Raw genomic sequence first — 72,089 nt, 5'->3', positions numbered from 1 at the left:
GAATAGCTTCGAAATTATTCAAATGGAAACTAAATTTCGATGGTGCAACCAAAGGCAACCCTGGAATGGGGGGGAGGCGGGCTGCATCATCTGTAATTTTGATGGAAGTTTCGTTTGGGGTGCAGCTAAGAGACTATTATGCTGCACCAATAATGAGGTAGAAATGGAAGCCCTTGCTCTTGGCCTAAAATTGTGTCTCAAGATTGGTATCTGCTCAATTGACATCGAGGGTGACTCTCTCCTTTGCATTCGAGCAATAACAAATAATAACGCCCTCTCCTGGTCCTTGAAGAACTGGACAATGTTAATAAAGGATCTTCTGCAACAATTTGATAATTTTTCTATCACATGTATATCGAGAGGCTAATGGCATTGCCGACAGTTTGGCTAACTTTGCGATGTCCCAGGAAATGGATATCATCTCCAGTGCTGACTTGGATTCCTAGCCTTGCCTTCACTAAATAATTGAGGCTGAAAAAGCTCTCTGGGGCTCGTATGCCATTGCGGAAGGGGGTACATGAGTCATGTCTAAAGGGGTCAAAGGAATTTGGTTTGGATACCTTGGCTCCTCATTCAGAAGGATCAACATCTTTCTATTTTTTTACGGCGCGATCCCTCTCTATTTGAACTTGTAAGGCTGGTGTGGGTTCTCCCCATCCTCTTTGATTCTGTAATACTCTCTTTTGCTGATTAATATAAAGGGCGCTACCCCCTCTTGGTAGCACTTACCTATTAAAAACAAATAAAAATTAATATATATTATTATCCATACCTCTAATGACTCCCATGATTTTGGCATTCTATTTGCCAAAATTTAGTCTGATTTCCCGTTCAAAATAATGTAGGAGACAACCAATTGTGACCTCAGCATGGATAAGGCCTAATTAACTTCACAAGCTGCAAATATTTTTTAATTTTAATTGAATATAATCTTAATATTCATTAATTTAATATAATACACAATAAATATTACAAAGTTCTTAGTAGATCATATATTTGTTATTTTTTATTTAGACAAGTAAATTATTTCTTAATGATGCTAGTTTTATGTATAAATAGATAGTTAAGTTAATATTATTATTTTTGGGTGGATTATTTAATATGATCTGAAATAATTATTTTTATTTTTATTTCTATTTATATAATAAATTATAATTTTTATATTGATTATAAAAATTTATCTTTATATTTCTCTCATTAAACATATTTAAACATATATAATAATAATAATAATAATTCATATATAAATACATGCACACCCAAAAAAAATTCTTAATATTAATTGAATATTTTAAAATAATAATAAAATAAAAGTACATAATTTTTCTTGATTATAGAAAAATATTATATATGAAGTTTATCATTTTCAAAGAAGCATTAGTTATACATGTTGATTACAATAGTAGCATTTATTTTACATACTGGATGGTAAACATAATTCAAGAGGAGAAACTTAGAAAACCTAGCAATGTGTGGTATCAATGGTGCCTTTGGTTCATATTTAAAGGTAATACCATCATTATTGAGTTACTGCATCTATAGCCTAATAAAGCTTCAATAACAACATCTATGACACCGTCACTATGAATTATCGAGGAGTAATAAGGATGATCATGAAGTTAAAATCCAAGGGGTGGGAAATCTCCCTTTGACTGATAATTAACATGAGAATTTCTAATGAACTTACATATGCTAGTGAAAGCATATAAACCCTATAAACCCCATAAGATTCTTGGATTTGTGTAATTGTTTGAATTTATTTATGTATGTATGAATTATTTCTTTGATACATGGGTCAAGTGTGACATTATTATAGGAATTAGGACTTAGATGGAACAAGGAAAACAAGCAAAAGGTCATAATGCCAATTGTTTTATGTGCTTCCTATCATGAGCAGTAATTGTACAAAAATTGTTTAATATGAGAAGTATAGAAAGGGTTGTGTAGCCACTATACAATTTGCATCAAACCTAAATAGAAATCAAAACTACATAGGCCTTGATCCTATTTGGAAGCAAATGTATGTAGATAGTCTAGGGATGAAGTTTGTCTTTAGTTACAACCAAATTAAGAATGGTGTTTCAGGAAGGTGTTGTGTTAAAAGATTAATGAATCAAAATAATTTGTCAATTGAGGGGATTGAGTTAAAAAATCTAATCTAATGTTAAGATAAAATATTTTCTTTGTATACTTAGAAGGATCCTGAAAGGATCACTTGTTTCCTGACAGGCCATAAGACAAAACTCCAAGGTGGGATTCAAATTGGTTACACTCTCTTCTCCTAAAGACGAACCTCGGTGCACTTCCATTAGAAAAGTGTAGTCTTGAGAGAGAATTATTTAGGGTGACTTTCAAATGTCCCTAAGTTTAAGTCGTTGGCTAGAGAATTATGTTTCCTTTGTTACACATATGTGTCTTTGTTGCCATTGATGTCAAACCTGTTAGTTTGATATGATTGTTGGTATTATTGGTCGAGGTGTATTGTGATGTATTGTTATCATTCGATAGCATTGTGTTTTTGGTATCGTTGGTTTGTCTGGTACAAAAGTGATGTATAGAGTGATGTATAGCAGAAGTGTATAGTGCAATGTTTTCTTTGGCAGTTTTTCTCTGAATTGTGTTTCTAATATCTGATTGTATCTTGCTACTGGTTTGGATGTCTATCTGATTGGTTATATACTACAGATTTATTTGCAAATTGATGATGTGCTTTTTGGATGGATTAGGTTGATGACATGAGTTGTTTTTATAGGAGTAACATTCTTTGTTTGGTCTGAAAGTGATGTTATAACTGTTGACTGATGTGGTGAATAATATTATGGTATAGAATATGTGTTTGCACTGGATATGTTTCAAATGGCCATGTTGATTATTGTAGAGATGTTTTTGGCAGCTTGATTTCAAATTCCTAGTTGATTGGATTTAGGTTGTTCTTGGGTGACATTGTTGCCTATAATTAGTTATGGTATTGTTTCAAGAGTATGTAGAGGAATGCACTACTTTCTTCATCTTGATATCATTTCAAGGATATTATGGATTAGTTATTATTTCTAAGAAGTTGTGTTTCTTTTGTGGTGGACTACTTATTATGTTTTTGGGTTCGGATTAAGATATTTTGTGTAAGACAGACTGGTTGGTACTATTTTGAGTCCATGCGGTTGTGTATGGTGTGTATAGAATTCATTTTAGGAGGTGAGCCGACATGGTGTAGGTTCTTACACATTTTTGTGTATTCTACATTTGTTGTATCAATTATTTTGGGCCGATGGTAATATAAATGTTACATCTACTTATGGCCAACCTTATGAAAAATATTGTTAATTTGAATGGTATATAATGAAAAACTCAATTGGGCAATGGATTTATAGAATGGTGCATGAAGAAGGGTATGTGACAATTAGTTGATTTGTGGTGTGACGTTGTGAAAAATAGAGGTTTGAAAGTATTATAGTGCCAGATGATCTTTAACCTATGAACTATTATCAACATATTGATAGATGTTAGTTTCCCATATAGTTTAATTTTTTTATTATATTATATCTAGATAGTTGTTATGTATCTTTCCCTAAAGAAGTGATCTTTATTCATGCAAGTCCTTTATGTGTGTCTTGCTCTGAGGCAGTGTGCCTTGGTTTGCAAGTCCGAAGTAGTGAGCTCCTTGTCGTATGGCCTAAACTTTGTAAAATAGTTAATATATATTGTGAGGTAGAATCTCACCATGATTTTGTTTTCAGTTTGGGTTTTCCACATAAAAATCTTGGTGTTCTTGTATAGGTGCATTTGTTATTTCTGTTATTTATTTCTATGTACATTGGTTTGGATAGATGTTATGACTTAAGTAGTTTGATCTGATCATATTTTAGTATATGCTTATTCACCCCCTCTCAGCATTTGGTAGTGTTCAATAATTAGTATCGAAGCTTTGGTTCCTGAAGAGACAACTTAACCACTAAGGTAGATCTAGGATTTGAACACTGTGTTTGAAGAAAAAATGAATGACATGGATGCTATTGATTAGAATGATTGGGATGATGTTGATGCTATGGTTGACATGGAAGGTGAATTGAGATTTGATTTGGTAGACCTGGATGGAAACAAAGAAAATCATAAGAAGGCAGTTGAAAAGATTTATTTCTTAAGAAGCCTACTTGATAAGGGAAAGAAGGTCATTGATGAATTTGAGACAAAGCTTGATGAAAAGAATAAAGAATGTTCAAGACTTGAAGAAGAGGTAACCAAACTTAAAAATAATTGAAAGACACAAAGGATTAGATTAACAATGGGTTGAAACTCAGAGGTGGTAGTGAAGTGCTAGATGTTGTGATCAATTCTTAGAAACAAAGTAAAGATAAATGTGGACTTGGTTTGAAGAAGGTGAATGTTCAAAGAAAGAGAAAGGAAAAGACAAGATTAAGGATGGTTTGAATAAATCTAAAGGAGATCAAATGAATTTTGATTTAGATTGAAACTCAAATAGTGTCAAGAGACCTCCTCACATTCTCTTCAGGTATTCATCTTTCAATGGTAATTGTTTTTCATGCAATGGACTCGGACATATAGCTAGTCAATGTAGACATCAAATCATAAATAAATCATTTAATGGAAATTGTCACTATTGCAATAAGTTTGGAGCGAAAGTAAATGAGTGCAAAAGTAGGTTAAATTGGAATAGAAATTCAAGCTTTGGCAAAAATGCTCAATACTTCAATGGATATTTTTATTCTTGTAATGCATATGGACATAAAGCTATTGAGTGTAGGAAAAATAAGAATATTGGAAGAAGTAGACCTCAGAGAGTTTGATATGCTACAAATGTAATGAGATGGGACATATTACGAAACACTACGGAAACAAAATTGAGAAATCTAATGGTCCGAAAAAGAGAATTAATAGCAATGAAGAAAAGGAGAAGATGAAGATGAAGATGACATGGGTGAAGAAATCAAATAATAAGGTTGAGGAAAAGATTGAATATGGATCCACACTTATCGTGGGTGATGACCCCTCTTTCGACAACTGACTCAGACAACTTTGTCTGAGGGGGAGAGCTCAATGCAAATCTTGTGTCCCCTCTTAGTTTGGTGTTGGTTTTTTCTCAGCATGGTAGATGTTTGAAAGGATTTTTCAGTGGCACTTGAGTAGTTTTGGTGATCCGAAACATTTTTGCGATTTTGGGTATTATGGTGTATCACCTTTTTTGAAAACCTTTCAAAAACCCTAAGTGGCAATTATACACCATTTTTCAGAATCCATTTGTGCAATTGCGATTGAAGAGTTGTTGAGTGTGAGGAGGTGCAAATGCATTCATTCAAAAGGTATTTTTCAAATTCATGGTCTTTCAATGAAATATTCTAGAATTATATTACATATGCTTCTGGATTATATTGTGTAGAATTTTTTGATTCTAGAATTGTCAGTATTCATAGTAAGGCTCGACCTATTTTTGAGAATCATCCATTTATTCTGGTAGTAGGAGACCCTATTGGTGGGTTTTCTAGATTGTTCCTGATAAAATTCTACATATACAGGATGTCAGTTATTATATTCATGTTTCCTTGGAAGAGTATAATCATAGCAAGATCAATGATTTTAAAATAATTCATCTAGTGAATGGCGCATAGAGATTTAAAGCAGAATATGCTAGTTTAGGGCATATGGGCTTGGATACATGGAGAAATTCCCTTTGTTTTATGATGAAGAGATAATTAAGATTGTATTGAGTATAATTCATGGCGATTATTTATGGTTGGATCGACCATCTCTAAGGATGCCCTAAGGGATATGACCGGCTCATGTTCTACTGGAAAGGAACCCGCTCTAAAGTCAGTGAAGAATGAAGAGGTGAACATATTAATTGGTGTTGTATTGGATAAGAGAGATCTTAGAATTGATAACATTATTGATTTGGGAGTTAGATATGTGACATTGAGAATTTTGTACAAGGTGTATAATAGGAATCGAGAAGGTTCGCCTTCTTCCACTATAGTGTATGTGACTTATCAGATGGTAAAGGAGAATTTTGACTATGATTTATGCAAGCTTTTGAGATATACCCCTTTCGGTATGGTTCTATTATTGTTTGCTTGGTTTTCTACTTTCTTAATGCATTACTCAAACCGAAGAATGTTGCATGGAGAAGAGATGTTACTATTGGTATTTAGATTAAGAAATATTTGGATAATTTCAATGATAGTGATGTTTCTTAACATAAGTTCTTTGTGTATCTTCAAAAAGAGATGGTTATGAGAAATCATTCCTTCAAAGGTTGTGGAATTGTATAAGGATGATATTACTTTCTTAGTTGATAAGGATAGTTGTTTTATGGAAGTTGGTATTTCGAGGTCTTCATGGGTGTCAAAGCTTCCCTGTGAAGTGTTAGAAGATGCATATTTGATAATTATAGGGATACTTCTTAAAATGCCTAAACACTTGAGTGAAGAAATATTTAGGACATATGATGAGATTGTGGGGATGTCTAGTAGAAAGAAAGTCAATAAATTTGAAAGTGTATCAAAAGGAAAAATATCTAGGAAATCATCCATAGAGGCTTCTTCCTCAGTATCGAAGGTGTTGAAATATGAGCATGTGAGTCCACAAAGAAATGAATGTGCATAAGTTGTAATTGTGGAAAGTGATAATGAAGAACTAGGAGAGGTTAGTGTGTAGTAGGATGTTGTGATTGAAGAAAAGATTGTTGCTTCCCTTGCTTGTTCTGAGGAAAATTCTCTTGATGTTAATAAGGTGGTTGGCTTGATTGGTCGATCTAATGGTATAAAGGATGTTGGTGAGTTGTATTTTACTATTTTGACATATGATCAAGACATTATTGAACATGCATACATGACATATTTGCTTTGGAACAATCTTGTTCCTAATAATATTTCCGAAGTTCTTCTGGAAGTGCCTGTAGAATTGTTGATTGAGCATATGGATTCAGCTAGAAGTGTTAGTAGTGAATCGAGCAAACCCTACACAAAGACAAATTTGGTAGAGAAAATGACTAAGAAGTGCTTGAGGGTACATCTTAATCTTAAACATGACTTGCTTCAGTTCAGCAAAGTGATGGATAATGCTACACAGTTGTATCGATATTGTTTGAGGTGACCTGCTACCACAACAGAATTTATAGATGAGATAGACTCTATTGAGTCTCAACTTTTTGAGTTAACTCATTCATTTGATATCTACAAGGATGAAAATGGTGGTACGATATCTAAGGTTTGAGATCTTCACTCTCAGTTTCATCAAAGGAAGAGACAGAGAGATGAGTATATGAAACTATTTAGTGGTCTTAACAATGCAATGAAATTATGGTTGTCTACATTTATTAGATTATTAGCATAAGTTGAAAAGGTAGAATGAAGTGTGATGAATGTAGCTATTTTTGATGTTGTAGTCAATATGAGCCTTGAATATGAATGCTAGAGTAGGATTATTTAAACCACTATTCACTCATAGAATTCTTCTCTTGTGGGTTTGAAGAATCATTTCAAAGAGATCTGGGCTGGCAATGCATGACCATTTTTATGAGTTGTTGTATGAAGGTACCTGTACTCATTTTGTCTCTTTTTGTTATTTTTGTTGGGGATTTGTGATCAGTCTATTTTTGGCAAGAAGAGTTAGCCTTTGTCTTTGATGTCAAAGGGGGAGAGATCTTATTGATAGGGGGAGAAGTTTCTGAGGAGAGAATATTTTTGTTTTGCCATCAATGACAAAGGGGGAGATTGTTACACACATACGTCTTTGTTGTCATTGTTAGGGTTTCAAGCAGATCCAAAGCAAATATGAACTAACAATTATATGCAGATTTAGATACAAAAGATAAAGAAATAAAACAGGACACAGATAACACAGAGATTTAACGCGGTTCACCCAGAATGGGTTACGTCCACCATACACAGCCGTCCAATCTTTCTTATTATCCAGCAAAAATAGTACATCAACCTTACAATGCCTTAAGCATCCCAGCCGCTTATAACATGTGTTTTTAGGGCAACAAACAAAGTCGGCCATTTTTAGGGTTTTATTACAATGTCGGTTTTCATCAACAAAAAAACGGCAAAAAAAATTTTTCTCTGGGGCTGCCGCCCGCGAACCCCTGCCCGGGGCCCGGCCCGGCCCTGGACCCCGGCGAGGATACGTGCTGAGTGTATAGTACTTTGCTGATCAGTCACCACATTTCAACAATCTCCCACTTGGAGACTGATCAGGCTCCACACCAAACAATCTCCCACTTGGAGACTGATACTACACGACACCACTGTATATGCAACATCCGCTGGATAAAACACTAGGACTTGACTGGTATAAATTCCACAATTATCAATCAAGAAGACCAACAGAAACTGATGAAGAAATCAGCTTCTCCTATGGAATTGCCTTTGTGAACATATCGGCAGGATTCTCACTTGTGTGAATCTTCTCAAGCCGTAACTGACCCTCCTCCAAAATAGTCCAGATGAAGTGGTACCTGAGCTGAATGTGCTTTGTCCTTGAATGAAAAGCAGAGTTCTTCACAAGATGAATGGAACTCTGGCTATCAGTATACAATGGGCTATCCTCTTGTGTCTGACCCAATTCCTTCAAAAAACATTGCAACCAAATCATCTCTTTGTTGGCTTCTGTAGCAGCAACATACTCAACTTCAGTGGTTGAAAGTGCAACAACCTTTTGCAGCCTAGAAATCCAACTGACTGCAGTTCCCCCTTTAGTAAAAACATACCCTGTAGTACTCCTCCGTGAATCAATATCACCCGCCAGATCAGAGTCAACAAATCCACTTAGAGCAGCATTAGATCCTTTGAAACATAATGCCTTCGTAGTAGTTCCTTTAAAATACCGAAGAATCCATTTCACAGCATTCCAATGTTCCATACCCGGATTACTCATAAACCTGCTCACAACTCCCACTACATGTGCAATATCTGGCCTTGTGCATACCATTGCATACATCAGACTGCCAACAGCTGATGAATACGGGATGTTAGACATTTTATTAACCTCTTCCTGTGCCTTTGGGCACATCTCCTTAGTCAATTTGAAATGACTAGCCAAAGGTGTACTAACTGCTTTTGCATCCTGCATGTTAAATCTTTTCAACACCTTCTTTATATACTCACTTTGGGACAAATTCAAGGTTTTATTTTTCCTGTCCCGTGTAATCCTCATACCGAGAATTTGCTTAGCTGCACCCAAATCCTTCATAGCAAATGACCTAGCTAATTTCTGTTTAAGATCATTTATATGTTGCATGTTAGACCCAGCAACAAGCATGTCATCAACATAAAGCAACAGGATAATATAACTGCCATTATCAAATCTCTTAAAATATACACAATGATCAGAATGACATCTATGATAACCGTGTTCAGCCATGAAACTATCAAATTTTAAATACCATTGTCGAGGTGCTTGCTTTAGGCCATACAGACTTTTCTTCAACCTGCACACCAAGTTCTCCTTACCTTTGACCTCATATCCCTGTGGTTGCAACATGTAAATTTCCTCCTCCAAATCTCCATGGAGAAAAGCCATTTTGACATCTAATTGTTCAAGATGTAAATCATCTGCAGCCACAAGACTAAGTACAGTTCTAATTGAAGTCATTTTTACAACTGGAGAAAATATTCCATCATAATCTATACCCTTTTTCTGTGCAAAACCTTTTACCACAAGTCTGGCCTTATATCTTTTCTGACCTCCTTACTCCTCCTTCAGCCGATAAACCCATTTGTTAGGCAAGGCTCTTTTTTCTGCAGGTAAAGGGACTAAGTCCCAAGTCTTATTTTTCATCAAGGAGTCCATCTCCTCTTTCATGCCTAGCTGCCACTGTTGTTTGGCATCCACCTGCATTGCTTCTTTATATTCTTCTGGTTCACCAGAATCCGTTAATAAAATATAATACAAAGAAGGAGAAAATCTTTCAGGGGGTCTACTTGTCCTCGTAGAACGTCTAACACTTGCAGGAGTTTGTGGGACAATCTGTTGTTGCTGAGCATCAGGTATCTGTGGCATTTCATTTTCAGGAATCTCATCCAACACCACATATTCTTGTTTGTCCTGTTCATGCTTCTTTTCCTGCATCTGTTCTTTATATATAACCTTCTCATTGAATATAACATCTCTACTTCTAATTATTTTCTTATTTTCAAAATCCCATAACCGATAGCCATATTCATCTATCCCATATCCAATGAAGGTACATTTCTGAGATTTAGCATCAAGCTTGGTTCTGTTTTCTTTATCAACATGGACAAAAGCTTCCCAACCAAAAGTTTTTAGAAAAGAATAATTTACCTTTTTACCAGTCCATGCCTCCTCTGGAATACCACCATCCAAAGGGGTTGAAGGTCCTCTATTTATCAAATAGACAACAGTATGTACAGCATCTGCCCAAAAATGTAAGGGCAATCCAGCATGCAATCTCATGCTCCTCGCACGTTCCATGATGGTCCTATTCATTCTCTCTGACACACCATTTTCCTGTGGAGTTCCTGGAACTGTCTTCTGCTTTCGTATCCCATTTAAGGAACAGTAATCTTCAAATGCTTTGCTGCAATACTCACCTCCATTATCCGATCTGAGACACTTCAACTTTTTTCCTATCTCATTCTCAACCAAAGCTTTCCATTTCTTAAAAGTTTCAAAAACATCTGATTTTTGTTTTAGGAAATATACCCATGTTTTTCTGGTTGAGTCATCAATAAAAATAACATAATAACAAGAGCCACCAAGAGATGATACCTGAGCCGGTCCCCATACATCTGAATGTACAAGCTCTAACTTCTCACTCTTCTTCTCTTTCCCAACCTTGAGAAATCTGACTCTTTTCTATTTACCATAAACACAATTTTCACAGAACTCTAAATCAATCTTCTTTAGTCCTGGCAATAGATTTTTGGAGTGAAGGATTTTCATCCCTTTCTCACTCATGTGCCCAAGCCTATGGTGCCACATTATCGAATCTGTTCTTGCAACATTTATTGTTGTTGTCCTTGCAGTAACTTTATCTGTAGCAGCTAAGGTAGAGTAAGTGTTACCAGTACACAGATATAATGTGCCTACCTTCGCACCTTTAGCTACTACTAATGATCCTTTAGTGACCTTCCACATACTGTCTGAGAAGGTAACTATGCAACCTTCACTACCTAGTTGCCCTGCAGAAATTAAATTTCTTCTTAAATTAGGAACATGTCTTACCTCCTGCAGAAACCAGTCATTACCATTTTGCAACTTGATCTTTATCTTTCCTTTTCCAACAATTTGACAGGGCTCATCATCACCCAAATATACCTGTCCAAAATCACCTTGAACATAATCTAGAAAATATTTTCTATGGGGTGTAGCATGAAATGAAGCCCCAGAATCTATTACCCAGGAATCATTAACATTATCCAAACATAAGATTAAAGCATCTTGTAAAGTATTACTTGCAATATTAGCTTCCTTACTGTCATTTTCATTTTTGTCTCCTTCTTTGTTTTTCTGAGACCAACAATCTTTCTTTAGATGACCAGGCTTTCCGCAGTACCAGCAATCTTTCTTTCCTCTAGATTAAGAGCGTCATTTCTTTGACTTCCCTCGTGACTTCTTATTCCTAGGGCCTTTTCCTCTTTCCTTTGATCTTCCTCTGTTCTCCACATTCAAAACACTACCTGATGATGTTGGAGTCTCACTTGTGCTTTTCCTTCGCATTTCCTCGCTTAGGATAACACCAACAATATCATCAAATACCAAAGTATTTTTACCAAAGACAGAGTTACTTACAGCCATAACCAAGCTATTCCAACTTTCTGGCAAAGAACATAAAATCAAGAGAGCCCTAACCTCTTTTGCAAAGGTAATTTTTACCGAAGATAATTGACTGGTAATTGTATTAAATTCATTTAAGTGCTCCGCTACAGATCCTCCCTCCCTCATTTTCAAATTAAACAAACGCTTCATAAGAAATACCTTATTCGAAGCCGAGGGTTTTTCATACAGCTTAGCCAATGTTGCCATCAAATCTACAGTCGTTTTTGCTTCTGTTATATTGAATGCTACAGACGATGCAAGGCACAATCGAATGGATCCCAGTGCCTTTCTATCTAAAATGTCCCACTCTTCATCTGATATTGTGGTCGGTTTCTTTGCCTTTCCTTCCAATGGCCGCCACAAATCCTTTTGATACAGGTAATCCTCCATCTGCATTTTCCATAACTGATAATTCTGGCCGTTAAACTTTTCGACCTTGAATTTGGAATCCTCCATTGCTCCCACTCAAATCTGAAAGTCCTGCCAATTTACAGAAAACCTCGCTCTGATACCAATTGTTAGGGTTTCAAGCAGATCCGAAGCAAATATGAACTAACAATTATATGCAGATTTAGATACAAAAGATAAAGAAATAAAACAGGACACAGATAACACAGAGATTTAACGTGGTTCACCCAGAATGGGTTACGTCCACCATACACAGCCGTCCAATCTTTCTTATTATCCAGCAAAAATAGTACATCAACCTTACAATGCCTTAAGCATCCCAGCCGCTTATAACATGCATTTTTAGGGCAACAAACAAAGTCGGCCATTTTTAGGGTTTTATTACAATGTCGGTTTTCATCAACAAAAAAACGGCAAAAATTTTTTTTCCCGGGGGCTGCCGCCCCCGAACCCCTGCCCAGGGCCCAGAACCCCGGCAAGGATACGTGCTGAGTGTACAGTACTTTGCTGATCAGTCGCCACATTTCAACAGTCATTTCAATATCAAACCTATCAATATGATTTAGATGTTGATACTATTGGTCCAGATGTATTGTGGTGTATTGATATGTATTGTTATAGTTTGGTAGCATTATGTTTTGGGTATTGTTGGTTTGTAGTACAAAAGTGATGTATAGAAGAAGTATATAGTCCAATATTTTATCTAGCAATTTTTATCTAGATTGTGTTCCTAATGTCTAATTGTATATGGATGCTGGTCTAGATGTCTATCTAATTGGTTATATACTACATAGTTATTTTCAGATTGATGATATGCTTTTTGGATGGACTAGGTTGATGACATGAGGTATTTTTGGAGGAGTAATGTTTTTTGTTTGGGTCTGAAAGTGATGTTGTTATAGCTACTAACTGATCTGGTGAATAATATTATGGTCTGGAATATGTGTTTGCATTGGATATGTTTCAGTTGGCTATGCTAATTATTGTAGAGATGTTTCTAGTGGCTTGATTTTAGATTCCCAGTTGATTGGATAAGTTGTTCTTGGGTGACATTGTTGCCTATAATCAATTCTGGTATTGTAGTGTGTGGAGGAATGTGTCACTTTCTTTGTCTTGATATTATTTCAAGGATGTTATGATACATTTTTATTATTTCTAATAAGTTGTGTTTTTTCTATGGTGGACCACTTGTTTTGTTTTTGGGTTCATATTAAGATATTTTATGTAAGACATATTGGTTTGTATTGTTTTGAGTTTGTGTAGTTGTGTATGGTGTGTATAGATTTCCTTTTGGGAGGTGAGCCAATATGGTGTAGGTTCTTACAAGTTTTTATACATTCTGCATTTGTTGTATCAATTATTTTGGGTTAATGGTGATATACACATTACATATACTTGTGGCCAACCTTTTGAAAAATAGTGTTGATTTGAATGGTATATAATCAATAGTTTAGTTAGGTGATGTATATATAGAATGGTGCGAAAAGAAGGGTATGCAACAATGAGTTGATTTGTGGTGTGAGGTTGTGCGAAACAAAGGTCCGAAAGTATTATTGTGTCAGATGAGCTTTAAATTATGAACTGTTATCAGCATATTGACAAATGCCAATTTCCTATACAATTCAATTTTTTAATTTTATTATATCTAGACAATTGTAATGTATCTTACCCTGAAGAAGTGATCTCTAGTTGTGCAAGTTCTTTATTTGTATCTTTCTCTGAGGCAATGCGCCTTAGTCTACAAGTCCAGAGCAGTGAGTTCCTTGGCATGTGGCCTATACTTTGTAAAACGGTTAATATAGTAGAATCTCATCATGGTTTTTCCCAGCTAGGGTTCTCCATGTAAAAATCTTGGTGTTTGTGTGTGGGAGCATTTGCTACTTCTATTATTTATTTTTATGCACATTGGTTTGGATATATGTTATGACTTAAGCAGTTTGATTTGATCAAGTTTTAGTTAATTTGTGAAGAAGAAATTGGATATCTATGCTTGTACGTCTCTCCTAAGTTACTGTTTAACATTGAGAGCTTGGATGCACCTATTTCTATGTGGAACAAATATTTAGATTTGTTTGGGTAAACAAATGAAATCTAAAGATATTTTTTAGATAATAAATTAATGTTTCAATCCATGCAATTATGACGACATGCACGAATTCACCATAAAACTCAAGTCAATAAAGACACAATTAAATAAAGTTAAAATTGAAAAACAGATACACAATTGGTATTAAGTGTTCTTTTTAAAGATAGGACCTAAATATTCAATTTTTGTGTTTACTTTCTATGCTACAAATAATGCCTTTTCCCGAGTAAGTTTGATATGTCTTCTTTGGAGGATTTTTCTATGCAACTCATTAGGGAGAGAGATAAGCTTATTAAAATGGGTGTCTTGAAGTTCTCTACATACCAAACCTTAATTGTAAATGATGAGAATATTTATAGTTACAAAGAGAAGAAAAATAACAAGCCTAAGAAGAACACATAATCCACATCTCATTCCACAAAAGAACATAAAAGTTCTTCTCCTGAGGGGGACTTATCTAAGATGGAGAATCCTACTTGTATGTATTATAATATGATAGGAAATGAAGAACAGTATTGTTATAAGAAGGATATTTATGAATTAAAACATATTCTTGAAAAAAATAGAATCAATTTGCCTTCTAGAATATCTAATTTAACTTCTTTTTCCAATTCCAAACAAATAGAATTTGATAAGGAAAGAGCCAAAGTTTTGGGATAGGTAAGAACAAAGGACAAGATCTTTGTGCTTCTACAGGTCATGGATTAGGGATATGACTTCTAATTTTGGGAGCTTCTCATTATATGGCATCTCATAATCTATGTTATCTTCTTCTAAGCCTTGTAAATATGCAACCTATTTCGATGCACATTAATACTAAAATTGGTGGAAAAGTGACTTCTTCCTACATATTCCTTTCAATGTTGGGGAGACTCTAGACATACACCTATGGTTTTATTTATTTCTAAGGGGAGGAACGTTGTTTGACGATCATGGACCTTCTCCTACATCTAATTTCAAGAATCTACCTTTAATAAATATTCTAAATTAAGGGGAGCTACATGGTCTCTCTTCTTCTCTCTTATGGGTGATATTTTTACTCACATGGGATTTTGCCCTTCACACAATTTTTTGAGAGCATTTTTCTTGTATTTTCTCTCTTTTGGGGAGGAGTTTTATCCCATTGGGGTTTCTCCTTTTTGTTTGTTTGTGAGAGATTGTTTTCATTTTTACATGAGTATCTAACATGAACAAGTATCCAAGATGCATCATTGTATCCTTACGTATTTGCATTTTCCCCCTAAGTTGCACTCGAGGGGAGTGTTGGTGTAAAAAAAATGATGCAAGACAGGGAGGGATAATTGGTCTAATTGCTGTTAAAACCCTAGTTACCCTAACTAACGAGGTCACCATGTGAAAAGATGCTATAACTTCTTCCTCACAACGAATTAGAAACTCAATTCACCTACAAATGGAAGGTAGTTCAATACTCTATCCATACATATGACTATCCAATCAATTAAAATCTACACAACACCATAGAAGTGTAGAAAACAAAGTAATTGCAGAAAAATGAGCTTCCAATTAGTTGCCAATGATTTCAAATCAGACTTCAAAAATTCAAATTTACAAAGTTCACATAGCATCCCCCTGTTTCCAACCATTTCTTATACAATTTATACCAAATTTTGCACTTTCCTGGGGTCACACCATACCTTTGGGCTGCATGACTATTCGACTCCCAAATTTTGAAAAATCAAAACTAGACATTGATATTGGAATAATAATCCTGAACTGACAAATCAACGCTAGACACCGACGTCAGAATAGCAATCCTGAACCAAAGTCTTGATCACCAATCATAATAACTAATACAAGTAGAGTAACCATTTTATGCATTTCCAATAGAGCAAACTTACCTCGATGTCCCTATTTCGGCATGGCTATACTGAACAAGGCATTTGGATGTCTATCGACATAGCCATCAACAATCGGCTAAGAAGTATTTCCTAATCCCGATAGAGCAACCTATCCCGATGATACTTTATCGATTTAGCTATCCCGATGACAACAAAATGACAACTTTTGAGCAATTTTACAAACTTGCAAATTATGGCTCCAAATTTGACATACAAAACTAAAAACATGAACTAACATTATAAATGGTCTCAATAGACCTTATTGAATCAAAATGACATGACCCCTAACTCCTAAGACTCAAACATCTAATTGACATGTTAACTACACTCTAGGTGTTCCTACACCAAAAAAAGGGTATTATCTAACTACTTTCACTATTAGGTCCTCTTCACACCTTGTAATTTAAGTTTACTTCACTTTATGTCTCATATCATAAGATTAATACACTTGTCACAATCTTATGAATTCTATATCTCACATTGACCTATATAATTGAGGGGTTTTGTTTATAATATCATCCAATTTTCATTACATGTTTGCATTCGTTGATACAAAAACAATTTATTCTTGTCATATTGACCTTCTCATTTCATTGTGCTTTCCATTAGGCCTCTAGATCTTGGATGACTATCTCAATAGCTAAATCTTACAAGAGAGGATGGGAAATACCATTGTATAGTTTTCACACCGCATTAAAATAAATACGATTAATTTAATTTAATAATTTTTTTTTAATTATATTATCAATTATGTTTTTTAAATTTTTGTTAATGCCTATCAATAAATTTATAAATTATATAGTAAGATCCAAAATAAAATTCAAATTCATAGCTAGAAATTAATGGTTTACTATTGATGGTTTTGAAAAATAACCCTCCAACAGAAAAATAAATCTCAATCTTCTAAATGCATTCAAATATAAATCTCAATGGGTTATGTCCTTCGTTCAAAAAATTATGAAAATGATTTTCTCCTTCACATCGAAAATCTAGAATGTCTTAATGAAGCATGCAACCTATTGAAATCTATGCACTAAATATCTAGACTATTTAATATCATTAAATATTATATTTCCTTACATAATTTGTACGCTTTACTAATAATTTAAATTAAAAATATCATATATTAAGGTAGATATTAGATTATATATTACATAATATATTAACATCTAAATAGTATAATATCTATATTATATGCTTTTTTTTTTTAATAAGACATTCAATGCTTTTTAATATATATTATAATATATATTACATAGATCAATTAAATATATTTTTAAGGAGTGAATTTTCAGTGAGGTTTGAATCTTATAATAATAATAACACCACCACAACTTAAATTCCACAATTATTATATAGAAACACAATAAATTAAAATTATAACCACTTGATTGATTGATTGAACGAATGAACGCTTTTAATAATGTCCATGAGGCCAACCAACCTATGAGACCCACAAATAGCCAACAAAGTAGATAAGCACACAAATGTCACAAAGAAAAGCCTAATGACACCTTGCCTACTCAATTTCTTTTTCCTTCAAAAAGCTTTGTTACTTTTTCTTCATCAAAGAGGTCACTCAAGGTGCTCACATTTAAGATCTCAATGTAATTGATCCAAATATCCTTGTAAGTGGAACACTCCATGATGAAATGTTATTCTATCTCCACCACTTCTTGAGCGCAATAGTAACATCTTCTATCTACCCACTCTTCATGATGTAATGTCATTCCGTCTCCACTACTTCTTGAGTGCAATAGCAACATCTTCTATCTGCCCACTCTTCTTGAAATATCATCCATCTTCCGATTTCATGTCTAAGTTGATGCGAACTAATTCTAAGCTGAACTAATAACACTTTTGCTTTCCATTTTATTTCAACTCCTATGTATTTAGGATTGTAATATTTGACATAATATGTGCACATGGTTTCTTTTAATTTTCCTTACATATAATTTTTTATTCTCTTTGTTATTTGCACACACTTTTATACTAATATCAATAATTAAAAAAATACTGATAACAAATTAAAAAAAATGTAAAATACAATAATTTATGGAATAGATAAAAGTTGCGCCAATTTCCTGGTCAAAAAAATATTGTACGGCAGAGTGTACACGCACTCCCGAGCTCTATGGATTGCAGTCAAAGCTAATTAGATTCAATCTGCACCGTCTCCGTTTGGAAATTTGCCAATTTTAAGGAGTTTTGTAATAACTGCTGTACTAAATGCTTATAATGACATTAATGGAAAGAAGTAAATTATTTCTATGACGCGGTGCCACCGGCAGCAGCCATTTGTTCTACACCCAGTTGATACTATTCTCTTTTTGCCACAATTCACACGCCACGCCTTCCCTTAAACGCGCTCTCAACGCGACAAGTTTTCTTCCCTCTCGCACGCCTGTGCAGCTGCCCTTATAAATTGATTGCTGTGCATTATGATATGACTTAGTATCTGCTGAATTACTTATAATTTTTCTTTCGATAAGCTTAATTGTCAAACAGGGAGAGATATTTTCTCGAATCGGTATGGATGGGGTTCATGTATTTTCCAATCCCTCAGGTCGCAAGTCCCTCTACCCAGACATAGATATTCCTTTTGAATCTCAAGATAAGCCCTCTTCTTCTGTTTCTCTCTATCCCCAGGTGCACATGGATGACATCATAGAAATTCCAACGCAGAGCAATGCTTCAGAAGACAAGATTGGGAGTAATGGAAGGGAGGAAATTGTGATGAGAATTCCGGGAGCTGTTGTCCATTTGATAGATAAGCAGGAGACCGTGGAATTGGCTAGTGGGGAGTTCATACTGGTGAGATTAATTCAGGGGGGCAACGCCATTGCAATGTTTGCGAGGGTGGAGGATCAGATCCAGTGGCCCTTAGCCAAAGATGAAGCAGCCGTTAGGGTTGATCACTGCCATTATTTCTTTTCCCTTCGCCTGCCCAAAGAGGCATATGACAGTGATGATGACGCTCAAACGACGGAGAATGTTCTCAACTATGGCTTAACATTTGCAGGCGAAGGGCAGGAGCGTGCTCTGCAAGAGCTGGACAAGCACCTGGAGCACTGTAGCCTTTTTTCAGTGCAGAATGTTTCTGAAAGTTTGAGAGTTTTCGGTGAGAAGGGAAGTGGAAATGGAAGGGAAAGTGGGCCTTCTGAGGCGAGAGCGACAAGGGAAAAATGTGCGGCTTATTGGATAACGCTGGCACCTAATGTGGAGGATTATAGTGGACTTGTGCCTAGGGGGATTGCTGCAGCTTCAGGTCACATTGTCAAGGGTATTTTGTGGTGCGGAGATGTCACTATTGATCAACTGACATGGGGACATCAATATCTGCAGAACAGGCTTCAACCCAATCAAAACCCTACTGATATTTCTCCCGAAGCAATGAAACGGACAAGAAGGTATTTCAACACATTATTTTTTTAATACTTGTATGTACTTTTTAACTAATCTAGTTCAGGAGGCCTTATATCTTGATTTGAATTTTCGCTGCATTTTCTGGTCGCTCACCTTCATGGTAACATTAATCACATCAAACTTAAGTTGGGATTGTGCAGCGATTTGATTTTAATCATATCAAACTTGTGTCTTCCCGTGATCTGTTTTTTAATACCCATCTAGTGTTTCGCAGAACTGTGCTTCTGCTATTTTGCCTTTCCTTTACAAGTAACTTCCTGCTTTATAGAAGGCTGCTTGATTATGGGATATGGTTAACCCAGCTACTTTTTAAAATATTACATAAACAGTTCCAGGCTTACGCATTTTTTCAGTAGCCAAGTTTGATTGCAATAGCAATTAAAGGACATTCGATGTCTTGAGTGCAGTGTCATGTCTCAGTTTTGTTTTTTTCTGTACTCTGAATACTTTTGAGCAGTGTTTCTCATCTGGGTTTGGCTTCTGGGCAAATTAGCTTCCTTGGCATACAAATTGAGGAGAGATAACTTATGGGTTTTTTTTTCTCTCCATTTGGTTATGTCGTAGAAATTGTATGGGTATGCTTTATTCGCCGAGGTTATAAATCTCTCTTTCATACTGCCTCTCAGTGAGATTATTTAGGTACCAGATTGCTTTGAATTTGTTTTCTGTAATTTGTAAAGTTGCATAAAAAAAATGGTAATATGTGCTTACTGGGTGTAGAGCGAAACGGGTTTCAAAAATGTCAGAGAAGGTGGCAGTGGGTGTTCTGTCTGGAGTCGTGAAAGTGGCAGGATTTGTAACACAATCTGTTGTAAATTCATCGGCAGGCAAAAAGTTCTTTAGCCTTCTGCCCGGGGAGATAGTTCTTGCTTCACTTGATGCCTTTGGTAAGTTTTCTAAAGGAAACTTGGCTTTTTATCTAAATGGCCTGTGCATTTGGAAGTTTACGGAAGACATTTCTAGTACAACGTAGCATAAAAGTATTCAATAATGATGGTTTCACTTATTTCTTTAAGTGATCAACTGAGACATTTATACTATTGTACTTCCAATTACTGATATGAGTGTAATTTTGCACTTTTTAAAATGTCAATTTACATGTACCTTAAAAATGTCATTTCATAAATTTGAAGTGCAATTAGAGTTTTCAATTGTTATTTTGGTAGCTCATACATGTAAGGAATCTGAACCCGAAGGATTAGTGTGTAGCCATTAAAAAAAGAAACAAACTATCAATACAAGGAGTTGGACCCTAAACGGTAGCTTTTAGGATGAGTTAGGAATTTGCTAATTTTGTCCTTTTGCAGATGCCATGGAAGTATGAAATAGATGGTTGAGGAGCTCTGGAGAAACCCTCCAAATGTTACTCTTTGCAGCTAAATGGGCTGTGTCATGTTAAAGGAAGTGAAATGGTCAAATTAGAAGACAGTAGGGATGAAAAATTGAGTGACATCTTGGCCTTTAAGAATCTTCCTCATAGGCTTCTGCAAAGATAATCAGCAGTTTTCACCCATTTTCTTAGGAGTTCTTGTAATATAATGTAATGTCCCTTTTTTGTGAATGTCCTAGTTTCTGCCCTAAATCACAATTTTCAAGTAAACTAAGAAATGGAATAGGGTTAGTGGTATCATTTACCTGATTGAGACCCTGCAAACAGGTTAGAAACCATTTGTAACATAATTCATAAAATAGACTTTTCTAATTAGGAATATCAAAAACATAGATCTTTCGTACCATGTTGGAGACATTAATTTAATTATAAGATATCTCTAATCTATTTGGAGAAATTCAACTATAGGGAGGCTAGAATAAGACTTGATAGGATGCCCTTAAGGTCCTCTACTGTAGGCCCAAGAGCGGATACACTATCCCATAACATCCCTCTTGGTCTCATATGCTCCTTGCCATCCATATGAGGTGGTGTACATGGTGAGGTGTCCTATAACCGTTCACCTTCATTATGGCATCCTCATGTGGAATGTTGTGGAATGTTGATGGTTGATAGTGTGAAACGAAATGAAAATACTCAAAATAGCAAATTGTTTTTTTAAATCTTCCTATTCCTAGCTCTAGTGAAGAGTAGGGGAGGGGTAGAGCTTCCTAGCTCTAGTGAAGAGTAGGGGAGGGGTAGAGCTAGAGGGTCTGCTCCTAGGTGTCCGCTGTGGCTCCTCCACCTTGCTAAAATGAGGTTGAGGGTAGCAGGGTTCCGAGAGTGAGAGAGAGAGTGAGAGAGAGAGGTAGAGAGATTGTTCTAGATCTTGGGGGAGAGAGGAGAGAGTGGGTAGAGAGCAATAGAGAGAGGAGATAGAGGAAAAGTGATTGGGAGAGAGATAGGTCTAGAATTAAGGGTAGATAAAGTGGAGAGAGGAGAGTGGGTAGAGAGCAATAGAGAGAGAAGATAGAGGAAAAGTGATTGGGAGAGAGATAGGTCTAGAATTAAGGGTAGATAAAGTGAGTGAGATAGAGAGAGTGAGAGAATGTTGACAGGAGCTTACTAATTACTGAAAAGTAGGGGAGGGGTAGAACTAGAGGGTCTACTCCTAGGTGTTCGCTGTGGCTCCTCCACCTTGCTAAAATGAGGTTGAGGGTAGCACTCCTGTGTGGTTCCGAGAGTGAGAGAGAGGTAGAGAGATTGTTCTAGATCTTGGGGGAGAGAGGAGAGAGCAGGTAGAGAGTGGGTAGAGAGAGGAAGAGTGATTGGGAGAGAGATAGGTCTAGAATTAAGGGTAGATAAAGTGAGTGAGATAGAGAGAGTGAGAGAATGCTGACAGGAGCTTACTAATTACTGAAATTTGACTAAGGAGCTTACTAATTACTGAAATTTGACTAAGAAAGAAAATCTATAAGATCTTCTAAAATCAAGAATTTGCATTATAACTCCTAGAGGTTTCGAGATCTGAAACCACTCTCTGCCAATATATACATGAAATATAACTTTAAGTATAAGAAATAAAGTATATTTCATGTATATATTCTGATGAAGAAAATGATACTAACTAGAAGAAAAAAAATAGATAATTTTTTTGACGCGTCTAGGCCTCTTTTTTCAATGCAGTTGAGTTTTTGCCAAGGGTTAGCTGAGTTTCTGTAAAAAAACTCACCTAAAACTCTGCAAAAACTTGGCAAGTTTTTGTGCGATTCTGTTGCATAAATACTCGCTGAGCACAAAAACTTGTGAGTTTTTCAAGTTTGCTTTATTGTAGGACAATAATAAGGATAGAAGTCTTAGTTATCAACCAATACTGCTGTTGATATTGTTAAATTAATCTAAACCATGTTATCTCTAAACTTGATACAACCCAAGTTTATCTCTAAAATTGACAAACTTTCTTTATCAAAGCGGTCTAGTCATTATGTCAGAAGTGTGCTTTGTCATAGGACAATAATAAGGACAGAGGCCTTAGTTATAAACCAATAGTCATTATGTCAGAAGTGTGCTTTGTCATAGGACAATAATAAGGACAGAGGTCTTAGTTATAAACCAATAGGGGAGTTTAATGGTGACATTGTCATAGGACAATAATAAGGACAGAGGTCTTAGTTATAAACCAATAGGGGAGTTTAATGGTGACAAACTTCAATATGTCTAGTCCTTGCATGATAGACTTTGACATCTTGAGAATCTCTAAAATTGACAAACTTTCTTTATCAAAGCGGTCTAGTCATTATGTCAGAAGTGTGCTTTGTCATAGGACAATAATAAGGATAGAGGTCTTAGTTATAAACCAATAGGGGAATTTAATGGTGACAAACTTCAATATGTCTAGTCCTTGCAATGACAGACTTTGACATCTTGAGAACACTCTAGTTGTAGTAAAAAATTGTTGTTGGTGCAGTTCAATCAAGTTGAACATTGATCAAAATAAAAAATTGTTGTTGGTGCAGTTCAATCAAGTTGAACATTGATCAATATCCTTTGCAACCAATAGGGCCTAGTTCTTTCATGATAGACTCTTTGCCATCTTGAGAACACTCTAGTTGTAGTAGAGAACTGTTGTTGGTGTAGTTCAATCAAGTCGAACATTGATCAATATCCTTGAACATTGATCAATATCCTTTGCAACTTCGTTGCTTGACAATTTGTACTAACAACTACCTTGTATTCTGCTTTAGTGGAAGATTAAGGCAACTATTTGTTGCAGCTTGTTTTGCTAGGTTACAACTCTCAAACCAAAGAGTGAACGCATAACACATACCTTGTTGTAACCTTGTAGGCTTTCTCATATCAATCGATCCAATCCAATCAAAATCAATACATCTTGCTAGCATGTAATCAAGAAGTCTCCAATAAAGAATATGCCAAGTCGTTTATCCTTTTGACATATAGGAGGTTTTGTTTTGCAGCTTGGTAATGTACCTTGTGAGGCTTAGACAGGAATTGAGAAAGAGAACTTTTTGTAAAAATAAGTTTAGTTAGGTGTAATAAGATGAAACAAACTACCTACTAATTGCGATACATTAATTCATTGAGTCGTGGCAAATCAGCTATAATAGTAGCTGAGAGCTATATCCATTTTCTCTGGGCATGGATGTAGAATTACATTTAGTCATCTTGAAATTTTCTAAAAGAGCTTTGACAAATAGAATGACTTGATGTGCTAAAAGTGACTCTAGTGGACTGGTGAGAGTTATTAACATTTATAAAAAATGACTGTCTGAGCTGTATAATGCAAGATCATCATTAAAATTTAAAATTTAAAATTAACTACTTAAATCCGTGGGTCTTAATTTTATTGTTTCTAGTAACTGGGTTGTATTGCTGTGTACACAGTGCGGATATGTTTTATAAATAATGATAGAGGCCCGCCAACTATTATGTTACAGATAACAAGATTTAGCACCGTAGCTCAAAACAAGATCTGTACAAATTATGATTTATTTATTTATTTTTTAATCTGTCATCATTTAAATTTAATTTTTTTGAGTTATTTTTTAAATGGCTGTCACAATTTATGGGCTATTAGGCATCCACTATATAACTCAAAAAAATTAAATTTAAATGACATCAAAAAATAAATAAAAAAAACATAATTTTTACAGATCCTGTTTTGAGCTACGGTGCTAAATCTTGTTATCTGTAACAAAACAGTTGGCGGGCCTCTGTCATTATTTATTAAACATATCCGCACTGTGTACACAGCAATACAACCCAGTTACTAGAAACAATAAAATTAAGACCCACGGATTTAAGTATAGCCCATAAATTATGACAGCCATTTAAAAAATAAATAAATGACTCTCACGAGCTCATCAGAGTTGTTAAAATTTGAAAAAATGTCATTGGTTGGTGGCAATTATTAAATTTTAAAAAATGACTGTCATGGGCTGTATATTGCATGATAGTCAATAAAATTTTAAATTTTTAAGTTTAAAAACTTGTAACAATGGGTCATAATTTTATTGTTTCTAGTAACTGGGTTGTGTTGCTCTGCACAGTGCGGATCTGTTTTAAAAACAATGATATAGGTTTCCAGCTGTTTCGATACAGAGGTTTTATTTTTGCATGCATTCAGAATCCCCTTGTAAGCTTCTATAATGAGGGTCTTATAAGCCAAATTCTTGGCTCTCCTGGCACTGACCTAAATAAACACCTTTGTCGTTGCCTTTGTATTTCAATGTTCTCATGTTAAATCATAATGCACAAACTCTTCTGAGTATTGTATGAAGTCATCCTAATTTTGTAAATAGAAGCCGAAGTGCCAATGTACTGTTAGGCAGAGGATGCACTAATAAGCAATGTATATTTTTGTATTCTCGCTCTTTATTTATAGGATCACGAGTTAAAAGTAATTAAATCTTCTTGGACCTTAATTCTGCACTGCCCACTTAAATGTTTTCTTTACCTTGGGACAAAAAGAACATAGTGTTAATTATTCATTATAGTTATGAAAGTAGCCCATTTTTAAATTGTTACTGGCTAGATCCTTCGCTGTAAACTGATGGTAGAAATCACGGATGCTAAGTGTTCTTGAGTGGAGATACATAACTACTTATTGGAGGTTCTTATTCAAATGGTGTTTAATCTAGATTTGGATTTTGAGTCTTGACGAGTTATAAGTAGGATTATTATGCAATGATATCTTGGAGGAGTGTAAAATGCATCTTATATAATTTATATTGACCATTGTATTTGCTATCACGTGAACAGGTAAAGTTTGTGATGCAGTTGAAGTTGCTGGAAAGAACGTGTTGACAACTTCCTCGGTTGTCACAACAGGGCTCGTAAATCACAAGTATATCCATAATTCATATTCTATATGTTAATACATCCATAATTCATATTCTATATGTTAATACTTTTATCTGTGTTTCTTATTGCTTGCCATGCTTATCTTGCCTTAGGTATGGAGAGCAGGCTGCTGAGCTAACGAATGAAAGCCTTGGAGCTGCAGGCCATGTGATCTCTACAGCTTGGACCATCTCTAAACTCAGGAATGCTCTAAATCCAAAGAATTCACTTAAGCCTGCAACTATTGCAAAGTCTGCTGCAAAAGCAATGAAAGCTGCTAAAGAGGAAAAACAGTCCAAATAAACTAAAGAGACCGAAGTCCTTTATTGTGTGATTTATGGTCAAACTTGCACTGGAAAAAGGAAACCATGTAACAGGACTTGTAGCAAAAATATTTTAAACGTATTGCCTACCCTATTTTCAAACTTGTTTAATTTTCGTTTTCTTTGTAACGGACCAAAAGTTACTGTCAAACATGCACCTGTGAAGAAAATTGTGCTGGATAAGGGATGTCGTCTTATATTTCCTCAGAAAACTTTATTCGTAGAAGATATGCAGAACAGTATTTGAAGTTTCAGAGCAGAACATTTCAGCTGGAAGGAATATTTTAGGAACCCACATGATAAGTGATGTAATATCAATATCTTGTACGTTACCAAATTGTAACATTCATTCTTCGCCAGGCTCCTGCCGTCTGCCTCAGACTAGCCGAGGGGAAATATGGGTTTATTGAAACAGGATCTCTTTTTATAATTGTAAGAGATATAATATCAATAAGTGAGTAATTTTATCTTGCTTCACAACAAGACGTAACACTTTTGTATCGGATCAGCTAAAAATACACATGAAATCTGTAAAGGTAAAGGTATTTGGGTATGGAACTGAATTGAAAGCATGGATGGTTGATAACTTGATAAATAGGATATTGGGTTGAGAGATTAAGATGATGTCAGCTCATGTACGAGCAATATGTATCGTAGCCTGCGCGTAATCTGTTCTGTATAGAAAAAGGGCTACTTTCTTTTTCGATCTTTAGTTCATCGACTAACGAAAGTTATCCCTTGTTTCGGGTTTTTGATTTATTTTGTCTGCTCCAACTTTGTATTTTCTCATGCTTTTTCATATGATAGAGAGCTGAATGAAATTCTATTTTGTGTTGCCGGTCTGGGTTTGGGTACGCTTGTGTGATAGGCAATTTTTTCATGGAGTTTGGTATGGGAAGGTTCAGACGTACATTAAGAGTTATTCGATCGTAATTTTATATTGATTTGACATTGGATATTAAATTATCGGTTAGGATGATTGAAGAAGAGGGCAGAAATGTTTTATTTATTTATTAATAAAGCAGCGTTAATTAGGGTTTTTTTGATTAATAAAGCAGCATTAATTAGGGTGTTGGTTTTTAATATAGCCAAAGACTATCAACATTACAAAAACTGCAGATAAGGGTGTAGACCCTTGAAGCACAGCCTAAAGGTAGGGTACAAACCCCAATGGAATCAAGGTCACCTGAGAAATGGAATTTTATTATGCATACCAAAACACATTTACGTATCAATTTCTTCTAACCTTTCAAGTATTCATTTTAATTTGATTCTTTTTTCACCAACCTTCTAATTATTAATTTTAATTCAAGAAGTTGTTTAATTTTATTGGTATCCATGGTACATGGCGGACACATTTAAGTGAGTATTGATCAAGGAGTTGGACATTGTTGCTACTAGGATATGTTGTTGTCATTGATATCAACATATTCCTACTCTGGTGATTGCAGATTAGTTTGTTGGAATTATGGTTTGATGTATGGAGTATCTTTAGTATCATTATATTCTTTTGTACTGGTGTTGGTGATCCAAGAAGCTTAATTGAGCATATTATATGATCCGGTTTTGCAGTTTGTTTATCTGATCAGTGTTTTGCAGAGTTTAGTATTTCTTCCGATATATTCTAGTGATCAGATTTTATACTGAGATTTTGGGATATTGGTTGGGATGGTCTTGTGTATCTTCATTTTAGATGGTTCGTGATTTGGTGCTATGCAAGTTATCTTTTTTCGTGACAGTTGTTGTTGTTTGAGTGTTCTTGAGTTTCAGACGTTGACATATGAAGATTTGATAAGTGGTGTTGGTGTCACTGTTACTGATGATTCTAACGTGTTTGCTGATGTTTCCTAATCGTGTCCTATTTGTCCTGATGATCCACATTGATCGTTGTGTGAGTTCTTGGTGATTTTGTTGAACATGTGATGTTTTTCGTGTTATGCGATTTTTCTTGATGGTGTAGTGTGTTGTGGTTGATTTTGGCGTGATTTCTGATGGTGTTGCGTGTTTGGAGATTTGATTTAGATCCATGTTATGTCATGTATATCATTATATTGGTCTGGTGGTCGATCTTTGTATCGTGTGTTGTAATTTTGTAATTGTGAGTTGAGGGTTTAGTTGACCTTGTAGTCAAGGTTGATGGATAGTATAAATAGGTGATATTTTCATGTAATTTAGGCATCAAGGTTGTGTCCGCATTATCAAATGTATGTGTATGTGCAATCAAGAGATGCATATTTTAATGTGAGGTATTGAACATAGATTGGTATTGCAGAGTAGGCACTGTGCTTAACCGGAATTGCCATCAGGCATTTGGAGATGTTATTATTGCAATTCATTCCTTTCAGATTGTAGTCCGAATTTTGTTGTAAGTCAGTAAGACTTCCCTGAGGGTTGTAGCCTTTCAGGTCATTATCTTTTGACCAGTGAACTCTAAGCAGTGTGTCTAAATGCATGTGCATTCCCCATTGTAATATTTTCATATACTACCACAGAGTATCATTTTATTGTGGGTAGGTTCCCACCGAGGTTTTTCCCTTAACCAAGTTTTCCACTTGGTGTTGTGTGTTGTGCTATTTATTTGCTTATCTTTATTGTTTTGTAGTTTATCAGATCTGTTTTTGTGATTAAGTTCGTAGATCCGATGAAAACTGATTCACCCACTCCCTCCTCCCTTCCGCCCGCCCCCTCTTAGTTTTCCTTCATTATTGTTGCCAACACAAGGTGGTTGCAGTGCACAGTTATTAGGGCATCTTTAAGTAGGTTTTTTGTCAACACTTTGAAATGAACGCTTTTTTATGCTTGCTACTTGAAATAATAGCTATAAGTAGTTTAAGTTGTAATACAGACAAAAACTAAAATATTAAAGGTTGATGTAGTTAATTTATAAAGATTAATATTTACATGTACTATCTTATAATTTGAAAATAATAGTTTTAACTATCACATAAAGATTAATCAAATTAATTTATAAACATTAACATTTTCATTCTATCTTATAATTTGAAGAAGAATAGTTTAAATTGCGACATAAATGTTAATCTCTTTAATTTATGAAGATTGATATTTACATTCTTATATCTGAAGGGTTATGGTTAAACCAATCTTGTAAATTGTTCAAACTTTTACAACCTATTTGATAGAATGATTAATATTTACATTCTTCTATAGTATAATCTAAAGAGTTTAAGGTTAAACCAAGCAATCTCATACATTGTTCAAACTTTACAATTCGCTGATCTAAAACTCATTTTTTAAAAAGTTGGGTTCAATACTATTTAAACTTCTAAAGGCCAAATTATTTAATAAGAATAATGGCACGATGGTTTGAAAATTCTTTAAATGAAGTTATATTGATGTGGTATTTGTTAATTTGATCAAGTTTATTGTCTTGATATGTCAATTTTTTTTTGAATTAGATCTTTGACATGTCTCAATTTTTTTATTCGAATAGGCCTTTTGCATTGACAGGTTTCAAATTTTTGTTTTGGTTTTCAAATTCTTGATCAAATTGAGCTATTGTCTTGATATGTATTAAATTTTTGTTTGGATTGAGCTTTCAAATTTGAACCTGTACATTTTTGTGAAGAGAGCTAGCTTGAACTACTTTGTTCTTGCGTTGACAATTTCACAAGGTCTTAGAATTTTGGACTTGTTTTGTCTATATAAGAGACCCAAGTTGAATAATTGGTGTTTCCATTTGTAGACACCTAAAATTGTCCAGTCTTTATTTATTTAATTACTTTAGCCTAATTTTTCTATTAATTAAATAAATATTTATTTATTTAATTAATTCATTTATCCTCTTCTAGCCTTATTTCTCATTTAAATAAATACATTTATTTATTTAAATAATCTTTTTCCCAATTTAAATAAATACTTTCATTTATTTAATTATCCTACTTCTTCTATTAATTAAATAAATCTTTATTTATTTAATTAATTCACTAGCCTTTTCTTCTGAGAGCAAATATATCAAGCAAGATCAATGGAGATAGGAAGAATGAAGATCCAAACCCTATTGGACATGTGATGGTATAATATTTGTAATTTCATTTGATTTGCATTGTCTTAGGTAATCTTCATATGTATGGTGGATCTTTGTTGTTGTTAGGCTAGCGTTTTGTGGTTGAATTCATTTAGTCTTTCAATATTGTTGTTTCCATTTTCACCATAAACATTTTGGCACGCTTGGTGGGACATGGATTTTTGTTAGATCTGTGTTTTTTTGCAAGTTTTCCTAACCATATATTGCTGTTTTGTAAAACAATCTGGAGAATAACATTGTGCAGCTAGGGTTTTGGACACAAAATCAAGATCTTGGAGAGATTCAATAATATCTCACAAACGGCTTGGAAATTTTGCATCAAATTTTTTTTGCAGGTTGAAGACAGCATCAAGAGATCTCAAAGAAAAATTCAGATCTATTGGAGCATATTTTCATTTTCTATGAATTTTTTATGAATTTTCATAAAAAATAATTTTGAAAGCAAATGAGCGATTTTTTTGGATTTTCTTACATTTTTTGAAATCTCTCATAATTATACATAGGATCCGTTCTTTGTGATTTTAATTTTGATGCAAAATATTTCCTAAAAAATCAGATCTTTAAAAATTAGGGTTTTTCATTGTTTTGATCAGATCTCACAAACGGCTTTGAATTTTGGCATCAAATTTGTTTTGCAGGTCAAGAACATTCTCAGAGATTGGAAGCAAAAGATTCAGAGTTTTTGGAGCATATTTGAAATTTCTATGAATTTTTTATGTATTTTCATGAGAAATTAATTTTGAGAGAAAATTAGTGAATTTTTCGGATTTTCTTATATTTTTGGAAAACTCTCCGATTTATAAATAGACTCTGTTTTTTGTTATTTTAAATTTGATGCAAAATCATTCCTAAAAAATTGGATCTTTGAAAATTAAGGTTTTGCATTATTTTGCTCATATCTCACAAACTGCTCGGATTTGTTGCAGGAATTTTTTTATGCAGGTTTGGAAGACCATCAGGACTGTCCAGTAAAATTTTTAGATTTTTTAGATCAATTTTGCATTTTATATGAATTGTTTATTATTTTTCATAAAAAATTAATTTTTGGAGCAAATTAGCATTTTTTTTGGATTTTCTTACATTTCTGGAAATCTCTTGAAATTTTACAGGTAGTCTTTTTTTATGATGAATCAGATCTTGAATTGGTCAAAAAAACGCATTATTGAAGGCCCCTATTTCACAAAGTCTTTTGGATCTAAAATTTACCTAACTTGTGTGCTTGCAGGAAGGGGTGATTATTTGAAACAATCCAAACTACTAACAAATCTTTGTTGCAGGACCTTGACAAGGATTTTCTTTTGATCTTTATTATGTGCCTTGTTTTCATAGATTATCAAACACTTCAATTGGTGCACTAAAATTGAACCAGTGTCTTTTGTGTCTTGGGCAATAGGCTCTTTTTGTTTCATCTTTAGAGGGCTTGTCTCCCCGTGTGGTCATTACAACTACTAGTGAGGAGAGAACGACCCAAGTGGTAGCGAGGAAAACCCACCTCTTCCGAACCACTATAAACAACTGTATTCATGGTGAAAACTATGGATAAAGTGTGCTGATTAGTTCATACCGACATTATGTCTCCCCATAAACCCGTTTGATCAAATTTATTTGATCAGTTGTAGGGCGTAACCCCTACCGGCTGGGAGCCTTCTGTATTTACAGAGCTGAAAGTGCCGCATGTATGGCCACACGAGTGGATGCCCTTACTAGCACCTTTTTGTTTTAGAAGCCAAAATCCTTCTAGTTGTTGGGGTAGGAGGTCGGACCTCTGGTAGCAGTCCACACACATACGGTTCTTAGTAGAGATACAAAGTTCGCCACGAGGAGTTTTCGTGGGGACTGATGCTTGGCTGCCCCGAGAAGTGAGTGCCGAGGGTGGAACCAGTGGGGTCAAGCATCTAAGTATCCGCTCCGAATAGCGTAGCCTCAGGGGAAACTCCATGTGGGATCAACAACTATTGTCCTGACCAACCATAAGAATTGTGCTTGTCTTATTTTGAACTATCAAACATTCAAGCCCAAACATTAAAACATTGTGTCTTTTGTGTCTTCAAGTGTATGCAAAACAAATTTTACATCAAACAACACACTTTTCTTTGAGTCATTTTTGAGTCTAAACACTTGCAAACATTGAGTCCTCATCAACATTGTGTCCTCTTGTCACGAAAAACAGTCAAAAAATTCAGATTTGGTCACAACAACTTCACAAATTGGAAAAATTTACAATCCAACAAACAAGAGCAATCAGTTTCAGAATTCTTGAGCTTCCTAAGCTATCTTTTCAGATTTTCATCTAGCATTCAACCTATCTTTGGGTCTCACAAAGTCCATCATTGCTTTACACCTTACATTACATTCACATTTGTCTAAACTTGAGTCAAAAGGTTACTTGCTTGCCCTTATCATACTTTGTCAACATACTACATACAACAACATTTTTCTAAGTGGTCCCTTATCAAGGTCTATCACCTTTGGGTCTCATTTGGTCTTACTTAGAGTCAAGGTCAACTTACCTCATCAAGAGAAACTATCATCTCTTTGGAAGCCACACCTATTCTACTACATACATACTTGGTCTTACACTTTGGACATTGCAAGTACACCTCAGATTCATTTACATTCCATCCAACTCTTGGTCTTCCATACTCTTTCCATTTTCATCTAGTCTTCCACATCTTGGTCAATACCTAGTTCATGGTTGAAACCCGTTCCCAAAAATCTAGGAGAGAAGCTAAAGAGGCTCAAGAGTCTGCAAACATGAGTGCCTATGAATATGACAATGATATCTTTTTCAATTTGGATCATACTACATTACCTAACATGGATACCTATAGAAACATTCCAAATGTTGAGAACATGGACACTATAAGCAACAATGATACACACAATGACAATATGGACAACTTTTCCGTACATTCAACAGAAGTGGAAGACTCCATTATGGATCCCCGTTTCAATCAGTTGGTTGAAGAAATAATGAGGAGAGATAGACAATATTTCTTACAAGTGATAGCACAAAGTGGAACCAAGATCCCTCATGATTTTGACATGTTTCAAATAATGGAAAATCGACCTTTGCAACAACCTCATCCCAACATGGATCAAAGGAGGCCTAATAGTGGAGGCAATAGAGGACCACATATGGTGCCTGAATCACCATCATCTTTGTTTCAAAAACCAGAGGTCCCACATACACATGGTCAAGCATATGATACTCACCTTCGCAGACCATTGTGGAAGTCTTATGCAGAAAAATATACTCAATCACATACAAATGCTAAGGATCAACCACCAAGCAATTGGATATTCAAAAGCATGATCAAAATTTGGACACAAGGAAACCCCGCATCAAATTTGGGGACAACACAATAGAAAAACTCATGAAATGCCTATGGAGTATGGTATACATGGACAAAGCAGATATTCCATTCCTCAACATGACTCTATACCAAGTGGTACTTATATGCATATGCAACATCAATATAGACCTCCTCCATATGAACATGTGTATGATCAATAGCATCCATATATGCAACATGCTCCTCCTCCACTCGGTGGTTCAAGCATGGGGTATGGTCCAAGAAGTCGGTCTCCACCTAAAAACAATTTGGAACAGCAAATCAAGGACTTACAAAAGAAAATGGAGGACATAAATACACCGAAGCCAACATACATAATGAGAGACATATGTCCTTATCCATTTGACAAGAGCATTCCAATGCCTCCTTTTCCTACACATTTCATGACACCTAAGTTTGATAAGTATAGAGGAAAAGGAGATCCTAAGGCACATATAAGACGATTTTTCACAGCTTGCATTGAGGTAGCAACAGAAGAGACATTTGATGAGATTATTCCCACAAAGCTTAGGTGATCAAGCTATGGAATGGTTCTCCCAACTCCCACCTGGAATTAAGTCATGGGGTGATCTAGCAGAGGCATTTATCGAACATTTCTCATACAACATAGAGACACACATATCAGTCACTACCTTGTGCAACACCAAGAAAAAGGATGGAGAATCTTTCTCATCATTTTTACAAAGATGGAGAAATCTAGCCAGTAGATGCTCTTGTGAAATTCCACAAAAACAAATGGTAGAGATGTTCACCCAGAATGTTAACAAGGACATTGGTTATGACCTGAGAAAGGCTTGTTTGTCCACCTTCAAAGACGTCATTGAAAAAGGCTTAGCAATAGAGAAGGTCCTAATTGAACAAGGAGTCATTAAGATATTCAAGGAAAACAAAGATGACTTTAAAGGAAAAGATAAGCCAAGATTTTGGAATAAAAATAAGAACACAGTCAATGATGGTGTTGTTGATGCCAATACAGTGCGATCCAAAATCGTTTTTTCTAGATCAAGTTCTACAAACAATCAAGTGAATACTCAAACAACTTCCAAATCACGAAGGAAGTACACCCCATTGGGAGAACCACTTGAGTCCATTTTTAAAAAGCTAGTGGCAAACAAGATAATCACAATTCCAGATTTTCCTCCATATGAGCCAAAGGTTAAACCAAATTGGTGCAATGATGATGAATATTGTGAATTTCATAAGAGCAAAGGACATAAAATAGGAAACTGTCATCGACTAAGAACATCATACAAGATCTCATTGATAGAGGTGACATTGAGATTGAAGAACACTCATCCAATCAAGAACATGAGATGTTTAAGGAACCATTCCCAAAGCATGACAAGGGAAAAGCTAAAGACACAAATGACCAAACCAACTATACCAGAGCATCTTATAACTATGATTCAACTGTCAATCACATTTCAATGGACAATTATGTCTCTACCATTATCATCAAGGACAAAACGTTGGAAAGTTCTACCCAAAGACCCAAGATTGTCCTAAATGGCATTGGATCTTCTTCCAAACCAACCTCTGAATGTAATGTTACAACTCGTTGAGGTAAATCCACTTTGCAAGGTGCTCCAGCTAGAAACACCACTTCCTCATCAACCAAACCTGAGTATGACCTTGTAGAACAGTTAGGGAAGACACCCGCACTCATATCCATCCTTGAGCTCTTACGCATATCCCCCGCACATAAAGCCATTCTTGACAAAATTTTGAGAGACACCTCTGTCCCTGCTGATCTAAATGTGGACCAGTTTCAAGCCATGGTGGGATACCTTTCCATTCCACACTCCCTTACATTCACATAAGTCAATGACGCCTCCGTGAGTCAACCACATAATGCACCTTTACACATTGAAGCCTTCATACACAAACATCGAATAAAATGAGTCCTAATAGATGGAGGAGCAGGTCTAAACATTTGTACATTGAGCACTATTAAACAATTGGGATATTCAGATAAAGCTGTGAATTCTACAAACAAAATTACCATCAAGGCATATTATGATGAAGAGCGCTCATCCAAGGGAATAGTCACCTTGCCTCTCAGAGTTGGGCCAGTTACAAAAGATGTGGTTTGTCAAGTCCTAGACCTAGATCTCACATACAACATATTGCTAGGACGTCCATGGATTCATGAGATGAGCGCAGTACCATCTACATATCATCAATGTATCAAGTTTCCACACAATGGAGTTGAAGTGACCATCAAAGCTGATCCAAATCCATTCATATATTGCAACAATATGTGACCTAAATCAGAAATAACAATCCCAGTAAATCGACAAGCTATTCCTTCATCAGCCTATGTGGATCCAGAATCATTGAAAGCTTCTACATCCAAACAAGCAGAGCTAAAAGAAAAGTTCAAGATTAACGACCTAGGATGTGGTGAGTATATCTTTCATGTTGATGAACTCCCACTATCTCCTAAGGTATTCCATAGACAGGAACAATCTACAAACAATTTACAATGCCAAGGAATTGGGTGTGAACCACCTAGTGTTGTGTCTACTAAGTCTGAATGCAAATCTCCTTTAGTGGTGCAAGCAGCTCTTGATATCAATAGTCTTAAGAGTGGTTCTAGTGAAGAATCTATTGAGCGTATCACCAGCCCTCTTGAGAACTCATATAACCTTACCATTTCATCCACTCATTCCATTTCCACTCCTCTCCCAGACTTGGATCAACAAGAATCACAAAATCCCTTACTAATTGGGGATAAAAAATCAAGCCTTGAAAAGAAAAATCTAAAAGTCAATAATAAAGAAAAGTCCTTTAGTCCAAATCAAAATCAAAAGCTATTGGACTCTAAAAAGATCAAAGTCAAGGATAAAAATCCTATGAAATAAAAAGAACAAGAGATGATCTCCCCTAATATCAAAATAACCGAGGGCAAAAGTTCTACAATTTCAAGTCAAAAAGCATACTTGTTGATCATAAGTCTCCATCATGTCATGATACTTTCACTTCTTTTCACAATCACAAGCCTTCATAACTCATCCACTTGTTCCACACATCCTTTCCCTTCTGGCGATACATCATGGACCTTTAATGGAGCTTCCTTGAAGGACTTTGCTATCAAGGATGCCCAAACTTCTTTAGGTGACATGCATATGGGCAAACATAGTCTAGACACTAGTAATTCTATCTCAGTTCCTTCATCAAGGAAGATAGTCGCTCGAGCTACATATCATTCAGTCAAGGAACAACATAACTACAATCATAAGGTCAAGCCTCACACATTCGAGGTGGGTGACTTAGTTCTCAAGGAAAATCCTAAAAATCAGCAAGATAGACATAAGAAGGACAAGTACGAACCAAATTGGCTTGGTCCTTACATCATTACAGTAGCCTATGGATCCGGTGCATATCAGCTCTCAACCATAGAGGGTGAACCTTTGGAGGATCCTATCAATAGAATGCACCTTCGCATGTTTTACACATAGCTCTTCAGAATATCCTAATTCAAAAATACAAAAAAATTCAAAAAATATCAAAAATACAAAAAAAATCATAAAAATAAAAAATTGATACTTGGTGAAAACCTGGCAAATAGGGGCCTCGTGACACAAAAAAATTGGAAAACAGAAAAAACATTTCGTCCAACGATGAAAACCACTTCGGTGGTGCCCTGGGCAAGTACCATGGTGAAAACTAGGTCACCAGCGCCATGCGTAGAGACATTGCTCCTCCCTCCTTTAGGATTCGATTTCATCTTTCACTTTGCACACACTCACAACCTCTTCATCCATAATAAACTTACCCATTCCCATCATGGCTTGTTATTGATCTACCCAAGATTGGTTAGCCATTCATAATAACAATCCTTCCTTTTCACCCCTTTCCATATATGATAAATCAACTCCTATCTGTGGCTAAGGCAAATCCTACATCTAGTGATGGGTGCGGAACTACGAACATTGCATGTTCTAAGGAGTACAGTTTCTCCCACTTTTCTTTAGTCTATCCGCGCACAATTTGCAATAAAGCAACATTTTTATCACCAATCCACAATAAAGTAGCATTTGCACCATAGATCCGCAATAAGGTTTCGCTTTCTCCGCAATAAAGTATCAGTTTCATGGATTCAATCAGTTTCAGATGAGATACAATAGCAACAATAGACTTCAACAAATCAAATCTTTCAACAGACTCAGACAACATTATGGTTCAGTGCTATCTATCCGTTTGTGAAAGTAAACATTGTGACCATGATCAAATAGACTTATACAAGTGACAAGTGACACTAAACTTGAGGAATACAGTGGATGTTGGTGTCGAGTCTTGGTTTTCTTTTGATTTTATCTTTCTGGTGACATGTCTTTTATCTCTTCCAGGATGTCTCTGACTAGAGATTCTATCTCCTGGATGTCTTTGACTAGAAAGGCGAGGATGGGGTATCGTCATCTATTTTTCTTTTTCTATTTGTGGATTGTCTCTTAGTAATGCTATGACTTGTCCAAGGATATGAGGACGCTGCGAGTCTAGTATGAACTGGGGCATTCCTTGTTTGCAACTGTCTTATCTCCATGCGAATAGGTACAATGACTTTCTGGGTCGAACATATGCCTTGATTGTCATAACCTACTTGCCATAATAAAGCTCAATGATGATAAGGCACAAGAAGCTCTTTCACTTTCATATCTTCTATCTTCCATCCCCCATTCTTGATTGACTTCCATTGTCCTTCTTGAGTCCATGTAGCCTGCTATCACACGATTGAGTATAATGACACACCAAAAATATTTGCATTTCATGTAGCTACACCTGCATTACCACATATTAAGCATTTCATACATACATATAGGTATCACAATTACAATTGCATCACATCCTGTACACAACACATGTTAGCACATTTTACATTTTCATCATGTAAATAATTATTTGCATTATCATATTCATCTGCATTTCATAAATTCACATTTGCATTTGCATAACATATAAAAACATAAAAGAACAAAAATATTGCATTTCCTCATGTACATATTTGTACCCATATCATAAGCATCACATAGAAACATACATCACATAGGTAAACATGCATATAGCTGCCGCAAAGATGAATCATCTCATATATATAATCATAAGTGTCATGATACAATGATGTCAAAATACATATGACTACAACCAACCCTCGTGTCGCCTTATCTGGACAGAGGATCCCACTGATCACTCCTCCTAGCACTACTGGTAGAGCCAGTCCTGTCACTGTCATCGTGTCCCATGCCACGTGTCCAACCCTCATCTCCAGTCCCGGATCTCGGAACACTCGTCTCAGGGCCTCCCTATCTCCATCTCGATCGTAGGGTATCAGCTCCCCATCGATCGGTATCCTCAGTATCCTGTATACATCCTCTAAGGTGACTGTCATCTCACCCATAGGCAAATGAAATGTACATGTCTCTGAGTGCCACCTCTTAGCTAGCGCAGTCAACAACCTTATGTTCGCCCGAAACTCAGGCACACATACATAATAAATCATAGACCCATAACCTCAATGGTAGCCCTGTCCTCGAATGTCAACTCTGGTCGTAACCTCTGAGTCGATGGGAATCTCTCTTGTGACTCCAGCATAGGTAAGTACTCCTGCAGTCAAGCAAATCAATCATGTCAGTCAAAGTGACACTCACTGTTCATCACAAAGTGTTGCTATCTATCCTAGTGACACTTATTGTTTATCACAAAGTGTTGCTATTTATCCTAGTGACACTCACTGTTCATCACAAAGTGTTGCTATTTATCCTAGTGGTACTCCCTGTTCATCACAAAGTACTACATTTTAGCACTCCTTGTTCATCACAAAGTACTACGTTTTAGCACTCCTTGTTCATCACAAAGTGTTGCTCATATTTGCACTCCCTGTTCATCACAAAGTGCTGCTCCTATTGGTACTCTCTGTTCATCACAAAGTACTACGTCTTGGTACTCACTGTTCATCACAAAGTGTCTTGATCTATCTTATCCTAGGGCTATACTTGAGTGTATCCTCTTGAGTAGTTTCCTAATTGACAATGTATGTTCTATCACAGAATTGTCAATCCTAGCCCTATCTGCTATCCTAGTCTTCCCTAGAGGACTTGCTTGAGTGTATCCTCTCAGCAGCTTATCCAATTGACAACGTATGTTCATCACATAACTGCTGATTTGACCTTGAAGATGTAAACACACCTTCATAACATAAACATGCTTACAGACTACACAAACACGCCTTCTCTGCACAGATGCGCCTGAAATACATAGACGTGCCTCTGTTCTGCACAGACGTGCCTATCCTGCACAGACATACCCACATTTCACAAATGTGCCTGCACAACGTAGACGTGCTCGCATCTGGCACAAACGCTTTTCCCAGCATAGACGCGCCTGACACCAACGCAAACGTGCCTAGCCAACCTAGACGCGCTTGGCAGCAACGCAGACGTGCCTACACATTTTTGGCATTTTTTGACATTATCCTAAAGTGCATTTATTGCACTACCTAAGATGCATTAATGACAACAATTAATGCGACAAAGTACAAGGAGGTTTTGTGGTACTTACCGGCTCTCCTGCGTCGGCTGGCCTCTGAAATCAGCGAACGCGATTGAATCTGTGAACCAATGCCATCACTGCTGACTGCTGCTACTCAATTCTCTCTCTGCACTCTAATCTCTTGGATGTGTGAATGACAATGAGGATGTATTCCCCTCATGGTCTATTTTATAGACTGCCCTAGCCCTAGCCCTAGCCCTAGCCCTCATCTCCCGAGTCAGTCTTCTTTATCCCGTGGCTCTGTCACTCTATCCGGTCAGTCCATTCTAGCCTTTCTTTCTTATCAAGAGATTGTCTGTGATCTTTTCAGACATTTTCATCTAATCTCTCGAGGGGGCATATCATTCCCATCTTGGGGCAACTTTGTATCAGTCCATCTTATCTTCTTTGAAACAACACGACAAGTTGCATTGTCTCAAAGAGGGACAAAATGTAGACACCTAAAATTGTCCAGTCTAATTAAATAAATATTTTATTTATTTAATTATTTTAGCCTAATTCTTCTATTAATTAAATAAATATTTATTTATTTAATTAATTCATTTATCGTCTTCTAGCCTTATTTCTCATTTAAATAAATACATTTATTTATTTAAATAATCCTTTTCCCAAATTAAATAAATACTTTCATTTATTTAATTATCCCACTTCTTCTATTAATTAAATAAATCTTTATTTATTTAATTAATTCACTAGCCTTTTCTACCCATGACACATGTCATTCATCTCTTAATTCCTACACTACCTACCCTCTCATTATTTTATTTACCTACCCTCTAATCATAGCCGACCATTTATCTTTTACACCTCTCAATCTTATCCCTCCATTTCATACAGTGTCTTCTATAGAAGAGGATACTTCCTTCATTATCGAACTCTAACGAACTCAATTGTGCACTCGACTACACTTCACTTTCAAACTTTCATATGAAATCCTACTTGCAACCACATTTCCGTTCTTTGTTGAGCTCTTGTGCACATATAAAATCTGAGAGCAAATATATCAAGCAAGATCAATGGAGATAGGAAGAATGAAGATCCAAACCCTATTGGACATGTGATGGTATAATCTTTGTGATTTGATTTGATTTGCATTGTCTTAGGTAATCTTCATATATTATGGTGGATCTTTGTTGTTGTTAGGATAGCGTTTTATGGTTGAATTCATTTAGTCTTTCAATATTGTTGTTTCCATTTTCACCATAAACACCATCTTTTAAGGAAAGGCCCAATGTGGTCCAATGCGTATTAATGTATCCTAAAAAATGATGGCTAAAGTTCAATCTTTGTAATGTTACAATAAAGAAGTGACCATTCATGGCTAATAGTGATATGGGTAATCATTCATGGCTAGAAGTTCTCATAATTTCATTATAAATGGGTCTATTAATCTAACTAATATAAGAGTCAAATAGTCTTCAAATATCAATATGAGGCAACTTTGTATCATCATTGAAGATAATAATTGAAATATGCCAGTCATTAAGCTAACAACCAACCAACTACAACACAATGCTCATAGTAGACACACTTGTACTCATTAGAATAACACAATAAGGAGGAACATATACACGTCAATTATTCACTAATAATATATGCAATCAACATGTGACAAGTTATTATTAAATATACCACAATATTAAGTGTAATTATTTGGTGCATTCAAAATAGTGGTGTAAGACAACAAATCAGGAGGTATTTAGATTAGATATAGTGATTAGATAAAGCGGTAAGGGCTCAAACCTATTACAAAACAATCATAGAGGCAAAAAAGACGAGTCTCACAAGCAATGAGACTGGGAAACCAACATATAGAACATTGTACAAACAAATCACAAGGTGTTAACATGCCATTTGCAACAATAAAGTGTAAGAGCATCAACCATAACAACAATTTTTTGTTAAAAGTAGCACTTTGAAATGCATAAATAATGTCATACAATACATATTTGTAGATTGTAATCAAATTTGGTAGACAAGATTTCTCTTGGTAGATGAGAGAGGGGAATGCCAATAGTCATCTTGATGGAGAAAGAGTAGAAAACATATACCTTTTGAATAAGAAATAGGAAAAATTAATGTGAACCATCATTTGAAAATTTGTATAAGTAGATGCAAAAACTCAATGATACTTTTACAAGTTTTTATCGCAAGTCTTGAATAAGTCACCTTTCCATGTTTTCAACTTAATAGAAAGAATATGGAACCCGCCTTTCCATTTTTTCAACTTTCAATTAAACTAAATAATGTGTGTAAATTGTCATTTGAATCAACGAGAGTCAACTTTTCAATTTCTAGTGCTTCAAATAATTGGATAGCATTAGAAATGACCAACACCATTATAAATTGCATATATAACATGATCAAAATGATCACACTGATTAGAAAACATTTGATAGATCGCATAAAAAAGATAACTCATTAGTATTCTAATTAGAATAGAAAATAACAAGAACATGATTGACACTATCAACACAAGTAGTACATAAAAAATCAATCTTTAAGGGAATCAAATTAATTTATGCAATCCTCAACAAGTGGTTTCTTATCAAATATACCACAAAGGCATGCATAAAATATCATCACCAATCAAGCTAGGCTCAACAAGATCTATAAGACTAAGTTCATTATATAAAATATACTTGTTACTCCATTATACCTATTATATCTCCATACATTTTTATCACACTAAAAAATCATTTTTTTTAACAATATCAATCTTCACCATAGACACTTTCAACTTTACCAAACTACTTCTAATCACACATAACAAAATTATTGTTAGTTGAAACTCAAATTTCCATAAAATGTCCCTCTAATAACAGGTATGGTCCTTGGAATTAATGCCAAAAAGCATCATTAAGATGTTGAATTCTCTACTTTTTATAGATAATTTACCTTGTCAAACTAGGGAATTGTCCTAAGGCTCTCTACAATAGAAGATTTGGAAACCTAACAATTCTTTTTAACTTAAGAATTAAAATTACATACATGCACTAAATTAAAATGGATAAAATTAATCTATGAATGAGATTGGTTACACTATTTTTTCTCAAAAGAAGTTTTAAGAATTGAAATGTTTATGCTAAATCAAAATTTACTACAAAGACAAATTTAGACTATCAACGTCAAAACAAGTTTTATACTTTTGAAAAATATTTTATGGATATTTTAATATTATATGAAATAAGAAAATAATTATTTCATGAAAAAAAAACTATTAAAAATAATAAAATATTTATAAACACTTACAAAATAAATATAACAATAAACCAAAAAAAAATATAACAATATTAACTACAAAATAACAAAATCTACACATAATTAATATATATGACTTACAAAACAATATAAGATTATATACTTCAAAAGAAACACAAAATATTATCTATGAAATAATATTCTCATCTTCCTTCCTATTGAATTAGTGGACCCTTATTCTTCAAGATGAAAGAATGATGCTAACTATGAGATACTAAACATATTTCATTTCATAAGAAATTGTGAAGATTTTATAACCACATTGTTCTATTTTTTTAGGAAGATTATATGATTTATTCAAACTTTTTAACTAAACATTAATTGATTGACTAAATCCTAAAATATCTAGCTACCAATTTAAATTTGATAATCTTATTTGTTGAATAAAATTAACTTAACCACTCTTACTATAGTCATTATGCCCATGCACATTTATGTCACCTTCTACTTCGATAGGGACTCTTAGAAATCAAATTACAACAAAAATATGACGATTCTAACTAATTTTCTCATAAAACATGGGGGACGTCGTGTTTTCCTCTTTCAACTAGTTGAGTAGTTTTAGAACTAGGTGGCTAGAAAGACAATCTTCATAGCTGATATTTCTACCCTTATAAATCTGTCAAAAAAGTTTTTTGTTTATATAAAAATTAGACATCTTTTTTTTTTTTTATCAAGTATAAGGATTATAATATCAATAATTAAACATAAATGATTAATTGAAGTGGAACTAGTATTCATAATCTGTAATTATTTTAATAAATAAATAAATCTTAGACTATTCTCAAATCCACCTTAAAGGGTAAGGGGGAAGAAAAAATGAAGATACCGGTTACATAAAATGAGATATTTCATGACATCAATATTAAGTGATATTCCCCCCCCCCACCCTTCTTCTTTTTGTTGTGGTCTCCTCTTTGCTTGTAATGGTATTGTGTGGTAGAAACAACGTGCAATGCAGGCATGGTGGAAGCATTGTGGGCGTGGAGGGCTGGAAAGTTGTGAGAGATGCAGTTGATGCTCTTGTGGAAGACTTTGTCTAGGGTGAGATCGCCTGTGGCCTTATGGCTGCGCTGGAGAAACTTCTTCTAGTGGTGGATGGGCTATCTGCCCCTAGATTTGGTCATGGCTTTGGGCGTAGTTGTTGGAATCGGGCCTGCTCTGTTCTTGGCCTGTGGGGGTTTGTTATTTCTTCCGGTTGGGGGTGCTTGTGGGTTCCTTTGCCTTCTTTTTGGACCTTGTTCTTTCTCATGGTGTTCTCTGCTCGACCTAGTGGTTCCTTTGTTCTTCGTGAGCTTTGGGTGGTTGGGAAGGGTTTTGGGTTTTCTTTCTTTGGCTTTCCTCTGATCCCTCCTTGCTCTGGTATTGTTCTTTTTTTTGGAGGGCTATGTGAAAGTTGTTCTAGGCATGGCTTGGATTTTTTACGATGGATTACTTGAGGGCTTTTCTTGATGAATCAGTTCCTTCTTTACCCTTGCGATGGATATTCGGTGGTTTTGCTGCTCCCTTTCTCTCCGTGTGTTTCCTTTGTTTTCTTGTTCATCCGGGGGAGGTTTTTCTGAAGATGGGGTCTGGTTTCTTCAGGTTATATCTCTTGACTCCTATATGTCCCCATGGTGAGGGTTTTGTTTTCCCTCTTCGACTCGGTTCCCTGGCATTGGTCTTTTTGCTTCATTGTCTGCATCTTTGGGTTGCTCTGGTTTTTCCTATGGAGGTGCTTCTATTTTCTATTGAGGGGGAGATGGATGTGGATGGAGTTGACCCATCTCCTATTGAGGTGGATTTGGATGCTTTTAGATATGTCTGGAAGTGTTGTTGGCAGACTGTTGAAATCCTGACTTGTGGCTATAAGGGTGTTAATGATGGCTTGTGGGATAATATCTTCCCTTTATCTCCTATTGAGGTAGATATCCTGAATGGTAAGTTGTTCATCAAGGTTATGAGAGCCTATCAAAAACCCATTGTTTCAGGTTGTGGGAGCCTTGTAAAACCCACTCTCAAGGTTGAGGGAGTGTGGAAAAACCCTATGTTTCTTTAGGTTATGGGTGCCTGGAAAAACCCTTGGTATCTAATGAAGGTTAAGGGAGCCTTGATAAAACCCTTGTGCTAGTGAAAGGATTTGGCCTTCTTCCTTTTCAGCTTAGTTCATTGAGATTTATTTGTTGTTAGGTTGAGTTTGGGCTACTGTTTTTCCTTGATGTATCTTTTGGCAGCTGTTTGTTTTCGATTTCGGATCCTTATAAAATCCAAAGGTTTTGGGTCCCTTCAAAACCTGTTACAAGGGGTTTTGGGTCCCCTCAAAACATTTTTTCCCCCTTTTAATCAAAACATTAAGTGCCAACAATAAAAATGTTGAGATGATTATTTTCTACCTCAACAAATTATGATAGGATGGCGTAGGAGCACCCAAAGACACAAATGAAGCCTAAAAAGTCTAATATCACCCATGATGTGAAAATGATCATATGAAGTAGGTTGATAGGTTTGTGAGTCAATAAGACCTAATAAATGTAAGGCATTGTCATGGTTGCATTTTATAAGCCACCATGGACAAATGACCATGTGGGTTAGTACGAGTCTAGGCATGAGTCAGACAAATAAATATTGGTCTTATAAATATTAGACCAATCCTTGGAATAGGCCGAATACACCTTGGAGTCACCAAATTTGAAAAGTTACAAGTTGACAACTTTTGTTGTCATTGCAAAATGTTGTAAAAAGGGGTAACTAATCCTCCAACGGTTCCAAAGTTTGAAAAGTGGTTGGAAACCATTAGGGAGGCTATATTATGCCCACTTGGATCGATTCCAGGGTTGTTGTTGGTGTTGTTGTAGTTGTTGTTGTAGTTGTTGTTGTGGAAGTTGTTGAAATTGGTGATGTTTTGGAGTTTGGAGCAATACACTATACTTGGAGTTTTATGAAATTGTGCGTGTTTAATGTTCATTTATGATCGGTACGGATTGGTGGATTCCTAAAACCAATTGGATGAGTTAGGTAAGTCTCTTACCTTTCATTTGAATCAAGTTTGAGGTCTTGTAACAATCAGGTTGTAGAGATCCATCAAAATCTAACCAAACTGGTCACAAACCCTACGAGCACCTAGGGTTTCATTGTAAAGATGCCCTTAATCGGACATTTTCACCAGAGGAACAAACAACCTGTGGGAAAATGTTAGAGGGGCCATTTTACCAGAATATTTTGGTGTTGGTTTGTAGGGAGGATCCAAGCCCGAAGAGATTGAATTGACCCTAGGTGGGTATCTCTATGTGACCGCCTGAATTGTAGAAGTGAAAATCACTTGCAGTAGACCAAGAAGATGTGATCAAGTCCTGAAACCTTGGATTTGGTGGTTTGACACCTTACTCCACCTTGTAGAAGTGTTTCTTTAGTCGGGGGAATAATACAAGGGGTACCTGCTTTGTAAATTAGGCCTAATTGGCTTAATTAGGTCTGGAAGGATAGTAAGGATATAGACCTTTCAAACTTGGGGTTAGGGTTTAAGCCTTTGAGGAATTGTGTAACTTGGTAAAGGGTATCTTAATCTTCCCTTAGTTTGTGTTGTCCTTTGGAATTTTGTTAAGTTGTGTGTGGAGAACTCAACCGGTAGGGCTACTAGTCAATTGGTAAGGCTACTAGACAAATAAGATAGTTGTGAGACAAGTACCCCCTAAACCATTCGACAGTCAGGTCTTATGGATGTGTTGTGTTGGTTGGACCACCACTAGACAATTTCCAATATATTTCCATCCCACCGGTACCGGAATATTGTTTGCCATTCACACAAGGGTAGAGTGTTTTCATCTAACCGGTACTGGAAGATACTAATCCAGTATGGATCCGGTCACACAAATTGTTGTGTGAGCTAAGAACTTGGTAGGTGTTTTGTTTGACACCTTGAACAAACAAAACAACTTGATTTGGGCATAGTAGTTGTGGGTGAGAGAAGGTTATCACCTACTTTTTTGCATGCCTTTGCATCATATTGGTATCAGAGTGCGAGTTGGATCACTTGGGGAAAGTGATTTTTGGTGTGTCCGCAGAAGGAAGTGAGGGAGAGGATAGCAACATGCCTCCTAAGAGTATGTCTCAAGATGCCATCAAGAAGTTGTTTGAGGAGATGTTTGAAAGAAGAGTGAGGGAGTAGAGAAGGCCAAGGGAAAAGGAAAGGAGGGTGAATGTGACTCTGATGGAAAAGAATAATAGGGGGAGAAGAAGAAACCCCAAGATAGAAAGCTGAGTTACCTGCAAATTAGAGAGCATTTGTTGAGGTCCTAAAGTCCATTGGCAGATAATCTTCATCAGGTAAAGATGACATCCCTATGTTTAGTGGGAAAATGAATGTAGAAGAAGTGATGGATTGGATTGAGGCATTGAACAACCATTTTGAATGCAAGGAGACCCCTGAGAATAAGTAGGTTATCTTTGCCAAGTCCAAGATGAAAGGAGCAACTCTCACTTGGTGGAATTACCTCCAAGGCGAGAGGGTGAAGGAAGGTAGAGGTATGATAATCTCATGGGATAGAATGTTGGCAAAAGTGAAGGCATAATTCATCCCAGTAGACTATGAAGTCCACTTCTACAAGAAGTTACAAGGTTTGAGGCAAAAAGACCTTGATGTGAGTACATATACCGTGGAGTGCCATAGGTTGAGTCTAAGGACCAAACACCATGAGGGGGAACCAGAGAAAGTGGCAAGATATCTTAGTGGATTGAAATATAGTATCCAAGATGAGATCAACATACTAGCACTAAGAGCAGAGGAGATGTTAAAGAGAAAGAATGATCAAAATAACAAAGGTAGAGGGGGCAAAAACTTCAGAGGCAAACGCCCTATGAATGGTAGAGGATAGAGTCCTAGGCCATAAGGAGAGGCTAATCAAGAAAGTCAACATGGATATGGTAACACAAGAGGGGGTTTCAGAGGAAGAAGACCCAATCATAGAGGTAGATTTGGTGGAAGAATCTCAGAGCCTTTCAGATGTTACAACTGTAATCAAGTAGGTCATACTGCAGCCAAGTGCCCTGAGAAGACCGAATAAAGCTCCCAAGGAGAGAGGAGAACACATTTGGTTCAAGACACTGATTTTCAGAGTGTCAATTAACTTGATTCATACAAATTTCTAGAGAGAGGAGAAGCCTTGATGATGAGGAGAATATTATTGAAGGTACCAAGCAATACTGAACGTCCACAAAGGAAGACACTCTTCCGGACCACATACAAAGTTGGTGGCAAGGTATGTAAGGTTATAATAGATTCAGGTTCAACTAAAAATTTTGTATCCTTAGAAATGGTAGAGAAACTAAAATTGAGAAGTGTAGTGTCATAAAATTGCAACCCTTGTAATTTCTGCTGCATTAGGGTCCTCACGCATACAAGATCAAATCCTCTAGCCTGATAAGAGACTAGAGACTGCTCAATCCTCAGAAACAACTTCTTTCTTGGCTTCTGCATCACTCTGTCCACACTCTGCCCTGGAGAAAGGGGTAGGACAGGGGCATGGTGCCCCTATCCCCCCTAAGACAACCCCCCTAGGATAGGGGCGTGACACCCTTGTTGTCCTAGGAAAGGGGCATGGTGCCCCTGTCCTTGCCATATTTTGGGGCAAGACCCTTCCTAGGGTTGCATTGTTGGTTGTGCATTGGGCGGGAAACTCCCCCGATGTCGGCCTGTGATGAAAATCAAATCCACTAACATGAATTTAAGGGGCATTCATCCTCTCATTTGCGTAAGTTCAATAAGGTGGAATTTAGATAAGGTCATGTTGCATAAGCGATTGAAAATTCAAGAGCATTCAAGCATTTTTTTCCAACATTGAGCATTCTCAAGTCTCCCTTCAAGGCTAGGTGTTGCATTCAAGTCAAGGATTCAACCATTGAAGAGGAGATTGATTCCAACATTCAATTCCACACAAGCATTTCTATCAACATTGCTACCACAACCTCCCTTGAGGTGATTTACAATTTAGTCTTTCATTTACATCTACTTACAAGTACTTTCTTTCATTACTTGGTTAATTCCAAAACCAGGGTTTGACCTAAAGGCAAACCCTCAATCCCAACCCAGTTTCCTCTATTTTATGTGTGTAGGTTGCAGGTGCGTAGCTGTACTTTCATATTCAGGCTCCATTTGCAGAGGTGGAAAAACCCTTTTCGTTTCATGGATTTTTTTGGAGGACCATGTACGTTCTCGCCACGGTCTAAACAAATTTTCCTCAAATTCGCAGGGCAACTTCATCTCGACATATTACTGCCAGATCTTGGTGCACAACTTCATCCCATGTTCCGATCTTAAGTTATAATTAGTTCTTTGTCACTTTTGCACTACATAATTCAATCAATTCCTTTCCATTTCAAATAAGGAAGAGGGGATCAACTTATCATTCCCATTTCATTCAGAATCCAATTTTTATCTTTGAAGGTTGAATCTAGTGAATTCTCCTCTCCTCTTCCGAATGTAACTTGGCAAAAAGTGTTTGAAGGGTAATCAATAGTGAAACTCTCATCTCTCCTTGGAGGGAAAGGGTATTTTTCCTCTTGATCCATCATTCACCTTTTTCAACATTATAGTTTGGTGAACCCGACGCAAAGCATGCTTTCCTTTGAAAAAAATTGCATGTTTTTCATTTACAAGTTTCAAATTTCTGCAAACTTAGTGGCTAAATCATTAAAAACCCTAGTTTTTAAAATTAAAATTGAACTTGTGATTTGTAAAAATTGCTTGTGGTTATCTTTGATCTCAAAATTGTTTTGTTTATCAAATTTAATTTATTCATTGTCTTGTTCAATTTGCAAATCAAATTTACAAAATTAAGAGGTTACTTGTTAAAACCCTATTTTTCAAAAATCATCTTGAACTTATGCAAAATTTGAATTTCCATTTAATTTTCAGATTTTTGATTGTTCTCGGACTTGTCTTCATTCCTACAACTCAAATTTTCAATTTCCCCCCGTTTTTCCAAAATTCAAAATTTAAAATTAAGTGGTTAGGTCATAAAACCCTAATTTTCAAAATTAATTGGATTTTGTGCAAATTTCAAATCAATTTCATTCCAATTCAGATTTCTAAAAAAATTCCAAGGTGTCCCTATCCATTAGGTTTGACCTTTTTCAAAATTGCAATTCAATTCCTCTTTTTCTTCAAAACCCTAATAGGGTCCTATTTTTACATTTGCGCCTTCATTTCGTCCATCTAGAGGTCGTAAAATTCGTTAATTTTTTGGGGTTAACTTTAAAATCATTGTAATATCCATCCCTAAAAATTTCGAAAAAATTCGGTCGGAGTATGTGCGTTCCCGCCACGGTCCTCAACTTTTTTTCCAAAATTTTGGGAGACTGTTATGATTGTATTTAATAGCCTAAATCCAGAAGATTGGCTGATTTTATCGATTTTTGATCCCTCTAGAATTGGAAATACCTTCAAAATTCAACATTTCAAATTTCAAGAATTTTTTTAAAATTAAGAGGTTAATTATAGTCTACCCTGATTTTAAAAATTCTAATTTTAAAATTAAGTGGTATTCCCTTGGCCCTATTTTAAAATTTTAATTTCCTTTCATTTTTGGAAATTGTGTCATCCTCTTCCCCCAACAAAGTTCAAATTGTGTAATCATTATTTTCTTAAATTTTGTATTAATCAATTTTGTAAGCTTTGCTCCAAAATTCAAAATTCAATTTTTCCCTCTAGTGCATGAGTTTTACCACTATTAGTCCTACCTATCCTATCCCCATTAGATGAAGCATTAAAATGAAGGCTTCCCAAGGTTTAATTACCGAGGAGATGGAGCCTAATTTGGGTGACTTCTTTAATGAGGATCATGCTAATTCTTCCCATCCTAATCATGTGTCTATTCACCCCATTGATGAATCCCATGATGAAGAAGAAGCTTTAACTAAGGTTTCTATAGATCAACTTGTTGGCATTATAACAAGCAAAGAGAGATTGTTGGCATTTCAATAAGGATATTGAGAAGGTTGTTGATGATTATGGATATGATTAAGGCTGTTTTACTGTCTTAATATTATTATTTTGTCATTGATGTCAAGAAATTGATTTTCTAATTTAGTATGATGTTGCCATATCTTGAGAAGTATGATTTGATGAGTATAAAGATGTTGGTAAAAGACACAGAAAGAATATGATGAATAAGGGGAGAAATAAGTTATTCAATGGGCAACTATTACCGAGTTAGACAATGATGAGATCATGATGTTTAGATTGTCTTGATATCATACATATGTTATTGATTGTAAGGTTAATACTATACTATGTTACCGAGCAAAGAATCTAGTCAATAAACCCTAAGGAACCTAGTCCGTAAACCCTAAGGTTATCGCTATCGGTTAATGAAGGCAGAATGTCTGAAGTTTAGTATTTACCGAGTTGCAACCGAGTAATAATAGAATGCATTAAATGATTACATACATTATTTAATGAAGGAAGCTGATGAGCTAGCTATGATTAAATGATTGGTATGCCGTGAATGAAGTTTGTTAAAGAATCTATGGCAAAAGAAAATTGGTAGGAAGATCTACAACTCAGATTGAACTGCAATACCCTAGCACAAGTTCCAAGAAATGTATGCAAGTTTCAAGGCGGGGTAAAACATTTTCAGATCAAAGGATACATTGAACCTAGTCAAAGTTTGAAGATCTGATAGCTATGATTGATCATGGGAAATGTGATCAAGGAGATTAAGCGGTTAGCTATTGTTTATAAATAAGGAACTGTTGATAAAAAATGCATGCAGGCAAGTGTATGCACAGGGATGCTACAGAGTGATTACCGAGCACAAAAGCTTGAAGACCTGTTTGAATAACAGAGTATAGAGCCTAACAAATGGACAAGATAAGTCCTAAATTGTATTGAGCAAATAAGAATCTTCTTTAGCATTTTAGATGTGAAGTTGCAGATAGATTTTTATTACTATTATTTTGTGAAGTGACAGAAAATCTCTTAACCGAGTGGACTTAGCAGTCTTATTTATAAAATCCTCTAGCAAGGTGACATTCTGATTGAGTGTTTGAAATCCTTTAACAAGGTCACTTCTAACAAGGTGAAGATCCTAACAGATCTGAGGGAAATCCCTTAATCGGGTCACATCTAGCAATGTGTTTGTAATCTTTAACATGATTTGCTTTTAACCGAGCATACTCTAGAAGAGTATATTTCTTAGGGGGTTTGAAATCCCACAATGGTTTTTCCCTATTTGGGTTTCCATGTTAAATTTGGTGTTATGAGTAATATGATGTTTATATGCTTTTGAGTTTGCATGTTTAGCAGTTTTGGTTATATTACTGAAGTATATGTTACCGAGGTTGAATCTAATGTTTTTATGGAAGATTAAGTTTGTATGATTCATCCCCCCCTCTCATCTTATTAGCTTGGCATCTGTACTTAACATTAAATATCAGAACTATCAATTGGTATCAAAGCTTTGGACTCCGGAAGAAAAGTTTAAAGGTACTTGAGGCAAAGATCCAAAGATTTATAAGAGGGATGCACCAAAGCTGAACAAGTCAAGTTTCTCTACATGGCAGAAAAGGATGAAGCTGCACCTATCAGGAGTTGGAGAATATGTTGCATATTACCTGGAGAATGATTTCATCACACCAAGCACCTATCCATTGACAATGGAAGAGATAAAGGCAAAGCAAGAACATATCCAAGCAATGATTGAAATAACATCTGCATTGACCAATTCAGAGTTTAATGATCTAGAAGGCTGCAATGATGCATAGGCAATTTGGGACAAGCTCATATCTGTGTATGGTGGAGATGAACATGTTCAAAGAGAAAAAGTGGATAGTCTAAGAGGACAACTTGAATCTATGAGGATGAATGAAGGTGAGAACATAACCCAGTACAGTACAAGACTAAAGGAGTTTGCCAATGAAATCAAAGGAGCAGGTGGAACTATTGAAGAAAAGGATATAACAAGTAAGTTGTTAAGAACCCTTCTACTAGCTTATGGAATCCGAGTCTCTGCAATCAATGAATTGAGGTCTGTAAATAATATGCCAGTTTCTTTAGATGCTACTATTGGTAAGCTACATGCATTTGTGTTAAGTAACTTTGATAACAGTGGGTCATCGGTAAATAAAGTTGAATTTGCATTTAGTTCTTTTCATCTTGATGAATCTAATGATTACAATGAAAGAAAGTATAAGTACTCTGAAGGAGATCACAATGGAGCAAGTGAAAGATTTTGTAAGAACATGGAGGAAGTACACAAACTGTATGAGGAAATCAGAAAGCAAGAAGAGTTTGAAGCACTATTAGCCAAAAGGTTACCGAGAGGCAAAGGTAAGTATAAAGGAAAACTACCTTTGAAATGTTTCAATTGTGATAAGATAGGACAGATGGCTTTTAACTATCCTAACAAAGATTCTACTAAAAAGAGAGATTAACGAGATGATAGACAGAAAGATAATCATTACAGAGGACACCGAGACTTCAGAAGAAGAGATAGAAAGACATGCTTAAAAGCCGATGAGGAATCCAATGATGATAAATCAGATGAAACTAATACAGAGGAAGTAGTTTATGTGGCTATCAAAGATGGATCAGATGAAGAAAGGTATAAAGAAAAAGCCCTTATATCTCACATAAATACTAATGATTCTTGGATCATAGATAGTGGATGCTCACATCACATGACAGGTGATAAACACAAGTTTTTTATGTTAGAAGACTATGATGGAGTCTATGTAAGATTTGGTAATGATGCACCATGTCCGGTAAAAGGTAAAGGATCTACAACACTTCTTGATAATGCAAGATGCAATGATGTTTATTGGGTTGAAGGTTTGAAATACAATTTGTTGAGTGTAGCACAACTAAACAATATAGGATACCGAATAGAATTTCAGAAAGGAATTGTCAAATTTTATGACAAGAATGGAAAGTTAGCTGCTACCGGGACACAAACAAAAGGTAACACATTTAACCTTGACTCAACTCGGAATAAGTGTCTGTATGCAAATATAGATGATACCTGGTTATGGCATAAAAGGTTTTGTCATGTAAATTTTGATAATCTAATCAAAATAAGCAAGAAGCACCGAGTAAGAGGTCTACCAAGTCTTGAAAAACCTAAGAATTCTATGTGCCGAGGATGCCAGATGGGCAAAATGATAAGATCAAGCTTTACAAGTAAGTCTTACACTTCTAAGGGAATTTTAGATCTTGTGCACACTGATTTTTGTGGTCCTATGAAAGTTCAAAGTTATTATGGTGATAAATATTTCATATTATTTGTGGATGATTACTCAAGGATGATGTCAGTAATGTTTTTAAAAGAAAAATCAGAAGCTTTTCAAATGTTTAAATGGTACAAGGCAAGAGTTGAAAATGAAACAGGAAGACAACTAAAATGTCTTAGATCAAATAGAGGAGGAGAGTTCACATCTGATGAGTTCAACTTATTCTGCAATGATCATGGTATAAAAAGACAAGTCTCTACACCGAGAACTCCACAACAAAATGGAATAGCTGAGAGAAGAAACAGATCTATTGTGGATTGTGCTAGAACCTTGATGATTGAAAAGAAAGTGCCACAAACATTTTGGAGAGAAGCAATAAGCACAACAGTTTACACCCTGAACCGAGTACAACTGAAGAAAGGTACTTTGAAGACACCTTATGAAATCTGGTATGACAAGAAACCTAATGTGAGTTATTTTAAAATCTTTGGAAGTAGATGCTATGTACACAAGGATGATAGAAATGGAAAGTTTGATAAGAAAAGTGAAGAAGGAGCATTTCTTGGTTATTCTTATAGAAGTAAAGCATTTAAATGTCTGATCAAATCATCTAACAAAATAGTAGAAAGTGCAAATGTGAAAATTGATGAATTTGTAGAAAGAAATGATGAAGAAAATTCCAAAGAACCAGAAGATTATGATGAATTTGTCTATGTTCAACCGACAAGTCCTACCGAGAAAACTGCAGAAGGAAATGAAGAGAATATTCAGTTACTGAGTGATAAAGAAGATCATACAGAGCCTACCGAGCCTGTATTAGCCAAGTATGTCAGAAGACATCATGCACCAAGTCAGATTATAGGAGATAAGGATGATCCAGTGATGACAAGGAACAAACTGAGGCAAAACACATGTCTGATATCTAAATTTGAACCGAGAATAGTGAAAGAGGCATTTAACAATGAAGATTGGATAAATGCTATGATAGAAGAGATTGATCAAATCAAGAAGAATGACACATGGACTCTAATCGCAAGACCGAAGGACAAAAATGTAATCGGTACAAAGTGGATTTTTAGAAACAATCTAAATAAAAAAGGAGAGGTCATTCGAAATAAAGCTAGACTAGTTTGCAAAGGTTATGCCCAAGAAGAAGGAATCGATTATGGTGAGACTTTTGCACCTGTGGCTAGACTAGAAGGAGTAAGAACATTGTTGGCATATGCTGCTTACAAGAATTTCAAGGTATATCAAATGGATGTCAAATTTGCATTTTTGAATGGTATATTAGAAGAAGAAGTTTTTATTGAACAACCTGAAGGATTTGTTGAAGACAAGAATAAAGATCAAGTATGTAAATTGAACAAAGCTTTATATGGTTTGAAACAAGCACCTAGAGCTTGGTATGAAAGATTGCACTCTTATTTAATCAAGATTGGTTTTATAAGGACAAGTGAAAACAATAATATTTACATGAAGAATGATAAAAATGGAATACTGATCTCAGCCATATTTGTTGATGACATTATATTTTGTGGAAATGACTCTCTATGTAAGAACTTTGGAGATGAAATGAGCAAAGAATTTGAGATGTCATTAATCGGTGAGATAAAGTATTTATAGGTTTATAGATACTGCAAATGAAAAATGAGATTTTCATTACTCAATCCAAGTACATAAAGGAAATCTTGAAGAAATTTGGAATGGAGGATTCAAAACCAGTAAGTACTCCTATGACTACCAACTGTAAACTATCAAAGAATGATGAATCTGCATCTATTGATGAGACACTTTACCGATCCATGATTAGAAAGTTGCAATATGTTGTTCACAGCAGGCCAGACATAACACATGCAGTAGGTATAGTTGCAAGATTCTCTGCAGATCCCAAGGAAACACACATGACAGCAATCAAGAGAATTTTCAGATACTTGAAAGGCACTAAAGATTATGGCTTAGTATATCAGAAAGGAAATGATTTTGATTTAAAAGTTTATACTGATGCTGATTGGGCAGGCAACATTGATGACAGAAAAAGCACAAGTGGAGGAGCTTTCTTTTTAAGAGAAAGACTAGTGAGTTGGCTTAGCAAGAAACAAGGATGTGTTTCACAATCAACAACAGAAGCTGAATACGTTGCTATAGCATTGAATTGTACCAACATAGCATGGATCAAACAACTATTGGAAGGTATAAATGAGAAAGTTACTGAGCCAGTAACTATATTCTGTGACAATACTAGTGCCATTAACATTTCAAAGAATCCTGTTATGCACTCTAAGACAAAGCACATCTCTATCAAATATCATTATCTTAGAGAAGAAGCTCAAGAGAAGAAAGTGGTGTTGGAGTATGTTAGCACAAAGGAACAAATAGCAGATATCTTCACCAAGCCACTGCCAAGGGACACTTTTGAGTATCTCAGAAGTAAGTTAGGGGTCCTACCCCTATCTTCTACTCACTGACCGAGTTCGGTGAAGGCATCAATTCGATGACTCTACAGAATATCTTTTAGGAGTTGATGCTGATTTACACACTTTAGGAGGTTTTCTAAAGGTGTGCAGGAAACAATGCAAGGAACAGGAATTGAAGACATAAATGCTCTGACCGAGACTAAGTTGATACATAACAATAGGAAATCACTTCATACAGGAAGAAATTATCTTTTAGTTCTTTACTTTTTGGCATTGTTGTCAAAGGGGGAGAAGACTGGAGAAGACTGCAGAGAAAAGAAGAGAAGACTAATGTATGGGGGAGAATTCTAATGACAGAAGGAGAGCATTTTAGCATTTCAGAATCTCACAGCAATCCGAATCAATTAGGTCAAATCAATTGGTTTTGCCATCAATGCCAAAGGGGGAGATTGTTGACATTATAACAAGCAAGGAGAGATTGTTGGCATTTTAATAAGGATATTGAGAAGGTTGTTGATGATTATGGATATAACTGATTATGGATGTTTTACTGTCTTAATATTATTATTTTGTCATTGATGTCAAGAAATTGATTTTCTAATTCAGTATGATGTTTCCATATCTTGAGAAGTATGATTTGATGAGTATAAAGATGTCGGTAAGAGACACAGAAAGAATATGATGAATAAGGGGAGAAATAAGTTATTCAATGGGCAACTATTACCGAGTTAGACAATGATGAGATCATGATGTTTAGATTGTTTTGATATCATACATATGTTATTGATTCTAAGGTTAATACTATACTATGTTACCGAGCAAAGAACCTAGTCGATAAACCCTAAGGAACCTAGTCGGTAAACCCTAAGGTTATCGCTATCGGTTAATGAAGGCAAAATGTCTACCGAGTGAAGTTTAGCATTTACTGAGTTGCAACCGAGTAATAATAGAATGTATTAAATGATTACATGCATTATTTAATGAAGGAAGCTGATGAGCTGGCTATGATTAAATGATCGGTATGCCGTGAATGAATTTTGTTAAATAATCTATGGCAAAGGAAAATCGGTAGGAAGATCTACAGCTCAGATTGAGCCACAATACCCTAGCACAAGTTCCAAGAAATGTATACAAGTTCCAAGATGGGGTAAAACATTTTCAGATCAAAGGATATATTGAACCTGGTCAAAGTTTGAAGATCTGATGGCTATGATTGATCATGGGAAATGTGATCAAGGAGATTAAGCGGTTAGCTATTGTTTATAAATAAGGAACTATTGATAAACAATGCATGTGGGCAAGCGTATGCACAGGGATGCTACATAGTGATTATCGAGCACAAAAGCTTGAAGACCTGTTTGAATAACAGAGTATAGAGCCCAACAGATGGACAAGATAAGTCCTAAATTGTATTGAGCACATAAGAATCTACTTTAGCATTTTAGATGTGAAGTTGCAGATAGATTTTTATTACTGTTATTTTGTGAAGTGACATAAAATATCTTAACCGAGTGGACTTAACAGTCTTATTTGTAAAATCCTCTAGCAAGGTGACATTCTGATTGAGTGTTTGAAATCCTTTAACAAGGTCACTTCTAACAAGGTGAAGATCCTAATAGATCTGAGGGAAATCCCTTAACCAGGTCACATCTAGCAATGTGTTTGTAATCTTTAACAGGATTTGCTTTTAACCAAGCATACTCTAGAAGAGTATATTTCTTAGTGGGTCCGAAATCCCATAGTGGTTTTTCCCTATTTGGGTTTCCACGTTAAATTTGGTGTTATGAGTATTATGATGTTTATATGCTTTTGAGTTTGCATGTTTAGCAGTTTTGGTTATATTACTGAAGTATATGTTACCGAGGTTGAATTTGATGTTTTTATGGAAGATTAAGTTTGTATGATTCACCCCCCCCCTCATCTTATTAGCTTGGCATCTGCACTTAACATTAAGTATCAGAACTATCACAACTTTCCACATTGGACAATCAATTTGATAACTTTCAGCAATGGATGTCCCAAGAATACCCTAATAGTGAAGCTCTTCCATTAATTGATGGCCTTAAATGCATGATTCAAAGTGATAAGAATGGAATTGATATATTGTGTGGCATTGTACATACTATTGATTCTAATGTAATTCCTATCAAGAGTTGTGCCGAAACCCTAGGTTATTCACAACCTTCAAGACAAGTCAATCCTTCTATTCCTTTGACTACTCTTATGACTAGTATTCCTACTTTCACCTCCAACATCATGGCTACATCAATTCAACATGTCATTCCTACAAACATTGGTCATGGGGGAAATCCCTCTTCTTCATTGAATCCTCCATCTTTACCTATGTCTTCCATAAGTATTCCTACTATTCCTCAACCAATCAGTGTGACACAAGGGGGAAATTCCTTCAACAACTTTATTCCTCCTTTAAGTGTCCCTTTTCCTACCCAATCATCACCTATGCCTACTTATGATAATGTCCCACCACCTTATTCTTAGTCCATGCCTTCTTTCAATAACATCACACCACCTTCTCAATCAACTATGTCTAACATCAATTCTTCTATTGAGATGACAATTAACAATCTTGCTCAAACCGTGTCTTCCTTACAACAACAAATTGCTTCTATGAGTCAATCCAAGTTTAGTGTGCCCACCTTTGATGTTGCGAGCCCACTTTATCTTGATATTGTTAAAGCCATGCCACCTAAACATGTTGAGATCCCTCAAGTGGAACTCTATAATGGAAAAAGTGATCCTCTTACGCATGTCAAACATTTCAAACCTTGTGTACTGATTTTGCTTATGATCAACGATTGATTGCAAAATTGTTTACGAGAACACTAAGAGATAAGGCTTTCCAATGGTATTGCTCCTTGCCTTCTTATTCCATCACTTTTTTTCAACAACTAGCAAATTCTTTCATCCAACAATTTCAAAATAACATTGGTCCTAAAATCACTTTGACTGATTTAATGCATTGTAAACAAGGTGTTAAAAAAAAGTGTCTGATTTCATTGGTAGATATAAGCATTTGTGTGCTTAAATTTCTTTTTATGTACCTGATAATGATATTCAAAGAATTTTTATTTCTAATTTACAAAAAGACATCAGGGAAAAGCTTCTTTTGTCTGAGTTTACTTCCTTTCCGCATTTGTACGCAACACTCCACAATTATCAACTGGTTGTGAGTCAAATGGAGAAATCCACTCCTATGGCTCCGAGTGATAAGGGAGACATTCTTCAACAACCATTTGCAAAGTTCAAATCAACAAAAAGCTTCATCAAGTTCAATGATACAATCAACAACCACAATGTGAATGCTACAACAGGTGTGCCTTCTATTTCTAAATTTTTCCAAAGAGAAAGACAATTTACTTCCTTGAATGAATCTTTACATAGTATTATGTCTCAGTTGTTGAACATAAATGTTATCAAACTTCCTCCTATAAAACAATTTGATCCTTCTAAACTGGCATCCTCTTATTTTGATAACAATTCCTTTTGTCAATTTCATCGTCAACCTCGTCATGATATTGAGAAATGTTTCGCATTGAAGAATAAGATTCAAGACTTGATTGATAATAATACTATATCTGTGGTGGATGTGAATGATAAAGTAAATCAGTAGCTCCTCCTAATCAAAATATTAAGATTTTAACTAATCCCTTACCTTCTCATACCTCTAACGTTATTGAGGTTATGCCTAATTCTTTCTCTTCTGAAGAATTCACCTCTATGGCTCCAAAATTGGTTAATATGGTAGAAACACAAGATATGGCTAAGGATCCTTGTATTACATTTGAACCTAGCAAGACCATTAGAGCACCTGATGACCCTTTATACATAGTTGTGAAGGTTAAGGATATCCCTTTCTGTGGTGCCCTAGTTAATGTCATAACTGAAGAGCATATTTTCACTTTATGATTGCATAAACCAATATATGATGCTTCTAATGTGGTTGTGAAGTTATTTGATGGATTCTCTTGTCCTACCATTGGCTCTATCACCCTTTCTATTGAAGTTCATACTAAATCCATGGATATTGACTTTGTTATCATACCTTCTTCTGAGCAATTCCGTGTGAAGTTGGGATATCCTTGGCTATCTTCCATGAAGGCTATTGATTCTCCAATCCACAAGTGTCTGAAATTTTCTCACAATAGAGAAATCATAACCATGAACCATATCTTATTTCATCCATCCAAAACAAGCCCCGATGTTCCTATTGATTTCTTTTGGCCTAAGCAATTTAAATCTCTTCCATCAATGAGCGATGCTCTTTTTCAATCTTATAAAAAATGGAAGAATGATACAATATTATCCTTAAGTCAACCTAGATCCCAAACACTTGACATTCCTATTATTCTTCAAGATGAGGTTCTTCCCCTCATGGATAGAACTAATCTCCCTCGTAAGGAAGATTGTCAACCTATACCTATGGATGTGACTTTACCTTCTCTTAAGGAGAACAAAAATATTCTTCCTAAGGTTAGACCTATACCTCCACCTCATGATGGACTTGGTCTCCTTCCTACTCCTAATATTCGTCCTTTCTATGGCACAGTTCCACCTCCTTCCTCTTATCGAGAGAAGAGGCTTGCTTCTCCTATTGTTCAACCAAAAAGACCTCAGCCTAAACCTTCCACTATCAAGTATAGAAAAATTCCTACTTTTTCAAGTGTTCCTCCTCCTTCTCAGTCTTCCACTAAGACTCGATGGAATCGTTGTGCAAGAGAATGCCAACGAAGATGTCGTGTTCAAGCTCATGAAGCTATCCCTCAAAATACTCAATGTCCTCAGACTCCGACAATTGACATGATTCCCTTTTCTCCCAAGCAAGATGTTCAACCTACATCTCCAAATCACAAGTTGCACAAAACATGTGATGATTTTACTCCTATTCATGTTCTTTCTCCTATTTCTCTTAACTTTGATAAAGAAATGGGTGAAAATGTTATTCATAATGGAAATAAAACTCCTAATACTTTTGATAGTGAGTATGCATATGTTGATGTGGGCAAGCATTTATCAGATGAGTTTTCATAAACCCTAATCCTAGCTCCTAGAATTGAACAAAGTGACTTACAACATGAGCATAGTCCTTGTTTGGACCTTTTGATAGCTCCATTTTCTGTGCTTGATGTCACTCCTCTAGCATGTTGCTCGCCTTCCTGAAATAGTGATCAACAAGATCGGGAGGCAGATGTCGTGCTAGATTAGCAATATTAGCACTGTAGATATTATCTCTCTCTCTTTTCTTGCTCTTTTATGACCATTCTTCTATGTGTATCCCTGTTCTTCTATTGTTCCCTTAATATATACTTAGGGACAATGCAAAGCATTGAGATCTTTTCTTGGTCTCTTTCATCCTGACTCAAAAGACATCTTCTCTTCCCTTTCTTCTAAGGTAGTGTCCTTCTTTGGAGAATGACGATTATTATGCACATATACATACATGATATACACGAGTTATCATACAACATACTTGTTGGCCATTTGGAGGAATTGATTATGTGTTGCATTTAGGTTTTGTCATTGATGTCAACACTAGGTGTTTTGGATGCTTTACCAACATCCTTTCGATCTCGGTAGGTTGTGTGGTTTTTGGTTGGTTTGGATCCGACATGATCCGATATGCTCTGGTAACTTTGTGTTATGGAATTGGCTTACTCATGTTCATATTCAGTCAGTTGGTTTTGATTTGGTGATCAAATGCTATCATGCTTGTTCGGAAGCTTGGTTTGTGGTTCCGACAAGGGTTTCACCGACAGAGCTTTGATGAAGATCTTTGACGATATGCATAAGTGGTGTTGGTGCAGCTTCTGGTGGAGATTCAGAATGTTGATGGTGATCATGTTCGAGACTTGGCGATTGGGATTATTGCTTTAGCGCGTGGACCTATATTGGGTCTTGGTGTTATCTAGGTTATGAACCAACATAATGTAACATGTGGATTAGACCTCTCGATGTGTTTCTAGGATATATTATGGGTTGGATATTATTTGTTTGGTCTAAGGCCGACAGGTTTTGTAATTATGTAATTGCTTAATTGTCTGGTGGCTGAACTGATTGTTTATGGTTGAGTGTTTGTATATATATGATGTAAGATCTCATTATAGATTGTAGACGTATAAAAATGACCATATTCCTAAATGAATATTTAATGTTCATTTTATTCTCATTCCTCTATTAAGTTAAATCTAATTTCATTAAATCACCCACATTCTTCTATTTAATTAAATAAATTATTCAATTTATTTATTTAAATTCACTTAAGCCCTTTTATGTCATTTAATTAAATAAATCATTTTATTTAATTAAATCCCTTCTCTCTACTTTTTAATTAAATTTACATTTAATTAAATAGTTCACCCCAATTAAATAAATCTAATTTATTTAAATCCCCAACTTGCAACCAAATTGAAATAAAGCAATTTATTTTAATTAAATCCTATTATTCCTCACCCGCTTGCATTTTCCTACACCTCCCACTTGCCTCCTAACCCCCTTCCTAAATCCTTCTACAATCCATCTAATCCTAATCAATTAACCTAAACCCATCAATTATCCCCTTTCCCTAAATTTGAGGAGGTCACTTCTCAAATTTGGAGTAAATTCTTCAAAAGGCATTAAAGCCTTTATGCCTTCAACAAGATAACTTGTTGAATACCCCCAAATATGGAAGGACTCTTACAAATTTGTCCCCAAAGTCTTCAAACCATTAATGGTTAACTAACCCTTAGTGGCATGGTTAGAGACTTTTTTCCTAACTTAACCCTCTTCTAACCCAGGGGTCTCATCAAGCATTCATTGCTTTGACCATGGTTATCCCTTTAACCTTTGCACAAGAGTTTACCCCTTGGGTAAAAGCTTTATCCATTGGATAACCCTAACCTAACCTTAACCCTTACCTTCTAAGGTAACCATGAGGTCTTCTCAAGCATTTAATGCTTCTTACATCTCCTCTGAAGTAGTCTTATGTTGACAATTGTCACCATTTCATTGGTGAGAATTGTGAACATGGATTGATAACTTTCAATCTCGACCCTTGATTAACTCCTCCAATCCTGATCATCCATTGCCCTGTTTCTTCTATAAATAGAGCTCTCATTCTTCCATTTTAAAGCATCCAAGCTTTTAGTATCTCATTTATGCTCAATTTTATCAATACATCTAGCCTCTCTTTGTAATAGGAATTAATCTAATAAGCATTTCTATTATCATTAGCTTAAATCATATAATTAGTATATCATGTTAGGATAGTATTTCTACTAACCTTGTCATCTTATAATCTAGTTTAGCTCATTTGTAGAATCATGCATAAATAGGATGCATTCATGTTAAAACCAATCTAAAGCATCCCTCGTTCTTGCATTTGTCATCCACTTTTCTCAGTGATATGAGAGAAAAGGCATTGTCTTGAGGGATCTTGTGAGATAGAGAACCATGGAACCTACCTTGGGAAGTTGAATCATTCCTCATGACTCCATAAATTGCACCAAGAAGTCTTGTGGGTGTGTGGACAAGCCCTTTGAACAAAATTTTCACATTTTAAGTTTCATCAACCTGCTTTTCCCACATACATTTTTGGCGCCCACCATGGGGCTTAACCCCATTAATCAAATCAGTTTTTGAATCTAACCACTTTTGCAGGTACGCGGGAAACATGAATCAGCACATGGGGAACATCCCTTAGTGCATCGGGTTAACATTATAGCACATTCGATATACTGTTCGGCACGTGGGACTCATTTCCTAGCATGTACAAACCATCCCTTAGCACATAGAGTTTTTAACATTTTTCTTGTAGGTCTCGGCGTAGGAACTTAACAAAGCAGCGTATTCAAAAAACATCTCATCATTCGGGTCTATCTAATAGCGCATCCTGATGATCCTGTAGCGCATACACTCTTTTCTATAACACATCACAGACAGAAGGCAAAAATTAAATTGTAACCGAGATTAAATTTAGACTTATAGAAGTCCTCAAAAGCCAAGGTTTTTCTAACTGTTTGATTGATATTTTGCAGGATTTCTGACAGTTTCTTACAGGTGGAGCTCAATTTTATTTTAAGAGTTAAAATAGTTTGAATATTTTTACTAACTTATCTAAGTGAGTTAAAAAATTTAAAGTCTTTTAATTCTTGTTTGGATAAATTGAACTCATCTTTATTTTGGGAAAATAAAAAGAACAACAAAAACATCTTTCTTGCTTTCTTAAGAGAAATTTTTTCATTTTGGGCTCTAAAAAGAACAAGACAACCTCACCATCCTTTGGTGCATAAAAGGATCAACTTTTAAATTTTTTGCAAGGTAAAAGAACTTCATTTGTCCAAATTCGTTCAAAGTTAAAGAGGGAAGTTCTTCCCCTTTTGCCGATTTTATTTTGTTGACGCTAAATCGGAGTTTTGCTTTGTTGATCAGGTTCTTTTACTAGATTAGATAATGATTGCTTTGAAGGGATAAAAGGAATACCATGTTTTTGTGGAGCAACATCTCCATATAGATTTTACCAAATCATTGCAATAAAAAGGTAAAAAGAACACTTGTTTGCTTTGTTGCTAAAGTGGAAGGAATATGCTCTCCCCTTAACTGGGTGATCAAAAAGCCAGACCACTCTTATGTTTTCAGTGTTTATTGCATTAAATCCTTTAGCAAGTCTACCTTCCCGAGGGGTTGAAAAAATCTTGAAGCCATTCTTTGGCCGGTGTGAAGGGAACGACCTAAGTGGGAAATGACTTTGATGCCAAGTGTTCCAACCCACTATAATCAAAAGTGGAAAGTGACGAAAGTCCTTTTCAATGGTTGCATGCAATGATTAGCCTTCCCCCAGTATCCTTGAGATACGTAAAGCCTTTGTTATAAAGATTGGGAGGCCTCCTGAGGGATTTTATCACTAACAACCGAACGAGAAGCCCGATTATGAAGTTTAGCATAGAAACTTTAAGCTGAGTCAGTATCCAAACATTTGTAATATCATAGTGAAAGGGTGGGGAAGAATCCGCCCCCAAGATCGCTCACCATATATCTCCCAAGATAACTACTCAATTATGAAGCAATTCACTTTGGGTTAATTTTTGGCAAAAGGCAAAAAAACGGGCGCCCCCTAGGGGGTGACAAGGCTGTTTGAGTTGACGGAGTATCGAGACTAGTGGGCTATGATATTACTTATGACCCTTGAATAAAGAGTTTGACTAAATTGTATGTTGTTGTATCTAAACCTGTTAAAACATTGGGGATTTGAACATATCCTCGCAGACCATACACTCATTGTTTAGACTAAGCAAAATGGTTGCCTCTTTTGTGCCATGCTTTCATTTATTACTTTAGAAAATCATCATCATCATTGAAAACAAAGTTCCAAAAATTATAGAAAACCACCAAGTCAAACTATCAGGGCAATCTAGCGCGTAAGAGAAACTTCTTAGCGCATAGAAACCATCCTTTAGCGCACTCGAACTTCACTTTAATGCATTCATTCTGAACTTTAGCGCTTCATCAAAATCCAACACTAGCAGTTTAAACTTAGCGCTTTCTGGAAACATTCTGGCATGTTGAAGCAACATCTTAGCGCGTGGGGATCAAGAATTAGTGCATAGAGACCACCAGTTAGCACATTGGAAAATAATATTAGCGCATAACCTTTTAGACCAAAACAAATTCAAAACAACCAGTTAGCGCGTCACAGAGGGCAGCTTAGTGCGTGGAGTCTGTTCTCTAGTGTGTTGAGGAAATTAAGTAGCTCATTGCATTTCTGTCTTCGCAAATAATAGAAACTGAGAAAACAGGGGGCAAAACAGAAGCTATTTTTGAAAAATTTGAAAACAATTTAGGAAACTTTCTTTCCTCAGCTTGAACTTCATCAAACAAAGAATCAAAACAGAGTATCAAAAACTATTTCCAAAGCACGTTCTCCATAAAACAAAGTTGTCAAAATCTAAAAACTAGTCGCAAGATAAAACACATCTCTCCTATCAAAATCAGGAAACATCATCACACACATCAAAAGGTCCTTCAATCAAACGGATTGCTATCCAAAAACATACTTGTTTTAAACTCCAAGTTGTCAAATCGAGTTTCCATATCGGGAAAGCTCCTATTCCATATCAGTTGACACACTTTGTCGTGAGGGGGCATCTAAACCTTCATTTGATAAAGTAAGGCTTGAGTTTCTAAACAAGATAACTAAATCCAAAACAAAACAAAGGAAACCATTGATCACGTGTGCATGACTAATTCTCATATTCTGAAAAGAAAGAGTATTTATCATAACACTAAGTTGAGGAAATAACAATCCAGTTCTCTGAAACTTGCCAAATGGAATAAATTTTTATACATCAATCACCAACTCTTCAAATCTCATCGAACATTCCTTCATCACATGTGCTTGTATCTTCAAGACAAAATAAATGAATTTGATAAGGAACCATTAAGGAGTAGAGCATTCTGTCAAAAATTAGCATTCAGTCAACACCTAAATCAAGGAGAAAAGATCAATCCGGATTTATTCCTTGAAGTGTGCATCACTTACGATATACCTCGATTTGAACCACCAACCGCTGAGCAAAACATTGAAGAGGAGTTCATTCTCTTTGTCACAGAAAGTTTCTACTAGATGCCCTCTGTTACTCGCTCTCAACAAAACAAACAAAGCGAAACACAACCAGAGTCCAGCATGGCTCGAAGATTATCAAATCCTTTCGAATTTCCAAATCTAGAAGACATAGAAATTTTTGAGGAACTTCTCCAAGAGTGTCAAGAAAGCACTTCATTTCAAAAACTTGTGGAAAGACACATGGAAAATGACAAGGAAAAATACCTACTCATGCTCACAAGAAAAGGAGTTAAACTCCTTGAAGACTTCGATACTGACATGTTTAGAACAAGGTCTTGACGTTATGATTATCAAGAATGACAAAGAGAGGAGGAAGCACGAGACCCTGAACAAAACATACCTAAGAAAGATCTACCGGAACAAAATTTACTTGAACAAAACATCGTTGAGCAAAACATACCCCAACACACGCCATTTCAGCCTAGAAACAATGCAAGGGAAGAACTCTTCCCTCGGCAAACAAATGTGCCTTTGATTACTCTCACTCAACAAATGAAAATGTTACAAAGACAAATGCAAGACATACAACAAGGGACAATAGTACTATATACCTTGAATGAAATTTGTCTTTATCCTTTTGACAGACGGTTAAACATGGTTCCTTTTCCCCCAAACTTAGATGTTCCCAAATTTGAAAAATATGATGGGAAAAATGATCCTCATGATCATGTTCAGGAAATTTGTACCATGAGTCTTGAATTTGCCCATGATGAGACCTATTTGATGAGGTTATTCCCAAGAAGATTGGGAGGACAAACAATGGAATGGTTTTCCAAAATCACACCTCCTGTCAGATCATTTGATGAATTAGTCAACAAATTCATAACTCAATATTCTTACAACATTCAACATGCTATCACTATACTAAAGAGAAAAACAATGAAACATTCATGGTATTCCTTCAATGTTGGCAATGTATGGTTTTGAGATATCCTCGAGATGTGCCCGAAAAAGAAAAGATGGAAATTTTCATCGACAACTTGAATAGTGAGATGAGTTACATACTCGAACTTCAATGTATACCATCTTTTGCTAAATTGATTGAAAATGGCATCCAAGTAGCGGAGGCATGTGTCAAGAAAGGAACATTGAAATTCTTCAAAGAAGGAACAAATTCATCCAAGTACAACAACCCAAACAAATACAACTTAGAAAAATCCAGATTCTAGACCAGAAACAAAAATACTGGAAATGAAGGAGGAAATGAATCAAATGATGTAAAATCCAAGCAGCCAGTGTTGGCATTATTAGGTAATCCTCAAGCTACAAAGAATCCAAAAGGTGCTAACCAAGGCACTAAAACTTATGCACCAAATACGAATCAAGATTGTCTCAATGCAAACAACACCAACAATACCCAACACAATAAAACTAATTGAGGACCTAATACAAACTCATGAGGTAACACCAACAACTTTCCAAAATGCATTTACACACCACTAGGGAAATCATTGGAGTCAGCAATCAGAGAACTCCTGGCAAACAAAATTATCTCCTTACTAGCAATCAACAACTTTGAACCACAAATCAAACCACCCTGGTGGAATGACACACTTGTGTGATTTTCATCACAACAAAGGTCATCAAACAAATGATTGCATGAGACTGAAAAACATTGTTCAAGACATGATTGATAGAGGCTATTTAATAGTTGATGGTCTCAAGACAAATGGTGACCATGGAGCCTTTAATAATCCTCTTCCAAACTACAACAAGGATGGAGCTTCAACCTCAAACAATACACGTGAAGCTCGTATCAATCACATATACAATAACACCATCAATCATATATCAGTTGAGGACAATCAAGTAAACATCATCACAATCAAAGACAAGTGTGAACATGAATCCATCAATGTAACAACCAGAGCTCAAAAATATGTCTTGAAGGGGCATACGTCAACAACCAACACCCTACCCAAAATGCAAAATGATCTAGTCAGTCAACTGCGCAAAACTCCTGCTCAAATATCTCTACTAGAGTTGCTAAAACTTTCCCCAAAACACAAAGACATCTTGGAACAAGCCCTACTGGAAACAAATGTGCCTCAAGATTTGGATGCTAACAAATTCCAAGCCATGGTGGCTCATATGATAGGGCCTCGTAACCTTACCTTTTATGAGCATGATAATATCTCATTGAGCCATCCACACAATACTCCACTCCACATTGAAGTCTTGGTCTATAATCATTGAGTCAAAAGAGTATTAATAGATGGAGGAGTTGGACTCAATATCTGTACCTTGAAACTTATCCATGCATTAGGCTTCTTTGAGCAATCTATTGATCCACGCAAAAAGATCACTATCAAAGCATATGATGATGAAGAGAGATCATCCAAAGGAACAATAATGTTGCCAATTCAAGTAGGACCAATACAAAAGGATGCTATGTGCCAAGTCTTAGACATATACCTCACATATAATATCTTATTGGGTTGACCTTGGATACATGAAATACAAGCAATACCTTCTACTTATCACCAGTGTGTTAATTTCCCCTACAATAGACAGGAGATTTCTATATTAGCAGATCATAACCCATTTCAACATTGTAATGCTATGGGGGCAGACCAAGACAGGTTGGTTCCACATAATCAAGAAAAACAAAGTTCCTTAGCACCAACTATTCAGCAAGAAAAGTCTAAATCGCTATCTATGGATTTCAAACAAAAAATGAAAATCAAAGTGCAAGGCATGGAAGGATATTCTTTCAAACCTTTGTGTTTAGCCAACTTACCAGCATCGCCTAAATCTCATGGATTACCTACAACATCAACACATCAAGCAACACATCCCATCACCAAGTTTGATGGCAAATTTATCCAACTCGGCACTCTAGCACATGAATCAGAGGAAAAAGACATCCTTAGTTGGCTATACAAGGATGAGGAAGAAGATAGAGCGACTATTATGGAAGTAGCTATACCAACACACCTGTAGGGAAAATGCTACTTAATCATGCAACAAATGGGATACAATGGCAAAGGACCTATTGGCAAGCATCAGGAAGGCATCACAGAACCATTAGATCCTCCTTCACAATTCAGTAAAGACAAAATAGGATTGGGCTATGAACACACTAGACCACCCAGGAAGACACAAAGCAAATACCAAAAAACTCAGTGGAAGGCAAAGAAGAAATACAAGGAAGACTCATGGCAGGAAGCACTATTTGAATCAACAAAGACACTACGCAAAGAACGTGAATATCAAGAATGAAAGAAACATCAAGAGAAGCCCATCAATCAAAAGAAGGAAGCATCTACTGCTGAAGTACATCATGTTCAAGAACCAGTGTCCGACAAAGAGGAATCACCTCCTGATAACATCATTACTTCCTGAAGAGAGATAGTATATGAGCAAATGCAAAGAGTGGAAGCAGGATCTAATACAGAATCAAAGAAAACTACCAGGCTCGTATCAATCATCAAAGACCTGTTTTCACCATACAACATACCCATCCACAGCACTGCCAGAATTTGGGATAATACCTCTGAGACTGATTCAAATGAAGATGAATGGGGCAGCTATTTTAATGTTACTGAAGATATTTTTGCAAATGACAATCATACACCCATCTCTCAAGAAGAACACGATGCAGAACCTAGACTACTTGAATTTGGTCCATAGAATATCTATGATGCCAAGGAAAACAAGCAACGACATTATGAGCAAGTCTACACAGAAGATGATACCATCGAAGACCTCGATGAAATCCTTAACTTATTTAATATCCTAGCCAACCATGATGATACCTCCATCTTGACACTTACAATAGTTGAACTTGATCCACCTAATGACTCTTTACCACTTATCTTTCCTGACCTCATAGACTGGGATGAACCTGAAAATGATGACATACCAATTTTCCCAAATGATGAATCCATTATCCATTACTTGTATACCATTAACTTGAAAATAGAATCTACCAGTAAACAAAGTAATGACATCTACAATCAAGGGAGTGCCAAGTCTCTCAGTCACAAAAATGAACAAAATAAAGGATCTATTGCTGAAAACTAGTCAATGGCAGCACTAGATCACAAAAAAGTAAAAACAAAGGATGCATCTGAAGGCGAAAACCTTTTTAAGGCACCTAAAGATGGGAGACTTGACACTCTTCCTAAACATTATCAAGAGCAATCACCCATATTGATTGAGCCCACTCAATCAATCAACATTAGTATAACAGAAGCAACCAAAAATATGCATCTTGCAGAATCTTTGACAGAAGACGAAAAATCAGAGTTTATCCAATTTTTCAAAGAAAAGCAGATCAACTTTGCTTGGTCATATGCAAAGATGCCTAGGATTGATCCACAGTTAATCATGCATCACTTATCCATTGCTTCATGAGCTAAACCAGTCAAGCAAAAATTAAGAAAGATGAATCCACATGTAGCACTCATGGTCAAAGCTGAGCTGAGGAAACTATTATACGTCGGATTTATTCGACCTATCGACTATGCTGAATGGATTTCCAACATTGTACCAGTATCTAAACTAGATGGCAGCAT

At 35.7% G+C, this 72,089-nt stretch overlaps 1 protein-coding gene across 1 annotated transcript; it reads left to right on the top strand.

Moving 5' to 3' along the window:
- The first annotated feature begins 18,416 nt into the window (after nt 1-18,416).
- Nucleotides 18,417-26,961, top strand: LOC131026948 (protein EARLY-RESPONSIVE TO DEHYDRATION 7, chloroplastic). The gene is made up of 4 exons (XM_057956944.1): nt 18,417-19,556; nt 20,293-20,459; nt 25,721-25,805; nt 25,915-26,961. Exons 1-4 carry the CDS (start codon nt 18,679-18,681, stop codon nt 26,102-26,104), a joined length of 1,320 nt encoding a protein of 439 aa, XP_057812927.1. The 5' UTR covers nt 18,417-18,678; the 3' UTR covers nt 26,105-26,961.
- The last annotated feature ends 45,128 nt before the right edge of the window (nt 26,962-72,089 follow it).

This window comes from Cryptomeria japonica, chromosome 2 (assembly GCF_030272615.1).
Source record: "Cryptomeria japonica chromosome 2, Sugi_1.0, whole genome shotgun sequence".
NCBI classification, from domain to species: domain Eukaryota; kingdom Viridiplantae; phylum Streptophyta; class Pinopsida; order Cupressales; family Cupressaceae; genus Cryptomeria; species Cryptomeria japonica.
Note: the sequence above shows the minus strand (reverse complement) of the source record. Positions and strands in the feature narration are given on the sequence as shown.

Coding starts and splice junctions, on each gene's coding strand:
- LOC131026948 (XM_057956944.1), top strand. CDS start 18,679: ATGGATGGGGTTCATGTATTTTCCAATCCCTCAGGTCGCAAGTCCCTC. Junction 20,460..25,720: donor TGCTTCACTTGATGCCTTTG/GTAAGTTTTCTA, acceptor TCACGTGAACAG/GTAAAGTTTGTGATGCAGTT. Junction 25,806..25,914: donor ACAGGGCTCGTAAATCACAA/GTATATCCATAA, acceptor ATCTTGCCTTAG/GTATGGAGAGCAGGCTGCTG.